Raw genomic sequence first — 72089 nt, 5'->3', positions numbered from 1 at the left:
CAGTGTTTGGACTTTTTGAAAAGAGAATTCAAAATGGACCTAAATTACAGAAGCCTGAGATCCCCTAAACATCGATGGGAAGGAGCATATCAATTTTAAGATTCTACAACATTTTGGCTGCGAAAAAGAGTTACCGAATATAGGAGGTGGGGCTAGCCTCTGTGAAGCAAATTTGTGTATTAAGGATCCCAGACTGTCTGGGGGAACTATGCAGCACCAATTCACCTCCTAAGAGATAATCGAATTACCAGCCATTATCTAAACTACAGAACTCAGCCAAAATATGCAAGAAGCCAATCAACCACTATGGAAATCATGGGCCCAACTATATGGCCAAGAAACTGGACAACCCTAAAACAATACAAAACCAGTGATAGCACATTATCACACCCTAATCGAGTTACTGCTGACTAGCCCACCAAAAACACTGACAAAGGAGACATTTGAAAATCAATGGACAGAACAGTTTAAACAAAGCCCAAGAACTGATTTGGCGCGTAAATAAGGAAGCCTGTTTTAGTATGATTGAAGGCCTGTTCTGGCAGTTAGGGGCACTTCGAGAGACACTGTTAAGGTAGCAGTCTCGTTGCATAAGTTTTAACACCAGTCTCGAAAAGTGGAACCCCGAAACATTGGCGAAAGGAATCTCTAAAACCCAAAAGGACAGCACCACGATAGCAAACAGGCTTTCAAAACGACTATCGGAAAGTTTCGGACCATCGCGACCAATCAAACAGTCAACCGGAACCAACCCGACAAAACCGAAGAAAAAACAAAGATTTTTCCACTCTACAAACTGGTCCTACGCTACCAAGGGGTACAGACTACAGAACGTGGACAAGTAAGGCGAACCCCGGAGTTGGAAGTGTCAAAAGGGGATTGGTGAGCATGGTCCCTGAAACCCCAGAATTCTAACCTAGCTAGATAGTGGGTCTGGGAGGTTGGGTTTGTCTTACTGTTCCTAACTGTTGATGTTCTTGTGTGTTTTCCCCTTCCAGGTTTAGTGCATAAGTATTTTGGGAGCTGGGAGGACTGTGTTCTTTTAATCTGTTATATGTGTTATGTGTTCTTCCCAAATATAGAGCATTTGAGTTGCCATTTCTCCCTATTTGTACCTGATTACTGTGATTATTAAAAATGTGCCTTTTTACTCTGTTTGAACACGATAAAACCAGTTTTGCATCCTACCCAACAGACTCTGTCTCAGTTTCTCACAACCCCCAAATCAGTCCACAGTCTAGAATCCAGGGTGTGGGGCACCTCGAAAACGCCAAGGAGTCAGAGAAATCTGACCAAAATACCACCCCCGACATTACCCAACAAAAATCTCAGTCTTGAAAATATGCAAGTGAAGCTACAAGTGCAGCAATAACACTATAAAATTCACAATTTACAAGACTGAGCGGAGGTTCGGTTTAATGGAAAAGGGGAAGGGGAGACAGCAGATGCTGCCGAATAGATAGTCACTGTCTTGATGGTGAAGAAATTCTTGAGCTCCTTGTTAGAAGTCAGGGTGGAAGGGCGAGGGTTCAAAGAAGCAGCTGGCAGTAAAGTAAAGGCTGTCTTCGCTCTCTAGGATCATCCTCTTTGGCAAAGGACAGCGAGGTCCGCTGGAGCCTGATATAATTGAATCAGAACTGGTGAGGGATGGCTCAGCCAGTTAAGCATCAGGTAGGCTCACGGTTCTACTCCTTGGACTTAATGGAGTGAAAATGGGGGCCATATCTGGTGAAATGGCAGTTATGAGAGACGGTGAAGGAATCTCCCATCCCTGTTGTTCCCCCCATTCTCCAGTATCCTTTCTGTCTCCTGCCCAGTGCTCTCTTCAGCTCCTTGTAAAACACATTGGGGGCGAACTTGTCCCTTTTTATAGCCCCATTAGCACCTCCGGGGGAGCAAGACAGTTTTTGCCCAGGGTAGAGGGGGGTGCTACCGCCTCTCTGGAAATTGCCTGGGGCTTTGCAGAGGCGTGCTGTGGCAGCACCACGCCCTGCCGTTAGCATCCCGGGCTGCCATGCAACCGGTGATGATGTCATTGGCGTGCGCGCCGACCCCTCACCGACCCCTCACCGCCCCGCAGGGGAAATTGCTCCCGCGGGCCGCGAGGCTGGCCGACATCTGCTCTCGGGGCGATGTTTAAAGGGGAGGCCATCTTTTTTAGCCTGTGCTGCCATCGTGCAGCCCGGCACACTGTCTTGGGTGCTGGGCTGCTGGCCCGGTCCCACACTGCGCTGGTGGCTCAGTGGATATCATCAGAGGCTGTGCAGAATGCACAGCGGCCCTCCCCTTTAAGCGGAGGGGAGGGGCATTGAAGCACGTCAACCCTAGGTGGAACATCCACGTAGCACTTGTCTCCCCGCCCCAGTAGCATCCTGGTTACCGACCACAAGGGAAGTGGAGCACGGGAGATTGCGTGCCGTTCCTTTCAGGGGCAGTGAGGGCAATCCACGGGGGGGCGGTGGGGGGGAACGGGACGGGACGGGACTTGCACGCTGGGCACTCAAAGTTCCAACCCCAGAAGGTTATCGGCCCCAATCGAGGCGCAGGACAATTTCACCCCCTTTGAGACATTCTTCTATGTGAGGGCTGCTATAAAAGTGCAAGTTGTTACTGAATTTCAATATTTAATAATTAGGTACAGGATCAACCGAGAACATGTTGGTTCTGTACCTAATCATTAAGAACATAGGAACAAAGAAGCAGGAGTAGGTCATTCAGCCCCTCGAGCCTGTTCTGTCATTCAATTAGATCAGAGCTGATTTGTATCTTAACTCCATTTACCCACCTTGGTTCCACATCCCTTAATAGTCTTACCGAACAAATATCTGTCAATCTCAGTTTTGAAATTTCATTTGACTCCCAGCCTCAACTGTTTTGGGGGAGTGAGTTCCAGTTTCCCATTGTCCTTTGTGTGAAGAAGTGTTTCCTGACATCACCCCTGAACACCCCTGACTCTAATTTTAATGTTATGGCCCCTTGTTCTGGACTCCCCCCACCAGAGAAAGTAATTAGTCTGTATCCACCCTATCAAATCCTTTAATCATCTTAAACACCTCAATTATATCACCTCTTAATCTGCTATACTCGAGGGAATACAAGCCTAGTCTATGCAACTATTCTTCATAATGAAATTCGCATTAGCCCGGTAGCATTCTGGTGACTCTGCGCTGCACCCCGCTAAAGCCAATATATTCTTTCTGAGGTGCGGTGCCCGGAATTGAACACAGTGCTCCAGATTTGGTATAACCAGAGCTTTGTGCAACTGTAGCAGAACTTCCAGCCCTTTGTATTCCAGTCCCTTAAGAGGAGGACTAATATTCCATTAGCTTATTAAATAACTTTTTGTACCCATCCACTAGTTTTGTACCCATCCATGAGTTCTGTACTTGGATCCCTAAATCTCTCTACTCCTCCACAGTTCCTAACTTCTCAGCACTTAAATCATCATCACAGGCGGTCCCCCAAACGAGGATGACTTGCTTCCACGAGAGTTCACAGATGTTTCAATGAAGGACCCGATGTTCCAGTCCTGAACTCCAGTTGAAGGGATGGAAGATGCCTGTGCGTGGATTTTTTTAACGTTTGTTGACCGTTGCACATCAGCCACCACACGGGCTTGACAGAGCTAGGCCTTTATCCAGTGGCAAGGGTTAACCAGGACGACTGGCGACCTGCTCTGCTGCACAGACCTAGTGCGCACATATATCGCAGTGTGGGCTGACCCGTGCTGCCCCTGGGCCCTCGGCTCTTCTGGACCCGTACCCTCATTCGCCACACCTTCGCCCACAACTTAAACACAGAAACCACAGACACCTGTAGAGACACATAAATGGAAAGAACGGAGTAGCTTTGATACAGCGTTTTATCACGTCTACAAACAGCAAATGAATGAATAACAAGTTAATCTGTCTTGCTTTGATGGTGTTGGTCGAGAAATAAATGTTGTCTAGGGCACAAGGAGAGCACCACGCTCTTCTTCGAATAATGCCATGGGATCTTTTACATGCACTCGAACAGGCAGATGGAGCCTTGGTTTAACATTCCATCTCAAGGATGCTACAAGCAATGAGGCAACACACCATTACTGAAATGTCAGCCTAGATTATGTGCTGGAGTCCTGGAGTGGGGCTTGAACCCATGACCTTCTGACTCGGGGACAAGAGTGCTGCAAACTAAGCCAAGCTGAATAGGAAAATAAAAACATTTCAAGCAATCTTGCGAATGTTATGGTTGAGCACTACAGCATAATAAGACTGTGAAATGACTTCACAGCATTATGTGGGTGTTCACTGCAAATATAGCCCTGGTCAATAACAGGAAGCAAGGCAGTTAAAGGCAGAATCTGAACATTCAGAACACAGAACAATGACGCAGGTTAACAGTATAAAGTTTTCAAAAAATATTACAACCTAAATCAATTGATAGAAATCATGTTGTTGGGTTGCAAGCAGCTGTTACAATCTACAATAATACACCTTTTTAAAACAAACAACTTGCTAAATATTATACCAAAATGTGTGCACTTTTTAAAAATCTAAATTTGGCGTATTTTTGCTCAAAGTACCCTGTGTCATCACGGAACAGATCCCTGATTAAAAACGAAACTCTCAGGGTTTACACGAGTATTGTTGAAGGGGAAGAAAAACCTAGCAGGATTACATTCTCTTCAAAATAATTTCCTACCCTTCAAATCTCTGTTTTGAAAAATGTATACCTGTAAATTGCACTGTGTGATGTTATCGTCGGTGTATGAATTTTTTTTTAAAATACCTTCCGGGTGGGTGTCGCTGGCAAGGCCAGCATTTATTGCCCATCTCTAATCGCCCTTGAGTAGGTGGTGGTGAGCCGCCTTCTTGAACCGCTGCAGTCCGTGTGGTGAAGGGTAGGGAGGGAGTTCCAGGATTTTGACCCAGCGACGATAAAGAAACAGCGATACATTTCCAAGTCAGAATGGTGTGTGACTTGGAGGGGAACTTGCAGGTGGTGGTGTTCCCATGCGCCTGCTACCCTTGTCCTTCTAGGTGGTAGAGGTCACGGGTTTGGGAGGTGCTGCCGAAGAAGCCTTGGTGAGTTGCTGCAGTGCATCTTATACTTGGTGCACACTGCAGCTATGGCAAAATTCCTTTGAGCCCTGTTCTTAGGGAGGTTTAACCCATCTATCTATCTCTGTACTATTAAAAACTGTGATTGGCTACAATATTCTAATGGTATTTTCCTTCAGGTGGTACTGTGAAGGTTGGGCTCAACTAACTCACAGAAAAAAATATGTTTTTGTGTCTGCTTCCATACTTCGCTCCTGAGATTAATCAGTGATTTTATTTTACCCCTGATGACACCTCGTCCTTTGGCCCGCTTACCCCACTGCGCCGCCCTACTGTGCACAGTTAAGTACTGCATCCTGCATCATAGATCCCTGCCGACCCAATTTTTATCAATCCCTTTTCCCCATACTGTGCTACATTGCCTGCCCACCAGGGTAGCTACCCATCTGACTGCCATTTTCCCATACCATCTCCCCCCCACCCATCCTCTCTCCCTTATCCTCCTCCCACTCCCTCTCCTCCCCCCTCTCCTCCCATCTCTGACTCCTCTCCATCTCCTCTCTCCCTTTAATCCTATCCCCACTCCCTTCCCCTCCTCACCCCTTTCCCCTCCTTTCTTCCCCATCCCTCCTCTTCACCTCCCCCACCCTTCCTCTCCTCCTTTCCCGCTGTTCTCTTCCTACCCCTCCCCTTCACTCTCTCTGCCATCCTCTTGCCTGCCCTCGTCTTCCCTTCTCGCTTGTAATCCTTCCCTTCCATCCATAACCCTTCTCTTCTTCCTTCTCATCCTCTACCCCGTTCCCTCACTTCTATCCCTCTCCTTCGTCCCCTTCCCACTCCCTCTATAGTGTCAGCTGTGGCTCAGTGGATAGCTCTCTTGCCTCTGAATCAGAAGGCTGTGGGTTCAAATCCCACTCCAGAGACTTGAGCACCTAAATCTAGCCTCACTCTCCAGTGCAGTACTGTCAGAGGTGCTGTCTTTCGGATAAGACATTAAACTGAGGCCCCATCTGCTTTCTCGGGTGGACATAAAAAATGGCACTATTTCAAAGAAGAACAAGGGAGTTATCCCTGGTACCCTGGTCAATATTTATCCTTCAATCAACATATCAAAAACAGATTATTTGGTCATTATCACCTTGCTGTTTGTGGGAGCTTGCTGTGCACAAATTGACTGCACGTTTCCTACATTAAGATGCCCGGTGGTCGAGAAAGGTGATATATAAATGCAAGTATTTCATTCTTTTCCTCCTCCACCACCTTGGCCCTCTAATTCTGCTTGGCATCAGTACTACACTTGGTGTTGATTCCCCATGTGCAACATCGTGAAAGATCAACTAGTTATATATTAAAAATGTTAATTCTCTGAGTGGCACTGTGATACGTCATTTCACGGTAACAGGCAAAAGTTACAAGCATTGAACAAATACTTGCCAGTCTCGACAGCTGATTCTTTACATCATGGCCTCCATCCGTTGCGCGGGCCACATTGTCCGCATGCCTGACACAAGACTTCCAAAGCAAGCATTCGACTCTACACAGCAAGTGAGCCCCAGGTGGGCAGAGGAAACATTTCAAGGACACCCTCAAAGCCTCCGTGATAAAGTGCAACATCCCCACCGACACCTGGGAATCCCTGACCAAAGACCGCCCGAAGTGGAGGAAGAGCATCAGGGAGGGCACTGAGCACCTCGAGTCTCGTCGCCGAGAGCATGCAGAAAACAAGCGCAGGCAGCGGAAGGAGCGTGCGGCAAACCAGACTCCCTAACTAACCCCTTCCCTCAATAACTGTCTGTCCCACCTGTGACAGAGACTGTAATTCCCGTATTGGACTGTACAGTCACCTGAGAACTCACTTTTAGAGAGGAAGCAAGTCTTCCTCGATTTCAAAGGGACTGCCTAAGACTGACTGACTGACTCATGGCCTTACGCACATAGGCCACCGGGTGGCTCTGCTCCAATAGGTTGGCAATTTCAGCATGATTATTTCGACATGTTAAAATAAACTCAGTTAAATCTGGACTTATCTGCAGTTATTCGAATATATTTTGCAACATTACCTCTGAAATCATCAGACATGTAGGGCCCAGTGTTTTATTTCTCCTACCTGACAATTGTAGTGGCCTCTCCAACAGTGGGGAAGGAAAGGATGCTGATTTGACTTATCTTTGCAGAAGCTGAACCTTTCTCTCAAGCCCTTCCCCTTAGCACCCCATACGATCACAGGCAGCAGCTACTCGAGACTTTGAACCATGCAACCTGCCTGTCTCTCATGTTGAACCCAGCACTGCCGCTTGTATTTCCGGGCCTGCAGCCTTCTTCGCGCAACCCCCCCTCATCCCAATTGGCATGCCTGACATCAACCCCCCCACCCCGCCCCCCCCGTGATGTTTGCTTCCCATTCCCCCCTGCTGAGAACAATTCCAGCCTACCTCACCCCCATTCCCCGCCCACCCCCCTATGTTTTCTGGTCACCCCCTACCCTGGTTAGGTGATTTCCCTGCCTTTGCTCTCCTCCTCCCTTCCTCTCCAGTCAAAACTCGGCTGTCCATGTCCTAACTCGTGCCAAGCCCCATTCACCCAGCACCCACTGTGCTCGCTGACCTACATTGGCTCCCAGTCCAGCAATGCCTCGATTTTAAAATATTTATCCTTGTGTTCCAATCTCTCCATGGCTTCGCCCCTCCCTATCCCTGTAACCTTCACCAGCCCTGCAACCCTTCACGATCTCTGCGCTCCTCTAATTCTGGCCTCTTGCACATCCCTGATTTTCATCGCCCCACAATTGACGGCCGTGCTTTCAGCTGCCGAGGCCCTTAGCTTTAGAATTCCTTCCCTAAACCTCTCCGGCTCTCTCCTTCTTTAAGATGTTCCTTACAATCTACCTCTTTGACCAAGCTTTTAGTCACCTGTCCTAATATCTCCTGATGTGGTGTCAGATCTTGTTTGATGACGCTCCTATGAAACACCTTGGGGCATTTTTAACGAAGTTAAAGGTGCTACATAAATGGAAGTTGTTGTTGTATTAATCTTACTGAGATATAGATCGGCAGTTTGCCAACCCAGACAGGAGTTAAATCGAAGAGTGGAAATATTTAAAGGCCAGCATTGAATCACTGCATTCACCCCTTTTTTCAAATCTGGCAATTAGTGAATATCGAACAGTAAAAGGGTAATTTTACAAGATGGCACTGCCATTGGGGATCCATCGGACATTAACAACAACAACTTGTATTTATATAGCACCTTTAGCATAGTAAAAAAAACATCCAAAGGCGCTTCACAGGAGAGTTATCAAGTAAAATAGAGGAAGTAGTAGCAGGACATTTAGAAAATCATAATGCAGTCAAGTAGAGTCAGCATGGTTTTATGAAAGGGAAATCATGTTTGACAAATTTGCTGGAGTTTTTTGAGGATGTAACGAGCAGAGTCGATAAAGGGGAACCAGTAGATGTCGGGTATTTGGATTTCCAGAAAGCATTTGATAAGATGCCATACAAAAGGTTATTTCACAAGATAAGAGCTCACGGGGTTGGGGCTAATATATTAGCATGGATAGAGGATTGGCTAACTCACAGAAAACAGAGAGTCGGGATCAATGGGTCATTTTCAGGTTGGAAAACTGTAACTAACGGGGTGCCACAGGGATCAGTGCTGGGGCCTCAACTATTTACAATTATATTAATGACTTGGATGAAGGGACTGAGTGTAACGTAGCCAAATTTGCTGATGATACAAAGAGAGGTGGGAAAGCAAGTTGTGAGGAGGACACAAAGAATCTACAAAGGGATATAGACAGGCTCAGTGAGTAGGCAAAAAAATGGCAGATGGAGTATAATGTGGGAAAATGTGAGGTTATCCACTTTGGCAGGAAAAATAAAAAAGCAAATTATTATTGAAATGGGGAGTGATTACAGAGTACAAAGGGATCTGGGGGTTCTTGTACATGAAACGCAAAAAGTTAGCATGCAGTTATAGCAAATAATCAGGAAGGCAAATGGAATTTTGCCCTTTATTGCAAGGGGGATGGAGTATGAATGTTGTGAGGTCCTGCTGCAATTGTACAGGGCATTGGTAAGACCATGGCTGGAGTACTGCATGCAGTTTTGGTCTCCTTATTTAAGGCAGTTCAGAGAAGGTTCACAAGGTTGTTTCCTGAGATGAAGGGGTTGTCATATGAAAAAAGGTTGAGCAGGTTAGGCCTATACTCATTGGAGTTTAGAAGAATGAGAGGTGATCTTATTGAAACATATAAGATTCTGAGCGGGTAGTTGCAGAGAGGATGTTTCCCATCATGGGGGAATCTAGAACTAGGGGGCATAGTTTCAGAATAAGGAGTCGCCCATTTAAAACAGAAATGAGGAAGAATTTCTTCTCTCAGAGGTCGTGAATATTTGGAATTCTCTACCCCAGAGAGCGTGGAGGCTAGGTCTTTGGATATATTTAAGTTGGTGATAGACAGATTTTTACATAGAAACATAGAAAATAGGTGCAGGAGTAGGCCATTCGGCCCTTCGAGACTGCACCACTATTCAATAAGATCATGGCTGATCATTCACCTCAATACCCCTTTCCTGCTTTCTCTCCATACCCCTTGATCCCTTTAGCCATAAGGGCCACATCTAACACCCTCTTGAATATATCCAACGAACTGGCATCAACAACTCTCTGTGGTAGGGAATTCCATAGGTTAACAACTCTCTGAGTGAAGACGTTTCTCCTCATCTCAGTCCTAAATGGCTTACCCCTTATCCTTAGACTGTGTACCCTGGTTCTGGACTTCCCCAACATCGGGAACATTCTTCCTGCATCTAACCTGTCCAGTCCCGTCAGAATTTTATATGTTTCTATGAGATCCCCTCTCATCATTCTAAACTCCAGTGAATAAAGGCCCAATCGATCCAGTCTCTCCTCATATGTCAGACCAGCCGTCCCAGGAATCAGTCTGGTGAACCTTCGCTGCACTCCCTCAATAGCAAGAACGTCTTTCCTCAGATTAGGAGACCAAAACTGAACACAATATTCCAAGTGAGGCCTCACCAAGGCCCTGTACAACTGCAGCAAAACATCCCTGCTCCTATACTCAAAACCCTTAGCTATGAAGGCCAACATACCATTTGCCTTCTTCACCGCCTGCTGTACCTGCATGCCAACTTTCAATGACTGATGTACCATGACACCCAGGTCTCATTGCATCTCCCCTTGTCCTAATCTGCCGCCATTCAGATAATATTCTGCCTTCGTGTTTTTGCCCCCAAAGTGGATAACCTCACATTTATCCACATTATATTGCATCTGCCAAGCATTTGCCCACTCACCTAACCTGTCCAAGTCACCCTGCAGCCTCTTAGTGACCTCCTCGCAGCTCACAACGCCACCCAGTTTAGTGTCATCTGCAAACTTGGAGATATTACACTCAATTCCTTCATCTAAATCATTAATGTATATTGTAAAGAGCTGGGCACCCCACTAGTCACTGCCTGCCATTCTGAAAAGGACCCATTTATCCCGACTCTCTGCTTCCTGTCTGTCAACCAGTTCTCTATCCACGTCAGTACATTACCCCCAATACCATGTGCTTTAATTTTGCACACCAATCTCTTGTGCGGGACCTTGTCAAAAGCCTTTTGAAAGCCCAAATACACCACATCCACTGGTTCTCCCTTGTCCACTTTGCTAGTTACATCCTCAAAAAATTCCAGAAGATTCGTCAAGCATGATTTCCCTTTCGTAAATCCATGCCGACTTGGACTGATCCTGTCACTGCTTTCCAAATGCACTGCTATTTCATCCTTAATGATTGATTCCAACATTTTCCCCACTACTGACGTCGGGCTAACCGGTCTATAATTACCCGTTTTCTCTCTCCCTACTTTTAAAAAAAGTGGTGTTACATTAGCTACCCCACCGTCCATAGGAACTGATCCAGAGTTGATAGACTGTTGGAAAATGATCACCAATGCATCCACTATTTCTAGGGCCACTTCCTTAAGTACTCTGGGATGCAGACTATCAGGATTTATCGGCCTTCAATCCCATCAATTTCCCTAACACAATTTCCCGCCTAATAAGAATATCCTTCAGTTCCTCCTTCTCACTCGATCCTTGGTCCCCTAGTACTTCTGGAAGGTTATTTGTGTCTTCCTTCGTGAAGACAGAACCAAAGTATTTGTTCAACTGGTCTGCCATTTCTTTGCTCCCCATTATAAATTCACCTGAATCTGACTGCAATGGACTTACGTTTGTCTTCACTAACCTTTTTCTCTTCACATATCTATAGAAGCTTTTGCAGTCAGTTTTTATGTTCCCTGCAAGGTTTCTCTCATACTCTATTTTCCCCCTCCTAATTAACCCTTTGTTCTCCTCTGCTGAATTCTAAATTTCTCCCAGTCCTCAGGTTTGCTGCTTTTTCTGGCCAATTTATATGCCTCTTCCTTGGATTTAACACTATCCTTAATTTCCCTTGTTAGGTTGAGCCACCTTTTTGAATGATAAGGGAGTCAAGGGTTATGGGGAGCAGGCGGGGAAATGGAATTGAGGCCAGGATCAGATCAGCCATGATCTTATTGAATGGCAGAGCAGGCTTGAAGGGCCAAATGGTCCACTTCTGCTCCTAGTTCTTATGTTCTTATGTTCTTTTGTTAAAATGTGATGGCGAGCCACATAAGGAGATATTAAGACAGGTGAACAAATGCTTCGGCAAAGGGATAGGTTTTAAGGAGCACCTTAAAGGAAAATAGAGAGATAATGAATTGGAGGGGTCAAGTGGGCAATTCCACAGTTTAGGACCTAGGCAGCTGAAGGCACAGCCGCCAACGGTGGAGTGAAGAAAATCGGGGAACAAGAGGCCAGAATTGGAGGAGCGCAGAGATCTCGGAAGGTTGAGGCTGGATGAAGTTTCAGAGTTAGAGAAGGGCGAAGTGGGATTTGAAAACAAGGATGAGGATTTTTAAATCTAGGTCTTGCTGATCCGGGAGCCAATCAGTATTCCCTGTAAGGTGTGCGGCCGTCTCCAGGGATCTGTGCAGCCGGCTTGCCGGCATTTCAACATAAAACTGCGCATGTGGGTTATTTTGAATAGCACCCCCCCCTCCCTCAGCCCCTTAAAGGGGTCCTGCAGGGCCAAATAAATTACAGGAAACATAGGAGCTAATGTAGATCCGCGAGCACAAGGATGATGGATGGACAGGACTTGGTGCGAATTAGGATATGGGCAGCAGAGTTTTGGATGAGCTCACATTTACAGAGGGTGCAAGTTGAGAGGCTGGTCAGGAGAGCGTTGGAATAATGCAGCAGAAGTATGGAAAATCGTAGGCAGCACAGACCTGAATTTATGATATGCACTGCCATAGTTGGAGATTGTACAATAACCCCTTAAAAGCATATTTCTTTTATTTCTGCATGAGAGAAGCAGTGGTTTGATTTGGAGACCATCAAACATTAGTTGAATGCCAGAGAATTAAAGGGACATTGTCTCCAAGTGTTTAGCAATTACCGGTTTTGGGATGCAGCGCTCAAGTGACCCCATAATGTGTTGAGTTCACATAGATTCCCTTGGCTCAGTTGGGAACACTGTTATCGCAAAGTCAGAACTCAGTGGGTTTCAGCCCCACACCAGCACTCACACTCAATCAGCTCCGCTGGGTAGGCCACATAGTTCGCATACCAGACACGAGACTCCCAAAGCAAGTGCTCTACTCGGAGCTCCTTCACGGCAAACGAGCCAAAGATGGGCAGCGGAAATGTTACAATGACACTCTCAAAGCCTCCCTGATAAAGTGCAACATCCCCACTGACACCTGGGAGTCCCTGGCCATAGACCGCCCTAAGTGGAGGAAGTGCATCCGAGAGAGCGCTGAGCACCTCGAGTCTGAACGCTGAGAGCATACAGAAATCAAACGCAGGCAGCGGAAAGAGCGTGCGGCAAACCAGCCCCACCCACCCCTTCCCTCAACGATTATCTGTCCCACCTGTGACAGAGTCTGTGGCTCTCGTATTGGACTGTTCAGTCACCAAAGAACTCACTTCTAGAGCGGAAGCAATTCCGAGGGACTGCCTATGATGATGATGATGCATAATCCAGGTAGAGCCACGAGTGCAGAACTGAAGGAGTACTGGCCCTTTGGATAAACCATTAACTGAGATTCTATCTGCCTGTTCAGATGACTGTTAAACATTGCAGGCCACTACTTAAAGAAGAGTGAGGAGTTCTACTGTTTTGGGGATAGTGTTGGAGTAAAATGCTCCTGTGATTGCCTGCATAATAACACCACTATACTCCTAAAGTAACTCATTTTGTGAAGGGCTGTGAGATGTTGTGAAAAAAATACTTGCATTTATATAGCACTTTTCACAATCACTGGACACCCCAAACGCTTTGCAGCCAATGACGTACTTTCGGAGTGTAGTCACTGTTGTAATGTGGGAAACACAGCAGCCAATTTGCGCACAGCAAGCTCCCACGAACAGCAATATGATAATGACCAGATAATCTGTTTTAGTGATGTTAATTGAGGGATAAATATTGGCCAGGACACCGGGGAGAATTCCCCCACTTTTCTTCGAAATAGTGCCACGGGATCTTTTACATCCACCTGAGAGGGCAGACGGGGCCCCGGTTTAACGTCTCATCCGAAAGACGGCACCTTCGACAGTGCTGCTCTCCCACGGCACAGAAAGAAAGACTTGGATTTATATAAGCGCCTTTCTCGACCACCCAATGTCTTAAAGTGCTTTACAGCCAATGAAGTAGTTTTGGAGTGTAGTCACTGTTGTAATGTGGGTCCTTGGAGTGGGACTTGAACCCACAACTCTTTTTAGGAGACAAAATAAACAGTAAATCAAGTGCCCCCCGATCTGGGGGACACGCCAAACAATTTTCCGGGCCCTTTTTTGTTTTTTGGGGGTTTTTTTTGTATTTTTGGGACTTGAACCCACAACCTCTTACCCATTGAGCCACCTGACACAATAAGGTGTTACAATAAATGCAAGTATTATTGTATTATAAACAGGGATATAATCAATATGACAGTCGCCCTTTAATCCTATTAAACATGATTTTGGCCCAACGTAGCTTGACCCCAGGATCAGCAGCGGGGGAGAATCCATTTCACCGCAGCGTTGTCAGGTGGAGATGTTTGCGGAGTGTCTCTGTGGTGGAGGCACAGTTAAAATAAGCCACCACATCTCCTACAAATCCCACAATCCGCTGTTGTGTGCGCTGCTATTGCGCAGGGCCGGTGCCGTCCAGTGGAAGGCCCCCTCTCCCCGTGGTTACTGCGCTTTGTTTGGGATTTAAACAAGAGCAATGTAAATGCAATTAAGCCCTGTTTTAAAGAAACGGAAAGGGATTGCCAGCAGCCATTCCGCAATGGCAGATCACAATCAGGTAAGACGGAAAGTAACAATGCTGCACCTACAATGAATGGTTTAACCTGCAGCGCAACCTGGTCTGTTTCAGCACGGAGCCGGGGAAAGGGAGGGGGGAAATTGACCTGCTCGCAAAAATGCACCCAGTTTATCATTTTTTTTTAAATGTCTTAACACAAATGGGTTTCAAACCATTCTGACAAACGGTGGTCCTCTTTCCTACGGCTTAACACAAGAAGGTGTCTTCAATTATTAATCCTAGATATCGATGGAGACTGAGATTTTTAAGTAATGCAACCAGCGTTTGATAACGAAAATGGGAGGGATGATTCTAAACGTTGCTGTTTTATTGCTTTAGTGAATCAGTACAGATTGTTGCTGGCATAGGTTAATTGGTACAATACTGCATGAGTGTTTGGTGCATTGATATTTATTTGTACAGTCCTTTATTTTGCATGAATTACACGGAGTGCGTAATAATTATATACATCAAAATAGTCCTATTTATTTAACTCAGTTAACCTATTTATTTAACCCAGTTAAGGAGTAAGTTGTATCCTGCTGTCCTTAGATATAGGCCTGTGTCTGAGATGGATTAAAGATGGGCCAGTTTGAAAGGAGTGTCAGTACTGCATCTTGCTGGGCTCTGTATAAACCAGATTGGTGCACTTGAAGACTGCACCAGTCGCTTAGTGCAAGTTTATAAATCTGAATGACAACCTAATCAGAATATCATGGACAAAATGGTGAAGGGCCAGCTGAGCTGTGGAAATAATGACACTGCTGCCTCTGTTGAGATATTTAAAATGGAATACTTCTGTTGCAGGGTAAACTCAATATGCTTGAATTTTGTCCTGTCACGTGTGTCCCAGTGTTTGAAATTCATTCTGTTTGCTGCTTTGGATTTGTGGGAAATTTATTGATTTACAGAATATGTAAAGATAGTGAAATTAGTACAAATTCCAATTACATCAGCTAATTCCAATTTCTATGCCGAAACACCACCACTGTCACTTAATTTTCAACCAGTGCTGCTCTCGTGTGTACCCAAAGAGGCCCAGAGCTTGCAGGCTTTTATAGTAAATTCGCAGAGGCCCCGATTAACCGGAGATGTTCCCCAATGCCATTTCCTTGCTTTCTCCCCTTGGACAGCGAGAGAAAGCAAGTAAGACTTGAATTTATATAGCACCTTTCACCGGACATCTCAAAGCACTTTACAGCCAATGAAATACTTTTGGAATGTAGTCACTGTTGTAATGTAAAGAGCGTGTGGCAAACCAGTCCCACCCACTCCTTCCCTCAACGACTATCTGTGGCAGAGACTGTGGTTCTCGTATTGGACTGTACAGCCACCTAAGAACTCGTGTTAAGAGTGGAAGCAAGTCTTGTTTCCTCGATTCTGAGGGACTGCCGATGATGATGATGAATGTAGGAGAGGGGACAGGTCTAAATCCCAGTAGCAAGTGAGTGAATATTGGGCAGCATCAAAGAAGCTCAGAGAGAGAGATACAAGCAGTAGTTCTGCAAAGGGAGCATAGATTTAAAAAGTAGAAACCCCTGGAAATAGAGAGCATGAGAGAAAGTCCGTCAGTATCCACTGTGCTTGCAAGCTACCGCCCCATCTCCAACCTCCCTTTCCTCTCAAGTCGTTGAACGTGTTGTCACCTCCCAAATCCGTGACCATCTTTCCAAGAACTCCATGTTTGAATCCCTTTAATCAAGTTTCCCCACTTGGTACAGTACCAAAACGGCTCTCATCAAAGTCACAAATGACATCCTTTGTGACTGTGACAAAGGTAAACTATCCCTCCTCGTTCTTCTCGACTTGTCTGCAGCCTTTGACACGGTTGACCACTCCATCCTCTTCTAACGCCTCTCCACCATCGTCTAGCTGGGTGGGACTACACTCGCCTGGTTCCATTCTTATCTATCTAATCGTAGCCAGAAAATCTCCTGCAATGGCTTCTCTTCCCGCTCCCGCATCGTTACCTCTGGTGTCCCCCAAGGATCTATCCTTGGCCCTCTCCTATTTCTCATCGACATGCTGCCCCTTGGCGACATCATCCAAAATCACGGCGTCAGTTTCTACGTGTACGCTGATGACACCCAGCTCTACCCCACTTCTCTTACCCCTCATTGGTCTCTAAATTATCAGACTGCTTGGCCGACATCCAGTACTGGATGAGTAGAAATGGTCTCCAATTAAATATTGGGAAGACCGAAGCCATTGTCTTTGGTCCCTGCCACAAACTGCGTTCCCTAGCCACTGACTCCATCCCTCTCCCTAGCATATGTCTTGAGGCTAAACCAGACTGTTCGCAACGTAGGTGTTATATTTGACCCGAAATGAGCTTCCGGCCACACATTCGTGGCATAATTAAAACCGCCTATTTCCACCTCCATAACATTGCCCATCTCCGCCCCTGCCTCAGCTCAGCTCTTGTTGAAACCCTCATCCGTACCTTTGTTACCTCTAGACTTGACTACTCCCATGCACTCCTGGCTGGCCTCTCACGTAAACTTGAGGTCATCCAAAGCTCAGCAGCCCGTGTCCTAACTCGCACCAAGTCACGCTCACCCATCATCCCTGTGCACACCCATCACCCCTGTGCTACATTGGCTCCCGGTTAAGCAATGCCTCGATTTCAAAATTCTCATTCTTGTTTTCAAATCCCTCCATGGCCTCGCCCCTCCCTATCTCTGTAATCTCCTTCAGCCTCTCAACCCCCCTAAAATGTCTGCGCCCCTCAAATTCTGCCCTCTTGAGCATCCCTGATTTATAACTGCTCAACCATCAGTGGCCGTGTCTTCAGCTGCCTAGGCCTCAAACTCTCTCCTTGAGCCTCTCTGCCTCTCTACGTCTCGTTCTTCTTTTAAGATGCTCCTCAAAACGTATCGCTTTGACCAAACTTTTGGTCATCTGTCGTAATTACTTCTGATGTGGTTTGGTGTCAAATTTATGTTTTGTCTTATAACACTCCTGTGAAGTGCCTTGGGATGTTTTACTATGTTAAAGACTATAATATTCTGAAAAGAACCAAAGAGTTAATGTTTTTGGTGCAACTCGCTTCCAGAATCTGCGATTAACTTCTCTTAGTATCTTAAACTAATGGAGATGCACAGAAGGCTCAGCATTTTTTTGTTTTTTTTATCTCTGATTTCCAGCATTTGTTGTTTTTTAATATCATCATGTGAAGGGGCACAGGATAGCCTCTAATCCTGGGACTGTTATAAGAAATAGTCTTATGGCATTTGCTCAGTGTGAACAGTGAAATAATGATGGCAATTTTCTCAGCATGGAGATGTTTGTATTCAAAGGCATTTAATGTTGCCCTACACTTTGCTTTAATTTTTAAGGTTGGACTGAATGATCAGTTTCCTTTCCATCACCAGGTATGGGGCAACTCACACAGCAACCCCACCCCAGCATGGGTCCTACGTTACCCAGAGGAGTCAGTAAGATGCATTTTGCAGATGATTATGTTTCTGTCTTTCCCCCTTCATCCTCTTTAAACTTGTACAGTTCCAAAGGCACCTTCTGAAAGCGAGTGTGCTACCCACTGAACCACAGCTGACACTGTGCTGATGCTAGCACCTAGCTTGAGTGGCCATTCTGTGTAACCCTACACGGCAAGCTTTGACCGCTATTTGACATAGGCATGAGTAAGCCCAAAGGTATGGGTCTTTACTTGCGTGTTCCTTTCCAGCATCAGTGTTACCTAGAATCATAGAATGGTTACAGCACGGAAGGAGGCCATTCAGCCCGTCGAGCCCATGCTGGCTCTCTGCAGGAGCAGCTCAGCTAGTCCTACCCCACTGCCCTTTCCCTGAAGCCGGCTCTCTGCAGGAGCGCCTCAGCTAGTCCCACCCTCCTTGCCCTTTCCCTGAAGCCCTACAAATTTTTTTCTATCAGGTACTTGCCCAACTCCCTTTTGAAAGGCATGGTGGAAAATGGGAGACTGCTAGTGGGATAGCGTGGGGATGGATACCAGCACCAGCAGAGCAAGTGAAGTGGCCTCATTAATGAGATGTGTAGTTTTACTGAACTGTTAGTCCTATACGTTTTTCTCTCTCTATCCTATGGGAGAGGGGGAGGAATGTGCTATGGAGAGGAACGGGGTTGGAGAGTCCTTTTTTGCGAGGGAATGGAAAGAATGGAGCTGGGAAGTGAAGGAAAGGAGGAGAGTATCTGGAGTAGGCAGGACAGCAGAATGTCTGTGGAGAGAGAAAAGAGTGTGCCTGGCCTTGTTTTGTTCAAATCAGGAGCCCAATGTGAGGAGAATTGCAGGCACAGATTATAGTGCAGCATGTTATAGCTTTCTTGAGAGTAACCCTGTTAGTGTAGAAAATGAGTGAGTCCACTTGAGAAAACGAGTGTACGTAACCTGGTGCAGAGAAATAGTCCTGAACGATTCCATTGCGCACGTGAGATTGTGTATATGCCTGTAAAGGTACCCATATCGATTGGAGTAAAGCAGAGAGAGAAAGATTGAATCTATTTATATGGTATCATGTTGAGATCTTGCTGTTCTAAATGCGTTTAGTTCTCAATTAACAAATTAGCATTTCTGTTTTGAGATCACTGGAATGTTATTGCCAGAATTTCAGCGAAGTGTCATTTTCAGACGGTGAAAAGCACTGATTCTAGATTTTTATCCTTACAAACTTGGGTTGTGTCTTGGGAGAGCAGATTGTACTGCATAATACTGGGGCAAGGTATTGGTGGGTACACTGGTCACTCATAATGGGAGCAATTTAAGTTGACAAATTACAGTCAGCTCTACATACAATATAGTTTATATCATCTTTAACCCATCAAGTTCAGCAGTAAATCTAACTCTATTCTTTTAACAGACAAACAGCATCTATTACAAGTAACTCGGGTTTTTTGATGAGGTAACAGAGGGATGGTGAGGGCAATGCGGTTGACGTGGTGTACATGAATTTCCAAAAAACTTTCGATAAAGTGCGCATAATTGGCTTGCCAGTAAAGTTGAAGCCCATGGAATAAAAGGGACAATGGCAGCATGGATAAGAAATTGGCTCAGTGACAGGAAACAGAGAATAGTGGTGAATGGTTGGTTGGTTGTTTTTCAGACTGGAGGAAGGTATACAGTGGTGTTCCCCAGGGGTCAGTACTAGGATCACTGCTTTTCTTGATATATATTAATGACTTGGATGTGGGTGAACAGGGCACAATTTCAAAATTTGCAGATGACGCAAAACTTGGAAGTATCGTGAACAGCGAGGAGGATAGTGATAGACTTCAAGAGGATATAGACAGGCTGGTGGAATGAGCAGACACTTGGCAGATGAAATTTAATGCAGAAAAGTGCAAAGTGATACATTTTTGCAGAAAGAATGAGGAGAGGAAATATAAACAAGGGGGTGCATGAACAGAGAGACCTAGCGGTATATGAGCACAAATTGTTGAAGGTAGCAGGGCAGGTTGAGAAAGTGGTTTTAAAAAAAAGCTTATGGGATCCTGGGTTTCATGAGTAGAAGTATAGAGTACAAAACACTGGTTTGGCCTCAACTGGAGTATTGTGTCCAATTCTGGGGACCACAATTTATGAAGGATGTGAAGGTCTGAGAGAGGGTTCCAAAAAGATTTCCGAGAATGATTCCAGGGATGAGGGACTTCAGTTACATGGATAGACTGGAAAAGCTGGGGTTGCTCTCCTTAGAGCAGCGAAGATTGAGAGGAGATTTGATAGAGGTGTTCAAAATCATGAGGGTCTGGACAGAGTAGATAGAGAGAAACTGTTCCCATTGGCAGAAGGTTCAAGAACCAGAGGACACAGATTTAAGGTGATTGGCAAAAGAAATAAAGGCGACATAAGAAAACAACTTTTTTGCACAGCGAGTGGTTAGGATCTGGAATGCACGGCCTGAAGGTGGCAGAGACAGACTCAATCACTGCTTTCAAAAGGGAGTTGGATAAGTACCAGAAAGAAAAAAAAAGCAGGGCTATGGGGAAATGGTGGGGGAGGGGGACTAGCTGAAGTGCTCTTGCAGAGAGCCAGAACAGGCTCGACAGGCCTAATGGCTTCTGTGCTGTAACCATTCTATGATTCTATGAACTGATTTGAGATTCATGGTTTTGTATAACAGTCCTGGATCGACCTCTACCAGGAATGATTTTATCCTGAGTGTCCCACTCCCAGTACAACCCGGACCAGCCTGTTTAAACTGTCTCTTGTGTCGGCCAGTGGAGCACAGCTGTACGGAACATCAGCTGAGTTACTGCTCCAGCTGCTCAGCTGTTCAACATGCCCTCTGCTCACCAGCACAATAATCAAGCAGGCTCTGTGTGTGTATCTTACAGTCAGCAATTCCACTGAGATCAGAGCTGGCAACCTGAACATCAGCACAGGGAGCTGACCTGTTTGCGCATTGGGAGTAGAACAGACAGGTTGTAAAATCATATAGGAGAGGGAGCAACCCGTAAAGAAAGAACAAACCTGTATTAATATAACTCCCTTCACAACCTCTGGACATCCCAAATCGCCTCACAGCCAACTAAGTACTTTTGAAATGAAGGGAAACAGCAGATTTGTACACAGTATGGTCCCACAGACAGCAATGAAACAAATGGCCAAACAAACGCTTTTTAGTGATGTTGGTTCAGTGATGGGTGTCGGCAGAACTGGGGAATTCTTCTTTGAATAGTGCCATGGGATCTGTTAACATCCACCTGAAAGACGGCATCTCCGACAGTGCAGCAGTCCCGCAGTACTCCACTGAAGTGTCAGCCGAGATGTGCTCAAGTCTCTGGAGTGGGCCCACATCCCATGATCTTCTAACTCCGACGAGAGTGCTACCACTGATCCAAAGTTGATGCCTGTGGATCATTCTCTTGGGATATACTGGGAACAGCTATTTATAACGTGTAGATTCCCATGTATAAAAAGTCAGAGGAGTTTTGCTAGTGCTGTTGGGGAGCGTTTAAACTAGCTTGGCAGGGGGATGAGAACCTGAGAACAAATTCAAAAGGGAAGGAAGTAAAGCAGAAATTGGATAGCAAGAATCTAGAAAGCGAATTGGTAAGACAGAGGAAACAGGGCTTAGTATGTAGTAAGCAAGGAGGTCTTCCTGTGCTGAATGGTATATACTTTAATGCAAGGAGTATAGCAAATAAGGCGGATGAGCTAAGAGGACAGGTAGACACTTGGGAGTATGACATTATAGCCATTACAGAAACATGGCTGAAAGAGGGGCAGGTTTGGCAGATCAATATTCCTGGCTACAGGATTTTTAGACAAGATAGCGAGTGGGGTAAAAAGTGGGGGCATGTGCGGTACTGATTCAAGAAAATATTACAGCAGTGAGGAGGGATGATATGTTAGAGGGATCATCAAATGAGGCCATATGGGTCGAATTGAAAAATAAAAAAGGGGTGATCACACTGCTGGGTGTGTATTACAGACCCCCAAACAGTGGGAGGGAGATAGAGGAGCAAATATGTAGGCAAATTGCTGTGAAGTCCAAAAACCATAGGATAGTAATAGGGGATTTTAACTATCCAAATATTGATTGGGACAAATTTAGTGTGAAGGGTATAGAGGGTGCGGAATTCTTGAAATGCATTCAAGAGAACTTTTTTAGTCAGTATGTAGCAAGCCCAACACGAGAGGGGGCGGTCTTGGATTTAGTTTTGGGGAATGAAGTTGGGCAGGTTGAAGGGGTATTAGTGGGAGAGCACTTGGGTGCCAGTGACCATAATTCAGTCAGATTCAAGTTGGTTATGGATAAGGACAAGAATAGGCCTGGAATAAAAGTTCAGAATTGGGGAAAAGCTAATTTTGCTAAGTTAAGGTGTGATTTGGCCATAGTGGACTGGAAACAGCTACTTGTGGGTAAATCAGTGTCGGAACAGTGGGAGGCATTCAAGGAGGCGATCCGGAAGGGTCAGGCCAAACATGTGCCCTTGAAGAAAAAGGCTGGGAAAAATAATTCTAGAGACCCCTGGATGTCCAGGGACTTACAGGGGAGGATTAAGGGGGGAAAAAAAGGGACTCATCATACCAACGGCTAAATATTTCAGAATCTTCAGAGGAATATAGGAAGTTAAGAGGCAAAATTAAAAAGGATATTAGGAATGCTAAGGGAGAGAGCACGAGAAATTCTTGGCCAGTAAAATTAAGGACAACCCTAAGATGTTCTATAAATATATTAAGAATAAGAAGGTAACTGAAGAAAGGGTCGGGCCTATTAGAGACCATGAGGGTAATCTTTGTGTGGAGGCTGAAGATATTGGTAGGGTTCTTAACGAATACTTTGCATCTGTTTTCACAAAGGAAAGGGATAATGCAGACACTGCTATCGAGGAGGAGTGTGAAATTCTGGCTGAAATAAATATAGTGAGAGAGGAAGTATTAAGGGGTTTAACAGCTTTGAAAGTAGATAAGTCCCAAGGCCCAGATGAAATGCATCCTCGGCTGTTGAGTGAAGTAAAAGAGGAAATAGCAGAGGCCTTGACCATCATTTTCCAGTCCTCTTTGGATCTGGGCATGGTGCCGGAGGATTGGAGGACTGCTAATGTAATACCCTTGTTTAAGAAGGGAAAAAGGGATAGGCCGAGTAATTACAGGCCTGTCAGCCTAACCTCCAGTGGTGAGAAAATTATTGGAAAAAATCCCGAAATTTGGAAAGGCAAAGATTAATTAGGAACAGCCAGCACGGATTTGATAAGGGAAGATCGTGTTTGACTAAGCTGATTGAATTTTTTGAGGAGCTTACCAAGAGGGTCGATGAGGGCAGTGCGTACGATCTAGTATTATATGAACTTTAGAAAGGCCTTTGATAAGGTCCCACATGGTAGACTGGTCATGAAGGATAAAGTCCATGGGATACAGGGCAAAGTGGCACATTGGATCCAAAATTGGCTTGGAGGTAGGAAGCAAAGGGTGATGATGGATGGTTTTGTGACTGGAAGGATGTTTCCAGTGGGGTTCCGCAGGACTCAGTACTGGGTCCCTTGCTTTTTGTGGTATATATCAACGATTTAGATTTGAATATAGGGAGTATGATTAAGAAGTATGCAGACAACACTAAAATTGGCTGTATGGTTGATTTAATACAGAGGAAAATTATGGGCTGCAGGAGGATATCAATCTACCGGTCAGGTGGGCAGAGCAGTGGCAAATGGAATTTAATTCAGAGAAGTATGAGGTGATGCACTTTGGGAGGGCTAATGAGGAAAGAGTATACACATTAAGCGGTAGGCCCACTTAATAGTGTAGAAGAACAAAGGGACCTTGGAGTGCTTGTTCACAGATCCCTGAAAGTAGCAGGCCAGGTGGTTAAGAAGGCATACGGAATGTTTTCCTTTATTGGCCGAGGCATAGAATATAAGAGCAGGCAGGTTATGTTTAAATTGTATAATACTTTGGTTAGGCCACAGCTGGAGTACTGCGTGCAGTTCTGGTCGCCATATCATAGGAAGGACGTGATTGCAGTAGAGGGTGCAGAGGAGATTTACTAGGATGCTGCCTGGACTAGAGAATCTTAGTTATGAGGACAGATTGGATAGGCTGGGTTTGCTCTCATTGGAACAGAGGAGGTTGAGAGGAGACCTCATTTGAGGTGTACAAAATATTGAGGGGCCTGGACATAGTGGATAGTAAGGGTCTATTACCATTGGTGGAGGGGTTTATTACGAGGGAGCATAGTTTTAAGGTGGTTGGTGGAAGATTTTGAGGGGGGCCTTCTTTAGAAAGTTGTCAGGATCTGGAACTCGCTGCCTAGAAGAGTGGTGGATGCAGAAACCCTCACCACTTTTAAGAGATGGTTGGATGGGCACGGACCTAGAGCTGGTAATTGGGATTAGGCTGGATGACCTTTTGTTGGACGGCGCAGATATAATGGTAAGTACTGTAGGGAATAGAATACAGCCAGGGTGATCGCCTGGATGGGTCGGAGAGGAATTTCCCCAGATTTTTTCTCCCTAAATTGGCCTGGGTTTTTATCTGGTTTTTGCCTCTCCCAGGAGATCACATGGCTCCGGTAGGGATGGAGTGTAGAATGTTTCAGTATAAGGGGTGTCGCAGTTGTGTGAGGTGGACTGGTTGGGCTGGGTGCTCTTTGCCTTTCCGTCATTGTTTATAGGTTTACATTTAACCTTTAGGGCTGCTGACCGAGGGCCGTGCAGCTTTTTGTCGGCCGGTGCCGACACGATGGGTCAAAATGGCCTCCTTCTGCTCTGTAAATTTCTATGTTTCTGTATAAGCAGGTTACACTGTAAGAGTGTCACGCAGAAATGAATCAGCAAATCAGTGTAATGCGGTTTGTAACTTTTTCAGTAACTGCATCAGCACCAATATAATAAATATGCCCAGTGATAAACTCTACCTTAACACTGCAGCACTGTGATGACACCAACAGTGGAAATATGGGTCTTATGGGGCCAAAACAATTGCTGTGACACAATTTATAATGTGGGCAGTGCAGTGACACAAGTGATGGACGATGTGTCCTTGAACTTTTCCTGTATGCCATGCAACTGTCTGCATTTACAACCTGAGTTGGTCATGCCAGCAATCCAACAATATTTAGAAACATAGAAACATTGAAAATAGGTGCAGAAGTAGGCCATTCGGCCCTTCGAGCCTGCACCGCCATTCAATGAGTTCATGGCTGAACATGCAAATTCAGTATCCCATTCCTGCTTTCTCGCCATACCCCTTGATCCCCCGTGTAGTAAGGACTACATCTAACTCCTTTTTGAATATATTTAGTGAATTGGCCTCAACAACTATCTGTGGTAGAGAATTCCACGGGTTTACCACTCTCTGGGTGAAGAAGTTTCTCCTCATCTCGGTCCTTACCCCTTATCCTTAGACTGTGACCCCTGGTTCTGGACTTCCCTAACATTGGGAACATTCTTCCTGCATCTAACCTGTCTAAACCCGTCAGAATTTTAAACGTTTCTATGAGATCCCCTCTCATTCTTCTGAACTCCAGTGAATACAAGCCCAGTTGATCCAGACTTTCTTGATATCAGTCCCGCCATCCCGGGAATCAGTCTGGTGAACCTTCGCTGCACTCCCTCAATAGCAAGAATGTCCTTCCTCAAGTTAGAAGACCAAAACTGTACACAATACTCCAGGTATGGCCTCACCAAGGCCCTGTACAACTGTAGTAACACCTCCCTGCCCCTGTACTCAAATCCCCTCGCTATGAAGGCCAACATGCCATTTGCTTTCTTAACTGCCTGCTGTACCTGCATGCCAACCTTCAATGACTGATGTACCATGACACCCAGGTCTCGTTGCACCTCCCCTTTTCCTAATCTGTCACCATTCAGATAATAGTCTGTCTCTCTGTCTTTACCACCAAAGTGGATAACCTCACATTTATCCACATTATACTTCATCTGCCATGCATTTGCCCACTCACCTAACCTATCCAAGCCACTCTGCAGCCTCATAGCATCCTCCTCGCAGCTCACACTGCCACCCAGTTTAGTGTCATCTGAAAATTTGGAGATACTACATTTAATCCCCTCGTCTAAATCGTTAATGTACAATGTAAACAGCTGGGGCCCCAGCACAGAATCTTGCGGTACCCCACTAGTCACTGCCTGCCATTCTGAAAAGTACCCATTTACTCCTCCTCTTTGCTTCCTGTCTGCCAACCAGTTCTTAATCCACGTTAACACACTACCCCCAATCCCATGTGCTTTAACTTTGCACATTAATCTCTTGAATTATTAGTAATGTTATTTTTCAAACCATGTTGCCAGTTTCATCAGTACTGACAAATGCAGCGTTGTCACTTGAAGCATTTGTGTCCTGCACAGAACGAGCAATGGCAAAACAAAATCATAAAGTTTTCTAATGCGTCATGCAGTGATACATTTATTAAGAAACCAAGGTGAGGGTGACAGGCTCATAGTGCAGGACATTGATGTTGAGGAGATGAGCTGAATTGGGAAGTAATGGTTAGGTGATACCAAGTTTGCGATTATAAGAATCAGTTTTTAAAACTCAGATGCACTTTATGCAAAGTTAGGCCCCAACTTCTATGGCAGTTCTTGCGGATGATGCGAGTGTGGATAATTGAGTTTTTCAGTAGAGAAAAAGAACACAAAATGAGTATATTTTTCTCCAACGCTGACCCAGCTACTCTTAACTTTCCTCAGGAGATTTTGAAGAAGATTATTACTACACTGGCTGTGAAGAATGAAGAGGTCCAGAACTTTGTCTATGTGCTGAAGCAGATGCTGAAGAATGTTGAGGTAACACTGATATTTATACCTGGTGCCCAGCAAACAAACCCCTATCAGACTACCAGCCTGTTGAACTCTTCATAATATTCAACCAAGGACTGAGTACTTCAAAAGTAATTGGTGTGTGCTGGGTTTGTTATGGTACATGATTCCTGGGCAGCGTAACGGCCAAAAGCAATAGGCTTTTCTCTACTGTGTTCTATTTCTCTGTCCTCCTTTTTTTTTTTGTTTCTCTTCCCCCACCCCCTTCCCACGTCTCTCCCCCTTTGTGTCCCAAAGGTGCTAACTTGGATGCGACTATACAGGATGACTCTGATTGGAGCTTGACATTTGCAATGGTCGAGGCTAGTGAATGTGTAAAAGGCATCAGTCAGGCGAGACCTGTCCATTTCTGCCCTGTCCATAACGTACCTGAAACATCACTGTATAAAACCGCTTCAAATGTTTACGCTGTAAATATCCTGGAGCCATCCATTGCCTTGTTCTCTTGTATTTCATGAGATGTTTCCACTTGTGGGGGGGGGGAGTCCCAAAACTAGAGGTCATAAATATAGGATAGTCGCCAATAAATCAAATGGGGAACTTGGGAGAATGTTCTTTACCCAGAGAGTGGTTAGAATGTGGAACTTGCTACCACAGGGAATGGTCGAGGCGAATAGCATAGATGCATTTAAGGGGAAGCTGGATAATACACGAGGGAGAAAGGAATCGAAGGATCTATTGATAGTGAGATGAATTAGGGTGGGGGGCATAAACACCAGCACAGAACAGTTGGGCCAAATGGCCTGTTTCTGTGCTGTACATTCTGTGTGAGACCCACTCTAGTGGTGCCAGCTCCGGATAAATGGCGAACTTGTGCAGTAGGTTACACGCACTAGGGGCCATAAAATGAGCGGCCCCTGGAGCAGTATGGCGGCCCGACCTGCGAGATACCACCAGCGGCAGGCCGTGGCCATAAAAGGAGCAGTGTGGCGGCCATATCGCTGCAAGATACAACGCGAACTGGTGCAGGAGGGTGACGGCAGCGAAGAGGGTGACTGGATTGGACATCAGCAAGGTTACAGGCCGGTGATTGGAGCGTGGGCAGGTACAGCAGGAGTGGTGAGATTGGGATGCAGGAGAGGCGAGCGACGTGATCGAGACCCAGGAGAGGCATGAGTTCGGGGCCCAGAAGAGGCGAGGGCCCAGGGGCAGCACGGGCCAGCCCACACTACGATATGTATGCGCACTAGGTCCGTGCAGCAGAACTGGTCTCCAGTCATCTTGGTTAATCCTTGCCACTGGATCATGACGTAGCTCTGTCAAGCCCGTGTGGTGGCTGGTGTGCAACGGCCACCACATGTTTTTTTTTTTTTAAATCCACGATCAGGCATCTTCCACCCTTCAAGATGTAGTTCGGGACCGGGAATATCTGGTCCTTCATTGAAACACCTATGAACTCATCCCTTTTTTTTGGCGTGGAAGCAAGTCATCCTCGATACGAGGGACCGCCGATGATGATGATATGATGATGCTACACGTAAATGTATAATTACCAGCCTTAACAAAACCCGCAAAGTTTGCTTCTGAGTTGCAGCCAGCTGCGAGGGAGCCAACACTACAATCCCTAGACTTCCTATAATGCAAAAGCAGCTTTTACTTTGCTATTCCACAAGTGCCAACAGGGGAGTCGGGCTGCAAATAGCCCTTGTGCTTAGTGAGTAAACACCACGCGTGTTGTGGGACTGAGTCTGATTTGTGATAGCGTGGTGATGGTGCGATACAGTTGGTCTCCGTGCCCCTGAACTAGTAACAGCGGGTATGGGAGAATCGGCTTGGTTCCTGCTGCTCGTCAGTGTCTAGTGACCCATTGCTGTGGACACTGGATCAGAGGAGGATCAGACTCCGCTATTGGGTTCATCTCTGTTGAATAACCTGTTGGCACTTGCTGTCTGGGTTCATGCATGAGGAAAGCCAGTTGAGTAAGGTACTGGAGAGTGAAACTGTACCTGACTCAGACAGATGGCAGTGAGCTGCTTCAGACTCTCTGTTAGTATCAGTCTGGTACGGCCATCTCAAGTTGTCAATGGACACGGCTGAAACGGACAGGGTTTGGCTGAAACTAACTGGACTCAGCTGACCAGCTTTGACTACACACGAGCACTGCAATATTCCAAACCACAGCACCTTCAGGGGAAGTAATCGTACTTTGAATGCACATTGGTGCAGGCATGTCTACATGTTGTGTTCCCTGTTTACTCTACCGAGGGCAGCGAATCAATTTAATGCTGGTGATCCCAAACAGAATGAGCCGAGTGTTAATGCTGCGGGATTTCAGGCGTCATGTGCATGCTGGTGTAAAAGCCCTGATCCATTTCCCCTGAGACCAGCAATGTGCCAGTAACATTCAACGTTATAAACAAATAGGCAGCATTAAATTGGCAGGTGCTGGGATAGTGTGGCCATCTGTCAGCAAACGGCATCAAAGGCCGCCTTAACTAATGCATTTATCCTTTAATTGTGTACAGGCTGGTCACACCAATCTTCCCTCCAGTTGTAGTCAGCTGTCTGTGCCAAGTTAGCTGATCAGAGCCAGGGCAGCAGTGGGAGTGCGATAATGTTATTTTGTCCAGACTTGGTTTAATGTCTCATCTGAAAGATGGCTCCTCCAACTGTGCAGCACTCTTTCAGTACTGCATTGAAGGATTAGTCTGGATTAAGTCTTTGGAGTGGGGTTTGAACCCACAATCTTCTGATTCTGAGCAAGAGTGCTGGCCTGATTGAAATATCTGTCCAATTCTCTCAAGGTATTCTACATTTTTTTAAAAATTCATTCATGGGATGTGGGCCATCATTTATTGCCCATCCCTAATTGCCCTTAAGGTGGTGGTGTCCATTGTAGTCCGTGTGGTGAAGGTGCTCCCACAGTGCGGTTAGGGAGGAAGTTCCAGGATTTTGACCCAGCGCCAATGAAGAAATGGCGATATACTTCCAAGTCAGAATGGTGTGTAACTTGGAGGGGAACTTGGAGGTGGTAGTGGTCCCATACGCCTGCTGCCCTTGTACTTCTAGGTCGCAGAGGTTGCAGGTTTTGGAGGTGCTATGTTGGCATATCCATTCGACTCACTTGCTAACCTCCATGTAAATGTAGTTAAATACATACTATCTGTATACTTTCCCTCTTCTGAGCTTGAGCTATGTCCATTAGTCCTAGAATTTTTGATAATCCAAAAATATTATTGAGTTCAATTTATCTGTCCTCCTTGAGAATTTTGAATACTTGAATAATATCTTCCCTCAGCCTTGACTTCTCCAGAGTAAACGATCCCAGGCTCTACAACCTGTCCTCGTAGTTCAGATGCCTTAAGTTTAGTATCAATTTGCCTGTCCTTTTCGGCACTGACTCCAGAGCCTGGATATCTTTGTTGTAGTGGGGTAACCAGAACTGTACCAGGGCTTTATGCAGTCTCGTTATCACTTCATGGAAATGATGCTCTATCCCTCTACCTGTAGATCTGGTTGGCTTTCCTTACTGTTGCTACACACTGTAAGTTTTAGTGAGTTATCCACCAGTACTCCCAGTTCCCCTCCTAGGCTTAACATACAGCCTATAGCCTTTCCTATTTCCACTGTTTTCCTTCTCTATTCTCAATACCTTGCATTTATCCACATTAAATGCCATTTGCCACTCATTGATGAACCTCTCCACCCTATCTTGATCCATTTATATTTGATTTGTCTCTTCACTATTGTTTGAACCCCCTTCCCCACCCTCCGTTTAGTGTCATCTGCAAAATGAGGTAACTTTCTTTCTGTCATTAATTCCAAACAGCAGTAGCCCAGTATTGATCGTTGTGGTACCCCACTTGTGGCACCTAGCCATGTCGATGCTGCTATTTTTGATGATGTTGGTTGAAGGGGGAGGTTGTCATGGATACTGGCGAACCCTCTGCACTTCTTTGAATAACTCCATGGGATCTTTAACATCCACCTGAAACACCAGAGCAGATCTTTTAGTTTAACACCTCATCTAAAAGACAACACCATTGACAATGTAGCACTCTGTCAGTACTGCACTGGGGTGTTAGCCCATGTTTATATGCTCAGGTTTTGGAGTGGAGTTTGAACCCACAACCTGCTGACTGAGTGCTGCCAAGTGATCCAAGCTGGCACTTCAAAATATACAAATTAAATATACACCCACCATTCTAATGGCACTAATTTGGAACACCCACTTCCGCATTCTGCCTTCCTTGTGTGCTCTCGCTCTATCTCTCCTTTTTCACTCACTAGCTTTTATTTTTTTTTTTCTAGCTTCTCTATTCTTGCCCTTTTTTCCTAAGCTCATTCTAAAATCCTTTTCTTTCTTACAGAGAACCATTAGTCCTCAATTCTATCTCTTCTTACCGACTCTTTTTCACCCCAGTGGTATTTCTGTCATCCTGGACCCTTCACCACCATTTCTTTATAAATGTTTTTTTAATTTAGTAACTGAATTATAACATAAGGAAAAGGTTCAGGACAGGAAAGGGCTCTTCACCCCTCCAAGCTCATTCTTATAATACTCTGACTCACCAGTCCAGCATCCAACTGCAATTTGCGCTGCCTGTGCATCATTATGGAGAGATGTTTTTCCTTGGGATCACCTCGGCCATCTAGGAAGCTGCAATATCTACTCTCAAATCTTGTTGGCATGAGATGCTGTCGGGCAAATTAGTCATGATGCAAAGCACTCTGGGAAGCTTCATTTGCAGTAATGATAACTTATTACTACGCTGGTTGTTTGACGTTTATGTTCACCTGAACTGTAGAAAGACACCAGATTCTGTCCTTCTAAACTTGTGTTGCTTCTGAAGAGGGAATGTTTAGGTACACGAGACTAGGGGTGAAGTACTGGTGGGTCCAGCCCTGTTGCTAGTGGTTTTGACTGTGGGGTAGAAATTGCCCTCCACCTGAAGCGGAGCGCACCTACTGTTTTTTTTTTTAAAAAGATTTTCTCCGCCCCAGTCCATTAGGCGGCGATACTGGAGAAATTCAGCACTTTGTTTTTTTTCTCTCCAAGTCCCGGTTGAGTACCGGGCGGAAGTGACCTCGCAGCAGGTCTGCCGCCCCGATCGCTGATGTGACAACTTCTCTCCCCTTCAGTTAAAGGGGAGGGCCGGTGCGAACTCGGCAGATATTTTAGTTCGGTCCTCTGGGCCACCAGGGAGGGTTTCGGCCGGGCCAGCAGCCTGGCACCCAAGAGGGAGTGCTGCATTGTTGGAAGCGCCATCTTTTGAAGAAGGTATTAAACTGAGCACATACCTACTAGCTCAAGTGGATGCAAAAGATCCCGGGCCGACCGAACCCAGGGGCATAAATGTCAGGCTGACCTGGCAGTCAGCCGACAAAAAAAAAATAACATGGCGGCCGCGGCAGTGTGCCCTCCCCTTTAAGGGCGGCCATGCCACCATTTCACACCGAGTGCACCGTCAGCAAAAGCTGTCGGGGGCACCGGTCAGCGATGGGGCCTCTCCCATGGGGCAATTTCGCAAGGGGGTCCCCACCAGTCGGTAAGGGGTCGGCGCGTGCACGCTGTGGCGGGAAAGCGGGCGTAGCGGTCTTGGACACCGCTCCGCTCCTGAGGTAGGGCAATTTCTAAAATGGTGGCCCCTCCACCAGTCGGCAGCCATTCTGCGTCGCCCCGTGGTTTCCGGCGGTCAGAGGCTGTATCGGGAGGGACAATTTTTGGCCCTGTGTGTTTCTTTATCTTGTAAACTATCGATACTTCTAAATAATGCCAAAGACCCTACTCTGCTGGCAATGAGAGATTTGAGCTTCCAGACAAATGTTTCACTCCCCATTCTGATTTGGTTTCCTGCTACCTATCTACCACCTTTTCTTTTAGACTAATTCTGAGCAAGTTCTCGGGGACCTGGAGACAGAATATAATTTGCTGTATACCATTCTCGATGAGCTGAAGGAAGACATGGTGACAAAGATCAAACAGGAACGAGCCAGCAAAACTTATGAACTGCAGGTAGGTCCTGTCATCCCAGCAAAGCAGCCATCGCAGTAATTGCTTAATGTAGCCCAAGCCATAGTTGATAGCAGCTATGTCAATCACCAGATAAATAAACAACAACTTGTAATCATATAGCTCCTTTAACCTAATGAAACATCCTAAGGTGCTTCACAGGAATATTATGAGGTAAAACAATTTGACACTGAGCCGCATAAGTAGAAATCAGGGCAAGTGACCAAAAGCTTGGTCAAAGAGGTAGGTTTTAAGGAGCGTCTTGAAGGAGGAAAGAGAGGTTTAGACAGGGAGTTCCAGAGCTTGGGACCTCGGCAACAGAAGGCATGGCCACCAATGGTTAAGCAATTATAATCAAGGATGCTCAAGAGGGCAGAATTAGAGGAACGCGGTGGTGGGGGGGGTCGGTTGTGGGGCTGGAGAAGATTAGAGAGATGGGGAGTTGGGGGGCTGGAGGAGATTAGAGATAGGAAGGGGTGAGGCCATGGAGGGATTTGAAAATAAGGATGAGAATCTTGAAATCGAAGCATTGCTTAACCGGAAGCCAATGTAGGTCAGCGAGCACAGGGTGATGGGTGAGCGGGACTTGGTGCAAGTTAGGACACGGGCTGCCGAGTTTTGGATCACCTCTAGTTTATGTAGGGTAGAATGTGGGAGGCCAGCAAATAAAGATGACCAAGGCTATTTGGCTAATCTTCGCTTGTCCATCTACAAAACGGAGTCTCCTGTCACTGCATTCGCCCAATGGCATGGTCCAGCCAATTTGCTGCGGGTCATTAAGATGATGCTGATTGTATCGGAATCTTGAATCAACAGCTTGTTCCCTTCAGGTATCGAGGATTGAAACATTTCACACTGGTACTGGTGATATATTCTGCGTTTTAGGTTGCTGTGGGTCTTTGTAGGATGATATTCATGGTGCAGTTTCCCTGAATCAGTATCCTGAAACAACATGATTATGCCCCTCAGACACTGAACGTCCTGCTGCACAAGGCTAAGTTTGCCATCCAGTTGATCCATTCATAATCAGTGATTACAATGCTGAGTCAACCAAGCCCCATCTGCTGCTGTATTTATTACTGAGCTGAGAAAACGGATGTTGGGGGTGGGGAAAGGGATAGAAAATATAGCAACTAAACAACACAAAGGTGCAGAAGCTGAATTTATAAACTGCCTTTCATGTCCTTGGAACATCCCAAAGACAACACTACCCATGAATTACTTTTAAAGTTAGGAAAATGTGGCAGCCAATTTGAACACACGGCCCCCAAAACAGCAAATGAGCCAAATGGCCAGCTAATTGGTTTTGGTGATGTTGTTTGAGGAATAACTGTTAGCCAAGACACTAGGAAAACTCTGCTGCTGCTCTTCAAATAGTGCCACGGGATCTTTTGCATCCACTTGAGCAAGTAGGTATGTGCTCAGTTTAATACCTTCTTCAAAAGATGGCGCTTCCAACAATGCAGCACTCCCTCAGTACTGCACTGAAGTATCAGCTTGGATTATGTGCTTAAGTTCTGGAGTGGGGCTTGAACCCACTAATTCTCTGACTTAAAGAGAAGAATGCTAGTACTGAGCCAAACGGATGCTAAGTATAGAATGATTTATGTTGTTTGAAGGAAATGGAAGTCAAAATGCTCTGTGTTGACGCTTCTGACTCTTTGCTACATTACATTACAACAGTGACTACACTCCAAAAGTACTTCATTGGCTGTAAAGCACTTTGAGATGTCCGGTGGTCGTGAAAGGCGCTATATAAATCCTAATCTTTTCCTTTTTCTTTGCTGGGGTTTGGTTTTGCATCAAGAAACATTCCTTCCCGCAGAGCTGAGATTTAGGGACACTTCCTCTCCTGCTATCCAGTGAGAAAGGAAGGGTATAAATGCTATCGGGATACTTCACTCCAGCAGTGTAATGTATTTGTTTCATGGGTTCTTTGCTTAAGGATTCATAGCAGCACATTGCTAATAAGAACTAGTTGGTTTATGAGCAAAAGCTTTAACAAGCACACTACACATTAACAGTTCATCCACCAGGCTCACAACCACCTGCCTTATCGTGGATCCCCCGAACCCAACTGGCTGGGGTTTTATTGAGTCTTGTGAACATCACATGAAGGGCTAAGCCACTCCCAACTCAACAGCTCTACAACTATTTTAGTTGATAACCATAAATCAAGTGCCCCCTGATTAAAGGGGGGCACTAAAACCGACACATTAAACAAATTAAACTTTTGACAGTAAACTTAAATCAAATTAAAATTTGGTTGCTGGGGGTGATGATGCACTCCAGTCCCTCCGGCGCCCACCTCTCGCGGAAGGCTACGAGCGTACCTGGCTCGGACGTAACCACAGAAGAGAGGCAGGCAGTCGGGCTGAACGACCGCCCGCTACCTGGACCGGTTGATGGCCCCTTGGCCATGCCCAGGAGCAGTCCTACGAGGAGGCCTTCCGACCTGCCCGCTCCCCTCCGCGCAGGGTGCCCAAAGATCAGGAGCATGGGACTGAAGTGCAACCAGAATTTGAGGAGCAGCCCCTTCAAATAATGGAAGAGGGGCTGCAACCTCGCACATACAACATAGACATGGAACACTGACTCCTCCAGACCGCAGTCAACAGTTCTACAAACCTGTGAGCACGTGTGAGCATGCTCACAGGTGTGCACATTTCAAGCCATATCCCATATCCCTAGAATTATTAAACTACAGAATTTGTAGTTCCCTCTGTGGGAGTGCCTGGCCTCCGCTCAGCTCACCATGTGGGGAACTCCATATATGCCCATGTCTCACCATTGCAGAGTGTAGCATTACTGTAGCATTACCGCTGGCGCAAGACGATGCTTGGGGTGTGGCCCTTGGCAAAACTTTGTGCGTAACCATTGCTCCAAGGTTGTTCAACCAGATAATGTGGTTCTGACTGGCCTTTCCAAGACGAGGCCTGTTCACTCAAACCAACAGAAACTGAAACCTTACCGAGAGTGCCTGAATTTAAAAAATGGAGCTGGGAACAAAGATGGTCTCTATCTGGCTTCTTAATGCTACTGTAGGCCAGCGTTCCTCTGAGCTTTGCTTCCCTTGTTGCTCCAATACTCCAAAAACACCCTCCAGCAGTCTCTTGCTCCTCTCTGCATCCAAACCAAGTTGAAATCAAGATTCACTGAGATGTTGCTACCATAATTTACGTACAAGACCTCGATCTTCCATTCCGCCAATCTACAGGCTTTGAAGATCAATGAATGCTTCCGCAGCTTTTTTTCATAAACTAATTCTACTCTATTTTTGGTGGTGCCCTACAGTGATGGCCTTGGCCTTTCACTTCGATTCTGACCAGCATCTTCGTCTGACCCATTAAGTCCCTAAAACCTATGATCCCTCTATTGAGGTTATTTCATGCCTCTATTCTCTCGCCAGAATCAGTTGACCATCTGCACCAAGGCTTTGGAGAATTCAGAGGAGCTGCTGGAGTTCGCAAACCATACACTGGATACGGCAAACTCCGATGGGTTGAGCCAGGTAGTTGCTTTTCCTAAATTGTCCTTTTTTGTTTCGTAAATTTCATTTGCATACTTCCTAAGAAATGTTGTGAACTACATGTGTCAGAGAAATGTTTAAAGTGACTTCACTAAATAAACAGGTGTGAAAAAATTTGAGGAATTAGTTTTTATTTTTAATAAATCCACCCAATACAAAAGAGAGAGGATGATTGAGTGGAAGAACAGAGGGAAGCTAATTTAAAAAGGTGCCAGGTTTATACAGCGAACTAAAATGGAAAGATTACTGGACCTTTTTTGGAGTCCTCGTTTGGACTGTTGTGAATTTAAAACAATCAGCTAGCAGTATTGCTTTTACTGAATCGGCTGCTGTTTGAACATAAGAACATAAGAATTAGGAACATGAGTAGGCCATCTAGCCCCTCGAGCCTGCCCCGCCATTCAATAAGATCATGGCTGATCTGGCCTTGGACTCAGCTCCACTTACCCGCCCTCTCCCCATAACCCTTAATTCCCTTATTAGTTAAAAATCTATCTATCTTTGACTTGAAAACATTCAATGAGCTAGCCTCAACTGCTTCCTTGGGTAGAGAATTCCACAGATTCACAACCCTCTGGGAGAAGAAACTTTTTCTCAACTCGGTTTTAAATTGGCTCCTCCGTATTTTGAGGCTGTGCCCCCTAGTTCTAGTCTCCCCCACCAATGGAAACAACCTCTCTGCCTCTATCTTGTCTATCCCTTTCATGATTTTAAATGTTTCTATAAGATCACCCCTCATCCTTCTGAACTCCAAGGAGTAAAGACCCAGTCTACTCAATCTATCATCATAAGGTAACCCTCTCATTTCTGGAATCAGCCTAGTGAATTGTCTCTGTACCCCTTCCAAAGCTAGTATATCCTTCCTTAAGTAAGGTGACCAAAACTGCACGCAGTACTCCAGGTGCGGCCTTACCAATACCTTATACAGTTGCAGCAAGACCTCCCTGCTTTTGTACTCCATCCCTTTCGCAATGAAGGCCAATATTCCATTTGCCTTCCTGATTACCTGCTGCACCTGCAAACTAACCTTTTGGGATTCATGCACAAGGACCCCCAGGTCCCTTTGCATCACAGCATGTTGTAATTTCTCCCCATTCAAATAATATTCCCTTTTACTGTTTTTTTTTCCCAAGGTGGATGACCTCACACTTTCCGACATTGTATTCCATCTGCCAAACCTTAGCCCATTCGCTTAACCTATCCAAATCTCCTTGCAGTCTCTCTGAGTCCTCTACACAACCCGCTTTCCCACTAATCTTAGTGTCATCTGCAAATGTTGTTGCACTACACTCTGTCCCCTCTTCTAGGTCATCTATGTATATTGTAAACAGTTGTGGTCCCAGCACTGATCCCTGTGGCACACCACTAACCACTGATTTCCAACCGGAAAAGGACCCATTTATCCCGACTCTCTGCTTTCTGTTCGCCAGCCAATTCTCTATCCATGCTAATACATTTCCTCTGACTCCGCGTACCTTTATCTTCTGTAGTAACCTTTTGTGTGGCACCTTATCAAATGCCTTTTGGAAATCTAAATACACCACATCCATCGGTACACCTCTATCCACCATGCTCGTTATATCCTCAAAGAATTCCAGTAAGTTAGTTAAACATGATTTCCCTTTCATGAATCCATGCTGCGTCTGCTTGATTGCACTATTCCTATCCAGATGTCCCGCTATTTCTTCCTTAATGATAGTTTCAAGCATTTTTCCCACTACAGATGTTAAACTAACCGGCCTATAGTTACCTGCCTTTTGCCTGCCCCCTTTTTTAAACAGAGGCGTTACATTAGCTGCTTTCCAATCCGCTGGTACCTCCCCAGAGTCCAGAGAATTTTGGTAGATTATAACGAATGCATCTGCTATAACTTCAGCCATCTCTTTTAATACCTGGGATGTATTTCATCAGGACCAGGGGACTTGTCTACCTTCAGTCCCATTAGCCTGTCCAGCACTACTCCCCTAGTGATAGTGATTGTCTCAAGGTCCTCCCTTCCCACATTCCTGTGGCCTGCAAATTTTGGCATTGTTTTTGTGTCTTCCACTGTGAAGACGGAAGCAAAATAATTGTTTAAGGTCTCAGCCATTTCCACATTTCCCATTATTAAATCTCCCTTCTCATCTTCTAAGGGACCAACATTTACTTTAGTCACTCTCTTCCGTTTTATATATCGGTAAAAGCTTTTACTATCTGTTTTTATGTTTTGCGCCAGTTTACTTTCGTAATCTATCTTTCCTTTCTTTATTGCTTTCTTAGTCATTCTTTGCTGTCGTTTAAAATTTTCCCAATCTTCTAGTTTCCCGCTAACCTTGGCCACCTTATACGCATTGGTTTTTAATTTGATACTCTCCTTTATTTCCTTGGTTATCCACGGCTGGTTATCACTTCTCTTGCCGCCCTTCTTTTTCACTGGAATATATTTTTTTTGCGCACTATGAAAGAGCTCCTTAAAAGTCCTCCACTGTTCCTCAATTGTGCCACCGTTTAGTCCTTGTTTCCAGTCTACTTTAGCCAACTCTGCCCTCATCCCACTGTAGTCCCCTTTGTTTAAGCATAGTACCCTCGTTTCTGATACAACTTCCTCAATCTGTATTACAAATTCAACCATATTGTGATCACTCATTCTGAGAGGATCTTTTACTAGGAGATCGTTTATTTTTCCTGTCTCATTACACAGGACCAGATCCAAGATGGCTTGCTCCCTTGTAGGCTCTGTTACATACTGTTCTAAGAAACAGTCCAGTATGCATTCTATGAATTCCTCCTCCAGGCTACCCCCTGCAATTTGATTTGACCAATCGATATGTAGGTTAAAATCCCCCATGACTACTGTCGTTCCTTTTTCACATGCCTCCATTATTCCCTTGATTATTGCCCGCCCCACCGTGAAGTTATTATATGGGGGCCTATAAACTACGCCGACCAGTGACTTTTTCCCCTTATTATCTCTAATCTCCACCCACAGTGATTCAACATTTTGTTCATTGGAGCCAATATCATCCCTCACAACTGCCCTGATATCATCCTTTATTAACAGAGCTACCCCACCTCCTTTCCCTTCTTGCCTATCTTTCTGAATCGTCAGATACCCCTGTATGTTTAATTCCCAGTCTTGGCCACCTTGCAACCATGTTTCTGTAATGGCCACCAAATCATACCCATTTGTAATGATTTGTGCCGTCAACTCATTTACTTTATTTCGAATGCTGCGTGCATTTAGGTAGAGTGTTTTCATCCTCGTTTTTAAACCATGATTTTGAGTTTTTATCCCTCCTGCAGCCCTTTTATATTCAGTGGCCCTTTTTGTTTCTTGCCTTTGGTTTCTCTGCCCTCCATTTTTACTCATCTCTGTTCTGTTTTTTGTTTTTGTCTCCTTTTTGTTTCCCTCTGTCTCCCTGTATTGGTTCCCATCCCCCTGCCATATTAGTTTAACTCCTCCCCAACAGCACTAGCAAACACTCCCCCTAGGACATTGGTTCCGTTCCTGCCCAAGTGCAGACCGTCCAGTTTGTACTGGTCCCACCTCCCCCAGAACCGGTTCCAATGCCCCACGAATTTGAATCCCTCCCTGCTGCACCACTGCTTAAGCCACGTATTCATCTGTGCTATCCTGCGATTCCTACTCTGACTAGCACGTGGCACTGGTAGCAATCCCGAGATTATTACTTTTGAGGTCCTACTTTTTAATTTAACTCCTAGCTCCTTAAATTCGTCTCGTAGGATCTCATCCCTTTTTTTTTTTCACCTATGTCGTTGGTACCAATGTGCACCACGACAACTGGCTGTTCTCCCTCCCTTTTTAGAATGTCCTGCACTCGCTCGGAGACATCCTTGACCCTTGCACCAGGGAGGCAACATACCATCCTGGAGTCTCGATTGCAACCGCAGAAACGCCTATCTATTCCCCTTATGATTGAATCCCCTATCACTATCGCTCTCCCACTCTTTTTCATGCCCTCCTGTACAACAGAGCCAGCCACGGTGCCATGAACTTGGCTGCTGCTGCTCTCCCCTGATGAGTCATCTCTCTCAACAGCACTCAAAGCAGTGTATCTGTTTTGCAGGGGGATGACCAGGTGGGACCCTTGCACTACTTTCTTTGTACTACTCTTCCTGCTGGTCTTCCATTCCCTAGCTGGCTGTGGATCCTTCTCATGCGGTAAGACCAACTCACTAAACGTGCCACTTATGTCATTCTCAGCATCGTGGATGCTCCAGAGTGAATCCACCCTCAGTTCCAATTCCGCAACGCGGTACGTCAGGAGATGGAGGCGGATACACTTCTCACACACTTAGTCCTCAGGGACACCGGAAGCGTCCCTGAGTTCCCACATGGCACAGGAGGAGCATATCACGTGACCGAGCTCTCCTGCCATGCCTTAACCCTTAGATACCCTTAAATTGGTAATAACAATGTTACAGTTCACTTACTGATATAAAAAATTAAAAGAAAAGCTACTCACCAATCACTTACCCCATTGGCTGTGACGTCACCTTTTGATTCCTTTCTACTTCTATTTTGCTTTCTCTCCAGCTGTAGCTGCACAAGCACGCCTTTTATAGGCCGCTCCCACCTCTCACCAACTGCCGCTGGCTCTCGATCTCCCGCTGGGCCTTTTATAGGCCGCTCCCACCTCTCACCAACTGCCGCTGGCTCTCGATCTCCCGCTGGGCCTTTTATAGGCCGCTCCCACCTCTCACCAACTGCCGCTGGCTCTCGATCTCCCGCTGGGCCTTTTATAGGCCGCTCCCACCTCTCACCAACTGCCGCTGGCTCTCGATCTCCCGCTGGGCCTTTTATAGGCCGCTCCCACCTCTCACCAACTGCCGCTGGCTCTCTATCTCCCGCTGGGCCTTTTATAGGCCGCTCCCGCCTCTCACCAACTGCCGCTGGCTCTCGATCTCCCGCTGGGCCTTTTATAGGCCGCTCCCGCCTCTCACCAACTTTTGTTCAGTATTCCCTCCCTTTCCACCGCCGTTCTTCTTACTCTTGTTGGGGTTCTGGGTTACACAGGTCCTAGTTGCCTTCCTGTACCTGCCCAAGTGACTACTTTTCACATGAGCCTAAATGGTAAATGTCAGAAATCTGTTCGACAATGGGGACATTACAACTGAGCCTCATCATGTTCTCAGCAAACATCCAGCATGAATCGCTGGATAGTGATCAGGCCCAGGAAGCCTGGCTGTCTTTTTGTTTAATCTTTCAGCCCTGAATTGCCGAGACTAATTCTAAAGCCTTGCCTATCATCCAGCTGCAATCGGCTAAACCAAACATGAAATCTTCCTGTATGATTAGTTCCACTCCTCGCTGGGCAGTGATTTACCAACCGAGTCACTGGGCCACTACCTATGTCTCCTTTTTATTAAAAGTAACATTTTCACTTATTTTTCTCCTTTTTCCCATTAAATGCTTGTTTCCTATGCAATGTAAGTTTAAAAATCCTATGATACTTTTTGGGTGCTTGAGCTTATACTTGATATTTATAAAGTCTGGGAGCAGTTAAGTTGCTTATTAAGATGCCTCTAATTGTAAAAGCATAGAGAAGACTATGCGATAGTTTGTGTATTGGTAGGTAATGCTGTTTAGCATGTTTTAGATACTGATTTGGAAACTAAAGAAATGGGACAGAGAAATGGTCAGGAAAGAAAATAGATAATGGGCAAGCAAAATAGATATATTTAAATACTTTATTTGTCATTTCAGTATTTCTGGTAATAAATCTATTCCTGGTATACGAGTAGATTTGTTGCTGCTAATAGTGTTCGTTTGCCCGTCACAGTGCTAAGAAATAAGCAAAACTGGTCAGCCTAATAATAGGAGAATTTCCCTGGACTAATTGGCAGTCTAAAGATTAATCAAAGCTCTAAAGCAAGTTCTATTAGTTATGGGTGCAATTGTGTATCTAGGATAGGGTTTTACAATGACTATGTTTTTACAGTGCTATGTTTTGTTTCTTTATGTTTGAATGCTTTCTGTATCCACAGGCATGTATTACAGAAATAAATAGCTTTCATTATAAAAGATCTAAAAACGTTCCAGCAGCTTCATTTGGCTGCATGGACGTGGCCCGTGGCCCATTTACCTAATGGCAACATTAAAAAAGATTTGCTTAATAGGAGTTTGAATAATTGTGCTGATTTGCATGTTTGACCTTCTCTCTCTCTTCTCTCCTTTCTGCTTCAAAGGCTGCCAAGCAGATTAAAGATAGGTATTGTAAAATACTTTTTGTTTCCAATGCATATTTATATCAATCTAACCTGAATTAAGAACCGCATGCACCTTTGGCCTGTCCCTCAATGCTTACTGAACCTCTTGCCTCCTTTGTTGCGTGTTCTAGAAGTTAACCCTTTTTCGTGCTGAGCCTTCATGTTATGTATTTCCCTATAGAATGTATGGCATCTGCAGAAGTTACTCTGTTGACAGAGGTAAAGCGGTCACTTAATGCTGAGTACAGCTGACCTACAATTGGAAACATTTTCCTATGTGCAAAAGTTCCCTAATCAAATAATTGAACGCTGACCTGAGTCGTGTACTCTCAACAGTTGGACTTTGCATCCTTGGAGACAAAGTTCTACTTTAGCAGGAGAATAATACATTGGGCACTGGAGATTAATCCTGACCTTATTTTTTTTTTTTTTTAAATCATCTGACTTGCTGTGAGCAACTGCCACTAAATCATCTGTCTCTAATTACAAGAATTCGAGACCTCCGGAAAGAGTTGTTGAATCGTCCTTTGATGGGTTAGAAACATCTAATAATGAAGATTTTAATGCGGATCAGTGACTACAAGCTAAAGAAACTAATTAGTTTTGATCTGGTAGGCAGAGCTTACAGTATGTCTACAAAATCTTGGATGCCTGGAATACCCACATCCCAGGACAATCAAAGCCTCTCCCGCTTGTGCTTTGAAGCAGTGGGAAAGTCTGGGGGTGGGGGGGAAAATGGAGTTATTGGTATTCAGAAATACGCTGCCCCACCAGCGCCTATATGTGGAAAGAATCTAGTCGAATCTATTTACTACCAACTTTCCTGCCTGATGGCAACTTGCTTTTTAGGATTATCTTCCCATTCCCATAACATCACTGACTGGTGCATCCTAAAGCAGCCCCGCTTACTTTAATGTAAGTTGAAATTTGCTGGGTTTGTCTGCAATCTTTATTTATACCATTTAGCTGAGGTTATGTAGGTCATAATTTATGTAGGATAAGTCAATACCAATCCTCTATTAGTAAATCCAACACCGCTAAATACACAAAACCCTTATTTTAGTATCGGCATATTTTATATAGACTCTTTGTTAATTATTCATGCAATCCTTAGGAACAAGTGTAGGCCATTCAGCCCATCGAGCCTGTTCCACCATTCAGTTAGATCATGGCTGTTAAGTATCTTAACTCCATCTACCCTCTTGGGTTCTGTAACCCTTAATACCCTTGCCTAACAAAAATCTATCAGTTTTGAAATTTTCAATTGACTCTCAGCCTCAACAGCTTTTTGGAGAGAGTGCCAGATTTCCGCTGCCCTTTGTGTGAAGAAGTGCTTCCTGACATCACAGCTGAATGACCGAGCTTTAATTTTAAAGTTGTGCGCTCTTGTTCTGGACTCCCCCACCAGAGGAAATCATTTCTATCTATCCACCCTCCTTTAATCATCTTAAATGCCTTAATTAGATCATCCCTTAATCTTCTACATTCAAGGGACTACAAGCCTAATCTATGCAACCTGCTCTCATAATGTAACCCTTTTCATCCCAGTATCATTCTGTAACAACTATATAAACACCTCCATAAAATAGTTCGTTCTTATCAAAGCTGAATACAAGAAATGAACAATTTCTTTAATGTCATTCAATTTAATCAAAAAGAGTCTGGATTTGGGCTTGCTTTTCCAATTGGTGCACAACTGTGGCCCTCAAAGGGTTGGAAGCATTTTGACCTTTGCACTGAAGCTCAGTAGCTGCAATTATAAATGGTTTGCGTGGGGTGTTGACTTCAGCGCGACATACTTTGTTATTGTTGGCACCCAAGACCTCCCATAAAATTGCACAGGTGATGATTAACGAAAGGGGTGTTACTTATTTGGGCGGAAATGCACTTGTACCCTGTTTATGGAGCTGATTTCAGTAAGATTCCTGGGTATCTAGAGTCTTTCTCCTGCTGGTAAATCTTCCCTGTTTATGGGATGTTTCACCAACAGGAAAGCAAGAGAGATGTTCGCACTGGCCAAAACAGCAAGGCTGCTACCAACCCTGCTCTAACTTTAGGCCCTACTGTAATGTATTTGTGTATTTCTGAGCCTCAAGCAACAGCCCAACTCGGGAGCTGCAAAATAACATTACAGACTGCTCAGGTCCAACAAAAAACTCGGGACCTAAAGAACAGATGGTGGATGGAGAAAGCACAGGTGATACAACAACTGGCCGACAGCCACGATATGCGAGGATTCTTCACTGCAGTCAAGGCCATCTACGGTCCAAACTCCCAAGGCCCCCACCCCACTCCTGGCCAAGAAAGGGGAAACACTCATTAAGGACACCGAGGCTGTCGGGGCCCGATGGAAGGAGCACTTTGAAGATCTCCTCAATCAAAACTCTGCCTTTGACTCAAGTGTTCTCGATTCCATCCCTCAGCATGCCACCCGCCACCAACTCAGTGAAACTCCAACGTTGCACGAGGTAGGCAAAGCCATAAAACAGCTTAAGAATAACGAGGCTACGGGTGCGGATGGAATCCCTGCTGAGGCGCTAAAATATGGCGGAGATGCGCTGTTGGCGCGGATACATGACCTCATCTCTCTCATCTCTCTCATCTGGAGGGTGGAGAGCATGCCGGGAGATCTCAGAGATGCAGTGATTGTGACCATTTTTAAAAAGGGGGACAAGTCCGACTGCGGCAACTACGGGGGAATCTCCCTGCTTTCAGCCACTGAGAAAGTTGTCGCTCGAGTTCTCCTCAATCGTCTTCTCCCTGTGCCGAGGAGCTCCTCCCGGAATCGCAATGCGGATTTCTTCCCCTACGGAGCACAACAGACATGACCTTTGCAGCACGCCAGTTGCAGGAAAAATGCAGGGAGCAGCGCCAGCCCTTTTACATGGCCTTTTTCGATCTTACAAAGGCCTTTGACACTGTCAACAGTGAGGGTCTATGGAGCATCCTCCTCCATTTCAGATTCCCCCAAAAGTTTGTCAACATCCTTCGCCTGCTTCACGATGACCTGCAGGCCATGATCCTTACCAACAGATCCATTACAGACTCAATTCACGTCCAGACCGGGGTCAAACAGGGCTGCCTTATCGCTCCAACCCTCTTCTCAATCTTCCTCGCCGCCATGCTCCACCTCACAATCCACAAGCTCCCCGCTGGAGTGGAATTAAACTACAGAACCAGTGGGAAGCTGTTTAACCTACGCCGCCACCAACCAGGTCCAAGATCATCCCAACCTCTGTCGTTGAGCTGCAGTATGCGGATGATGCCTGCGTCTGTGCACATTCAGAGGCTGAACTCCAGGATATAGTCATTGTATTCACTGAGGCATATGAAAGCATAGGCCTTACGCTTAACATCCATAAGACAAAGGTCCTCCACCAGCCTGTCATCGCTGCACAGCACTGCCCTCCAATCATCAAAATCCCCGGCGCGGCCCTGGACAACGTGGACCATTTCCCATATCTCGAGAGCCTCTTATCAACAAAGGCAGACATTGATGTGGAGATTTAGCATCGCCTCCAGTGTGCCAGCGCAGCCTTCGGCCACCTGCAGAAAGAGTGTTTGAAGACTAGGCCCTTAAATCTACCACCAAACTCGTGGTTTACAGGGCTGTAGTATTACCCGCTCTCCTGTATGGGTCTGAGGCATGGACGATGTACAGAAGGCACTTCAAGTCGCTGGAGATATATCACCAACGATGTCTCCGCAAGATCCTGCAAATCTCCGGGGAGGACAGGTGTACCAACATCAGTGTCCTCGACCGGGCTAACATCCCCAGTATTGAAGCACTGACCAGACTCGATCAGCTTCGCTGGCCAGGCCACATAGTATGCATGTCAGATACGAGACTCCCTAAGCAAATGTTTTATGCGGGTCACCTTCATGGTAAATGAGCCAAAGGAGGACAGCGGAAACATTATAAGGACACCCTCAAAGCCTCCCTGGTAAAGTGCGACATCACCACTGACACCTGGGAGACCCTGGCCGCAGACCGCCCGAGGTGGAGAGAGTCCATCCAGGAGGGCGTTGAGCTCTTCGAGTCTCGACGCAAGGAGCATGAAGATGCCAGGTGCAGGCAGCGGAAGGAGCACGCGGCAAACCAGCCCCACCGACCCCTTCCCCTGACTAATGTCTGCCCCACCTGTAACAGGGTCTGTGGCTCTCGTGTTGGACTGGTCAGCCATCAAAGAACTCACTTTGGGGATGGAAGCAAGTCTTCCTTGATTCCAAGGGACTGCCTTTGAATGAATTTGTGTAAAATTGTCTCCTAACTATATGTGTGCCAACACACCGTATAACGTGTGTGTGTGTGCTTTTAATTAAAAAAACATTTGAAAACAATTTTACAGGGTTTTAAAAGCTTGTAGATCATAGAAGGAAGGGTTCCACAGTGTTTTGATCTTGGGGACAAATAAATTAAAGTAGAATGCAGTCTTGATTTAAAAATTGTAAGGAGATGAGGAGGAGGAAGGACATGTAATATGGTGTATTTGAGAAGCAAGTGAGGAAATAGCAATCATAAGTATGAGAGACAGAGATTTTAATGGCAAAACGGGTTGGGGTGAAAGAAAAATCTATTTGCTAAGGTGAAAGATGTTGAGTGGATATGATCTCGTCCAGTGTTGCCACTAAGCACTCCGAGATTAGGAATAGCACAGCCATATCCAGAATAAAACTCTATTTTAGTGTCCTGGCATATTAGCCCTAATATGAATATTTCTACTTCCTGCACCAGGGTGAGAATGACAAATTAGCAGTTTTGTGCCATGGGTCCATTCCTGCTAGGATGAAGTTGAGACTGGTAAAGCCCATTAATACGCAAACTCATTTCACACACAACACAATGGACAAACTACTTCCAATGGTCAGCTTGGGCTGGCTTTTTATTCGGCACCAATTTGTCTCTGTCTCCCTTCCACACCTCCCAATTTCTTCCTCGCCCCTTAACTTTTCTTAATGCCTGTAAATCTTTTTATGGTCAAGAACAGTTTTTTTTTTAATTCAGTACATTTTGTTGTTAGTAAATTTTATACTACTGCAAATAAAACCGCTTCACTTTGCTAAATATCTCTCTTCACCCATTCATTTTCCTACCTCTTACTGCCCTTGTGCCATACACGATTTCCAGGCCAAAGGGGTTGTTGGGCAACTTCTTTTATAACCTCTCCTCGTTTGGCACATTGTCCTAGGAACATTCCAGAGCCCCAGAATAAATTAGTCTCACCAAATCCCAACATTCCTGGTCACAGCTTCCATTTTTAGCCACTATTTCTGTCCTTAATATTTTTTTACAGCTTCAAGAATACCCTTGCTTAAACTAGCTACATGTTCTCCCTAAATGGGATGATTTCAGAAACTTTGTTTTAAGCTTTGGAAAATGTGTATTATACCATTTGTCTAATAACAGATGTTCATAGATATCTGAGAATGAGCTGGTATTGATGTGTGTAAACTGAGGTCATCAAGTACTCCCATGGGGCACAATAGTTCCTGGACTGCTGGGTGGGTGAATATCTATGGATGACAATAGGCCAGATGCTGGAGTTGTCAACATGGATCATTACCTTTAGGGAATCTGGGAGTATTTATACCGAGCTTTCCCTGAGAAACTTGAATGGGTGGGATTGAGTCCATAATGTAATAGATTGTATAATGGTGTGTGGAAGCAAAATAAACAAATGGAATATAGTTCATGATAAGGTAGCGGGTAGGTTGAACATGGGCTGTGAAAGACCCAAGCTTGATCGGCCTTTTCTCATTCTATACTTTGAGCTCAGGGTGAAGCAACACGCCCTAGTTTTGGAGCCTGTGAAGGTGTTGGGAGAGACCCATGGTTTGGTATAGGGATGCCAGATATCTGCTGCAGATTTCCATTAACTTTGCTTTGAAAGGTCGTGTTTCTAACATTCATTTTGCCAGCACTGTGGTTGTTGCACTGTTTTCCAATGGCTTTGAAAGGAAAGCTGAATGCATTGTTTGTAATGTTAGTTCTTGGATTTGTTGTGCAGTGTTACCATGGCACCAGCATTCAGGCTGTCCTTGAAGGCCAAAGCCAGTGACAATATGAGTCATCTAATGGTCGACTTCTCCCAAGAACAAAGGATCCTTCGATCACTGAAGTTCTTGCCAGGTAAGAAAGTAAAATAAAAATGTCTCCCTTGTGCTTTATTTTTTCTTTTCTGTGGTCTCCTTGGTAAGTTCACAATCTTATCTCAATGGTCTTCGAGATAGGATAGTGGAGGCAAAAACTCTGAAGTAATTCAAGAGGCAGTTAGATACTGTCATGGGAGGGGGAGGGGTGGCAATTGTAGGTTTAATGAAAGGATAAGCTAGATGGACCAAAAGTTTTCCTTCATCTGTGCTTATCTCTGCAACTTGTGGGGTTTGTTAATTGTAGGCAAGCACTTTTGGACAAGGAGAGATCTGCAACTCATGGGGTTTGTTAATTGTAGGCAAGCACTTTTGGACAAGGAGAGATCTGCAACTCATGGGGTTTGTTAATTGTAGGCAAGCACTTTTGGACAAGGAGAGATCTGCAACTCATGGGGTTTGTTAATTGTAGGCAAGCACTTTTGGACAAGATGGGAAGAACCAATCGATTCTGCTCTTGCACTCCACTGAATACAGTACAAGTTGTTGAACAACATTGGCAGAAATATAGGAGCAGGTTGCTAGCCTTAGCCTCTTTATTGGCGCATAGGAACATAGAGTTGATCAACTTCGATCAGTAGAACAAAATTAGGCCAACATATCTCTTCCGGGGCCTACACACTTGCCAGACACCAATAACAGCTGAGCAAAATGTCTGTTGCACTGTTCATGGGAAGGTTTTGCCTATTTTAGACTAAATTTTGTATCTGTGGTGAGAAAGTTACATACTAGATGGTAACTGACCTTCCTCGAGAGATGTTGAACAACTGATCACCAAGACAAAAATCTTTTGGCAAGTGCATTATGTACTTGACTCTCTCTCCTTTTATAAAAATGAACTTGGAAGGGCTGAGTTGGTAAATCTTCTGCCCAGTGTGGAGCAGAGTCACAGAAACCAAACCAATTCCAGGATCAATTGTTGGTCTCTGTTGAATTAGCAGATCTTTAATGGGGTGACAATAATAGTGCTACAGTTGCCCTTGGTATGGGTGGACTAGAGAAGGTTCCCATTCCTAATCACTGTCCAGTCAGCCCTACTGCATGTCTGATGACCACTTGGTGGTGGTGTTCATTGCCCAGGCTTGCACATCAAGAATTCTCATATAGGCAAGGTGCCAGATAATGGCCAGTGCCTTCAGGAGAATGGTGGTGAAAATATATTCCATGACTTGTAGTTAGCACTGATTATCAGATCTGGGTCACTCTAAAATCTCGCAATGCAAGATGAAGGTTAGTTTGTCTTCAGTTTTGCCATCTTCTGTGATCAGTGCCAGGTATTCCGGAAATCGACGCGTCTGAGTGCCTGGTAGCAGACAACTGTGTGACCGTGGTCTGGAGAATGACTGAAGAAGATGGAAAGATCGATCACTACATATTGGAATATCGCAAAACCAACCATGAAGGGGCCCCACGGCTAAAGGAAGAGCACCCTTGGATGGTGAGGGAAGGCATTAAGGAGACGGAATTCACCTTATCAGGTAATCTCATCTGAAAGATGGCACCTCCGACCGTGCAGCATTCCCTCCGTGCTCTACTCGATTATGTACTCAAGTCCCTGGAATGAGGCTTGAACCCATGATCTGCTGACTCCATGGTGGTGATGCTGTCACTTTTGGATTGGAAATGATGCCTCCCCGCCTCACCAATTTTATTTTTCTTCCACCTATAACTGGACTCAGTTGGCAGTGCCTTTTGATCATAAGGTTGCAGATTTGAAACCAAATCAAGGATTTGAGCACGTAATATAGGATGATGATTATTGGAGGTACTGTGCTGTAGACTAAATGCTAAACTGAGGCCATGTCTGCCAGTTCAGATGGATGTTAAAGAATGCATGGTATTATTTATGGAGCGGGAGTTCTCCCAGTGTCTTGAATAACATTCCTCCCTCAAACAATACCAGCAGAACCAGATTAACTGGTCGTTTGTCCCATAGCTATTTTTGGGACGTTATGTGTATTAATTGGCTGCTGTATGTGCATATTAACAATCAATGAGACTGCACTTCAGAAGCAATTGCGTGAAGCATTTTGATGTGATAATGTGCTATAAAAATGGATGTTTTTATATGAAGTATGCATGCTGCGTGTATATTTTACAGTTCAGGATGACTACTGTGCATTTCATTATTCTATGTTTACATACCAACTTGTGCAACTTATGATTTTCTTCCACTTTTCTCCTTTGTACTGAGAAGGAATTCACTGCCGGGGTACTTTTGCTCTTGGCTGTTAAAACTTGGGGAAGACTGCTTCATGTGTGTGCCAAGGTAATAAGTATCGACCATCCGGCTATTCAGCTATGGGGGAGAGGACCATAGCTGACCCCGGACCTGTCGCCATTTGTGTACATACCAGCAAAGGTCACTGAAAAGCATTCTGACATAAGAACAGTGCCTGATTTACCTCTCTAGCCCTGGGATTCTCAGAACAATTATACCGCTCCCATTTCTGACCCAGCTAAAATTAGCTAACTTGGCACAGACTAGGGGGTCAAACACTGGAACCTTGGGATCTCCATCTGTCTGGCTGAGTACCACACCAGGAAGGACATTTATTGGTTATCAGAGGGGCCTGACTTGCTTGTTACTGAAAATGATTTGTAACCAAGGGTCCTTCAATCTGTTTTGCCAGGGTTGAAATTTGACACCAAATTCATCAACTTCCGGGTGAAAGCTTGCAACAAAGCTGTGGCTGGAGAGTTCTCAGAGGCTGTCACACTGGAGACCAGTGGTTTGTAAAGCTACTCTTCCTCACTTGCAGTATTGAATTGATTTTCATGTTTGTTATAGAGTTGCTATCCTCGTGGTTACATAGGTTTACCGCCCTTGTGCCATGTAGTTGGCACCACTCCTTCCAATTGTAGCTCAGATGAACTATTTAAACTGGGCATTATTCTTCAAGGGATAGGCCATAATTAACATTGCTTAAACTCCACTTATTTGATGTTTTGACCTGTCTGATGGTTGCCACTCTGCTAATCTATACTACTTTCATATGATGGGAAGAGCTTATGGGATGTCTAGTTTGGCTATCTATTCGCTGGTCTCCTGAGATGCCAAGTGGAGAAATGAGGTGCCTCCCACAACAGATCTCAGTGGGCAGGTTGATGTGATGTGTTCCATGGTCTGGGACTCAGGGACACAGTCACACTTCGGGCTGTCCCTCACCTTCCACGTGTGGAGCAGGGGGCCGCATCGTCCGTGCCCTGTGCGGATTGGGTTGAGCGCCGCCCACTGTCTTCAGGGGAGGTCGAAGCTAGGGAGCTCTGCTGTTGGGTCAGTGATGAGGCATTGGTTCTTTATGTTGCAGGCGTCCCACGATTCCGTCCATCTGGATAGTGGGCCGATACCCGCTGCATGAATATTGGCTGCTGTTTCCCAGAATGGCCAGCGCGATTTTATCTATTACATTGTAGAACTGAAGTTTCTTCAAATCCAGTCTGTTATGGAATTTGATTATAGGAGTCTGTGCATTATAAACTTGTAAATTTAAAGGGAGGGTAGGACCACTCTGGGGAGAAGGAAGGAGTTGTGGAGGATGAAGATATGGCAGATATTCAATAGCAAAAAGCAACCCTAGGGGATTTACAAAGATGTAGCCTCTTCATTAAGGATTCACTATTAGCTTGTCAGCTCCAGTTTTCTTCCAGTAGTGGATTATGAGCATTTAGCTCCCATTGCAACTGAGAATTAAAGCCAGTTTCACATCTTTTCCCACAGCATTTAATTTTAATTTGGATGCTGCAACTGCCCATCAGAATCTGAAAGTGGAGGACCACCAAGCGGAATGGGATGCGTCCGGGGGAAAGGTGCAAGAGATCAAAGTCCGCGGAAAGGAAAACCGAAGTAGGACAGCCTCACCAGCCAATTCCCCCGCAAGGTACAAATCTCCAGTTAAGACCAAGATAAGTGTGAGTATATCGCTGGCCCTCTCTCTGGAAGGTGTCCTATCTACAGCCCCCGGGCTATACACAGCCAAGAGCCCATTGCTGATCTGCTTATGAAGCGCTAGTGACATGCTCTCCTCTAGGACAACAAATTGGAACTGATTGTGATGCAGCTTGGGGAGGAAAAGTGAGTTGTATTATGTGTATTCCCTCAATTTGGTGTATTATAATCCTTTATATGTGGCCTGCTTGTCTCCATTGTGGTACACTAGGAAGTGGCCCCACTAAAACTAAAGGTATGGGCACCCCTGCTTTATCATTCCTTTAATTTTGTTTTCTGCAGGTTATCTATCTTGTTTATATAGTATTATATATACAGAGACGTGGTTGCAAGGTGACCAAGGCTGGTAACTGAATACTCAAAGGTATCTGACATTTCGGAAGGATACGCACAAAGGAAAAGGAGGTGGGGTAGCTGTTAATAAAGGATGAGATCAGTACAGTAGTGATAAACGATATTGGCTCTCAAGATCAAGATGTAGAATCAGTTTGGGTGGAGATAAGAAATAATAAGGGAAATAAGTCATGGTGGGAATAGTTTATAGGCCCCCTAACAGTGGCTACACTGTAGAACAGAGTATAAATCAATAAATAATGGAGGCTTGTAAGAAAGGTACAGCAATAATCATGGGTGATTTTAATCTTCATATTGAATGGACAAATCAAATTGACAAAGGTAGCCTTGAGGAGGAGTTCGTAGTGTATTCAGGACGGTTTCTTAGAACTAAACGTTGTGGAACAAACCAGGGAGCAGACTATTTTAGATCTGGTAATGAGAATGGATTAATTAATCTCATAGTAAAGGATCCTCTTGGGAAGAGTGATCATAGCATGGTAGAATTTCAAATTCAGTTTGAGAAAGCTAGGTTGCAAACTAGTGTCCTGAACTTAAATAAAGGCAATTACAAAGGTATGAAGGCAGAGCTGGCTAAAGTGCACTGGGAAAACAGATTGATGAGCAATGGTAAACATTTAGGGAGATATTTCATCAGTCCCAGCAAAGATATACTCCAGTGAGAAAGAAAGACTCTAAGGGAAGTATGAACCATCTGTGGCTAACTGAGGAAGTATCAAATTGAAAACAAAGGCATACAATGTTGTGAAGAATAGTGGAAGGCCAGAGGATAGGGACATTTTTAGAAACCAGCAAAGGATGACTAAAAAAAAAAAAATAGAGAAGATAGTTTGAGAGTTTGAGAGTAAAGTAGCAAGAAATATCAAAACAGATATTAAGAACTTCTACAGGTATATAAAAAGGAAACGAGTAGCTAAAGTAAACGTTGGTCCCTTCGATGATGAAACTGGGGAATTAATAATAGGAAATAGGGAAATGGCAGAGACTTTGAGCAAATATTTTGTATCGGTCTTCACGGTAGAAGACACTAAAAACATCCCAATAATAATCAAGGGGCTATTGGGAGGGGGGAGCTTAAAACAATCGCTATCACTAGAGAAAAAGTACTAGGAAAACTAATGGGACTAAAGGTGAACATCCCCTGGCCCAGATGGCCTGCATCCTAGGGTCTTAAAAGAAGTGGATGCATTGGTTGTAATCTAACAAAATTCCCTGGACTCTGGAGAGGTCCCAGCGGATTGGAAAACCGCAAATGTAACACCCCTATTTAAGAAAGGAAGGAGATAGAAAGCAGGAAACTATAGACCAGTTAGCCTAACATCTGTCATTGGGAAAATGCTGGCGTCCATTATTAAGGAAGTTGTAGCAGGACATTTAGAAAATCATAATACAGTCAAGCAGAGTCAGGTTTTATGAAAAGGAAATCATGTTAGACAAATTTTCTGGAGTTCTTTGAGGATGTAATGAGCAGGGTGGATAAGGGGGAACCAGTAGATGTGGTGTATTTGGATTTCCAGAAGGCATTTGATAAAGTGCCACATAAAAGGTTATTGCACAAGATAAGAGCTCACGGGGTTGAGGGTAATATATTGGCATGGATAGAGGATTGGCTAACAAACAGAAAGTGAGGATAAATGGGTCATTTTCCGGTTGGAAAACAGTAATTAGTGGGGTGCCACAGGCATCAGTGATGAGGCCTCAACTATATACAATGACTTGGATGAAGGGACCGAGTGTAATGTAGCCAAGTTTGCTGATGACAAAGATAGATGGGAAAGTGAATTGTATGGAAGGCGCAAAAAATCTGCAAAGGGATATAGACAGGCTAAGTGAGTGGGCAAAAATCTGGTAGATGGAGTATAATATGGGTAACTGGGAGGTTATCCACTTTGGTAGGAAAAATAAAAAAGCAAATTATTATTTAATTAGGGAGAGATTACAAAATGCTGAGTTACAGCAGGATCTGGGGGTCCTTGTACATGAAACACAGTTAGTATGCAGGTACAGCAAGTAATAAGGAAGGCAAATGGAATGTTGGCCTTTATTGCAAGGGGGATAGAGTATAAAAGTAGGGAAGTCCTGCTACAACTGTACAGGGCATTGGTGCGATCTCACTTGGAGTAGTGTACAGTTTTGTTCAGGATATACTTACATTGGAGGCAGTTCAGAGAAGGTTCACGAGGTTGATTCCTGAGCTGAAGATGTTGTCTTTTGATGAAAGGTTGAGCAGGTTGTGCCTATACACGTTGGAGTTTAGAAGAATGGGAGGTGATCTTATTGAAACATATAGAAGATTCTGAGGGGGTTCGACAGGGTAGATGCAGAGAGGATGTTTCCCCTAGTGGGGGAATCTAGAACTAGGGGGCATAGTTTCAGAATAAGGGGTCGCCTGTTTAAAATGGAAATGAGGAGGAATTTCTTCTCAGAGGGTCATGAATCTTTGGAATTCTCTGCTCCAGAGAGCTGTAGAGGCTGGGTCATTTAATATATTTAATGTGGAAATAGACAGATTTTTGAATGATAGGGTTATGGGAGGGGAAGTGGAGTTGAGGCCAAGATCAGATCAGCCATGATATTGAATGGCAGAGCAGGCTCGAGGGCCAAATTGCCTACTCCTGCTCCTATTTCTTATGTTCTTGTGTTCGTGTCTACATATCGTGTGTATGTACATAATGTGTGTATCATGTATTATTTTTATATGTACAACACAAAAATAAGCCATTCGGCCCAACTGGTCTATGCTGGCATTTATGCTCCTCCAAGCCTTCTCCCACCCGTCTTCAACTAATCCTATCATCATATCCTGCTATCCGTTTCTCCCCAGGCAGACTTGTACTAAGTAAAGTTAGTTGGATTGCCCCAATGACTGTCTGTTATAAGTGAGAGAATTCAGAAATATCGGAAGCTTTCTTCTTGGTTCCTTTAATTCCTACCTAGGTGACCTGCCGGTTCCCACTCTGTGTTACCCCAGCATCATCATGTGGAACTGCACACAGCTCTCGTTCATGTATACACATTTGCACAACATTATTAACATCCAAGATTCACACTCAACTCTTGCCATTTGCGGATTTTAGATGCCTTAGTAATAATTGGACCATGAAGAGATGGCAAACAGGATCAGAGCTGCTTTATCACATGCCAAGTTCCTGTGGGTATTGTCCATACATTCTTCCCTTTAAGAAACTTTCAACTTCTACCTGTTTCCTCTGCTGTAATGCATTTTTCACTCGTGCTGCCTGTGATGCTTAAAATAACTCTACCACCACCTATAAGTCAAACCCAGGCAGGCTGTGAGACTCTGTTATAATATTGTCCTCTTCTGTTTTTTATTAATTAAGGAGCGTCATTCAGTCACCAAAGAGAATGCCGTCTGGCAGGGCTGGCAGGGATCGATTTACTGCCGAATCGTACACTGTACTAGGTAGGTACTTGAAACGCAACACTCGACTGCCTGGCCTTGAACGTTCAAGTAAAGGCCAACCTATACCTGGTTCAGACATGCATTGCGTTGACTTAAGAGGATCCATGACAATGGGGTGAGAAAGCCCAGTAAATGTAATTAAGACTAAGTACAGTGTAGACATGGAAATCGGACCATGGGCTACCCCCTTCCCCCCCCCCCCCCACCCTCCCCCCCCTTCAAATTTAAGCAGAGACATTTTATTGACACAGAAAAGCAAATAAATCCCGCCTGCAATATCAAATGGGGATAATTGCGAGTTTCCAATAAGCATTTGTAGAAATTCCACTTGTCTATAGAACCATAGAGGTTTACATTTTACCTGCGAGAGATCATCAGCGGCAGGTCAGGGCCATAAAAGGAGTGGTGGCCATAGTCAACACGGCGGCATACCACTGCAAGGTACAGCGCGAGTTGGTGCAGGAGGGCAACGGCAGTGAAGAGGGACGTCATCAAGGTCCAGGTCGGTGATTGGAGCGTGGGCAGGTACAGCAGGAGCAGCGAAGTCAGGACGAAGGAGCAGCAAGAGGTTGCAGAGCGATGTGATTGGGGTGCAGGAGAGGTGTGCTTTCTGGGGCAGCATGGGCCAGCCCACACTGCGATATGTGTGCGCACTAGGTCCGTGCAACAGAGCAGGTCTCCAGTTGTCTTGGAATAACCTTTGGAATGGACCAAGGCCTAGCTCTGTCAAGCCCGTGTGGTGGCTGGTGTGCAACGGTCACCACATGTTAAAAAAAATCCATGCACAGGTATCTTCCACCCTTCAGGATGTAGTTTGGGATCCGGAATATTAGTTCCTTCATTGAAACACCTGTGAACTCATCCCTTTTTGGCGTGGAAGCAAGTCATCCTCGTTTCGAGGGACCGCCTATGATGAGAGGTTTACACCACAGAAGGAGGATTTTTGGCCCATGTCTGTGATGGTACTTTTAATAGATCAATCGAAAACTAATCTCACTACTCTGCTCTTTCCCCATAGCCCTGCACCTTTCTTTACATCAAATGATTATTCCTTTAAAAAGAAGCCTCTGCTTGAGCAATTCCACTGGAATGCCTGCCATGTGCATATTCTTTTTATTATGAAATCTATTAAAGCAATGATGCAGAAGCTGCAATTTGTGGAGGTTGAATCTTTTATTCCATTCTCTCTGGTTATCTATTTGTACAAAGTATGTAGATTGGAATTAATATCTAGGCAAGATATGACAATCCCAGTACACACTCGAAACATTGTTAGACATTAAAACAAATCCATGTTTAACAATCTCCTCCATCTAGAAGAATTCTCTCTCTAATCTATGAAGGCAGATTGGTGATCACTTTGAAAACTCCAAGCACCCACAGAGTCTTGACCATAGTTAATCTCCCACATACTCTACCAGGATGGATACAACCAGTTAATGAGGCAGTGATTCGATCCCAAGAAGAAACTGGATAAACTACAATCGTGCAGTTACCAGAAGACATTCTTCAGTAACTAGAAAATGTACCCAAGTTTCTGTCCTGTAGAAATATTTTTCAGAGCGGTGAAGGGATCCAAGTGACCCCTGGGTGTAATCCTTTCTGTTAAAATGTTTTTTATAAAAATCTAAGTAGCAGCAGCACTTCCCATCGGAATAAATTACTCAGTGAAACTCAATCTACCTAGAGGTATTGTTTCCTCCTGCGGTCTAAGGTGAGATGCTGAATGTTTGTGTTAAATTGCTGGCTCTAATTCCAGGCTGTAATGCAGAGTGGAGTGGAACATTATTTTTAAATCAAATGTACTATTTAGGAAATATAGGACTGCTGTAGTACTTGAATATTTTCCTGACCAGATCCTGTTTCAGATTGAAATACTGATCACAAATCACACTGATAAATGTGGATAATGCCAATTTTGCTTGTGAGGAGCGTTCCCTGCTGCAGAGAACAGATTTGAACTTCCTTCACTTGCGATGGGAAATGGAGCTGTCATATGGGCCAAAGTTAAACATTGTTTAGTAATGGTTCTCCCTTTTGTTTTCCACAGGGGATACTCTCATTGACAGTGGACAGCATTACTGGGAGGTTGCGTTTGAAAAGGACAGCAAGGCTTTCATTGTAGGTGTGGCCTACAGGACTATGGGCAAATTTGACCAACTGGGCAAGACCAGCGCCTCCTGGTGTCTTCACCTCAATAACTGGCTGCAAGTCAGCTTCACCGCCAAGCACAACAACAAGGCCAAAGTCCTGGACATGTCAGTACCGGAGAGAATCGGAGTTTATTGCAACTACAATGAAGGTATTGGGATTCCTTATCTCCTCTATCTTAGAAACATAGAAGCATAGAAAATAGATGCAGGAATAGACCATTCGGCCCTTCGAGCCTGCACCGCCATTCCAAATGATCATGGCTGATCATGCAACTTCCAGTACCCCATTCCTGCTTTCTCTCCATACCCCTTGATCCCTTTAGCTGTAAGGGCCACATCTAACTCCCTTTTGAGTATATCTAACGAACTGGCCTCAACAACTTTCTGTGGTAGGAAATTCCACAGGTTCACAATTCTCTGAGTGAAGAAGTTTCTCCTCATCTCGGTCCTAAATAGCTTACCCCTTATCCTTAGACTGTGACCCCTGGTTCTGGACTTCCCCCACATCGGGAACATTCTTCCTGCATCTAACCTGTCCAGTCCCGTCAGAATTTTATCTGTTGGTGAAAACCTGCTTTAAGTCAATGAATAGTCAGCATTTACATTGTCCATGATTTCAACTCTCAGGACTGCTGAATTTGTTCAATATTCATTCATACTTTGTTAGGTAATATTGATGACCCAGCATATTGATGCTCTCAGTGGTTTGATTTCTTGTTTGACTCCCCTTGCAGTCTCAGCTGTGCATGAATGCCAGGCAACACCCATGGGGCAATTTGGTGCAGTGCCTAGCAAATAGCTTCGGCCGAGACCTAGAAACTGTCCCCTTACCTTGGTACATGGTCTCGAGAAAGCCTTATTTTAAGGACCGAATTGATAACGTTTTAAACCCTTAACTGCTGGGGTCATGTACTCCATGGATTAATCTTTTTTCTTTGCTGCTTTTCAGCACGGGTACGTGAGTTCAAGCATTAATGTATTGTTTATTACTTTAAAATTCTCAACTAAATTCCAGTTGTTGCTTCAGCCCTCTGTTTCCTCTTCATTCCCCTAAATTCCATATTTTCGTATACATTATTTCTTAACTTTTTTTTCTACTTTTTTAAATTTAATGTTTAAATACTGAATAACAACTTCTGCGCCTCAAACATCTCATCATCCATTCAGAAGCCATGAAAGAAAGCTTTTGCATTTATAAAGCAACCTTCTTGCATTTCTCGGAATCATCAAGTTACGTAGCTTTACATATTGGGCCAAAGATTACGGTCGGAGGCGTATCTCCGGAGAATACCTCCGACCCACGACAGAATTATGCACCTAACCGATGGCGGCAAGGCAACGAAAACCTGCCCCGCGAGGCGGAGGGCAGTATACGGCCCACGGATACCTGTGATCACATGGGCCTGGTCCTCCAATCACAAAGCAGAATTTTTAAATCATTTCTGAATGGAATCCCGAAATCTGAACTAATTACAATTTACAGAATTGGACCTGGGAGTCCCTGGCCTGGGTGGACCTGGCCATAGACCGCCCTAAGTGGAGGAAGTGCATCCGGGAAGGCTCTGAGCTTATTGTCGCCGAGAGCATGCAGAAATCAAGCGCAGGCAGCGGAAGGAGCGTGCAGCAAACCTGTCCCACCCACCCTTTCCCTCAACGACTATCTGTCCCACCTGTGATAGGGACTGTGGTTCTTGTATTGGACCGTTCAGCCACCTAAGAACTCATGCTAAGAGTGGAAGCAAGTCTTCCTTGATTCCGAGGGACTACCTATGATGACCGAATTGGAATTTTAATCATTAGCTTCATTCCACCAACCTCAATTGATCATTTTCAACATCATTAAAACTCTAATCCGGGCCAATATTTGCAGAAACTCATTTGATACAGCGTTTGTCTAGTTTCCAATAAACTGTTTCAATTATGTCTGAAAAATCCCCTTATGCTGATCCAAATAGACCCTGCGCCTGTTTGCATCAACCGTAACATTGCCGTGTGCAATTGCTGGCCAGTCGGTGGGCAAGTAGCCCAACTCTGCCAGCGATTGTTTTTTCGTGGCCTGCGCAGATAGCCTGTTAACACATACGTTGACAGACCACAGGTTCTGGATTTCGCGCATGCGCAAGCACATGCCCAAATCCTGAATTTGCAGTGGATTTCAAAGGAGGTGCGACAGCGAGTACGCCACCATACCAAATGCAACATCCAGGCCATTACATAAAATGTACAGCACAGAAACAGGCCATTCAGCTCAACTGGTCCATGCTGGCTTTTATGCTCCACACTAATCTCCTCCCACCCCTCTTCATCTAACTCTAACCCTATCAGCATATTCTTCTTTTCCTTTCTCCCTCATGTGCTTATCTAGCTTCCCCTTAAATGCATCTATGTTGTTCGTCTCAACTCCTCATTGTGGTACTGTGTACAATTAATCTCAATATATAGTTACTGATTTATGCCTACTAAGGTTCCATTAACAAGTGAGATGAATAACCAATTGATCTAATCTTTTTAAGGGGTTGTAGTTCAGCAAGGACACAATGCAAACTTCCTGTTCTTCACAGCATGTCATTGGATTGTTATCTCCACCTTTTTAATGTCTCATCCAAAGGATTGGCAAAGCAACATTCCCTTAATACTGGAGTGTGCACACTATCGCTGAAATCCTACAATGAGGTTTGAACTCACAATCTGCCTCAGATGAGAGTGCTACCGACTGAACTATGCTAACCCAAATCTTTGCAATGGATCTGCCTTTAAAGGCCGTTCCAAAGAGTGCTATTTCTGTCAAGTGAGTGTCACAGCATTGCAACTTGAGTCAATAATGTTTTTAGGTTAAATTCAAGCTTCAGATAATTTGGTGATGACGTAAGGTTCTAAACACACTAAAAGGCATTGAATTGGGTTAATAAGGGTTGAAAGACTCAATCCATAAATAAAAGATGCTCGAGGTATTTCAAGGCTAATCTGTCTCTGGATTAGATTCCAGTCTAGTAATCATTCCCAGCTATTCATTATCATACACACACGCTATTTCCTCTGTGTCATAGCACAATCCTGCTGAATGAAAAATCTTTCCTCCTGTTAAAAGTTTAGTTCCATTAATTAGGGCCTAGTTGAAGGACCCAAATAATTTTCCTAAACTAAGACATGCTGTAATTTATGCTATTTCATTTTTTAATTGCTTTGAGTGTTGTAAAGTAATTTAGTTGCCCCCGGCAACTTGGCTGAAACACTGAGGGAGGATTGAAGCACACTGCATTTGCCTCTTCTCGCCTGAAGACCAATGCTCTGGCTCTCTCTGCCTACCCTCCTGTTTCTCGCTCAGACCCAGTGTATCTGGAGCTGTCGATGTTGCATGCTGCAATTTCCAGTCAGGTGTATATGGTGCCTGTAGATCTTACAGGGAACTTGCAACAGCCTCAAAAGACAAGGAAGTGGGCCACTGCTGTCAAGCTCTGCAGAATAGCTAGGCCCAAGCAAGGCATAAGGCAATCATCTCCGATTGGGATACTAACTTAGTTACTCCTGCTGCTCATCCAAATTCAGAGCTTACGAGGACTACTGGTGCATTTGTTTCTTAGCAGGAACCTTTCCTAATTTGAGCATTATTTTTGAATCAAAGCTTGACTTCAATTGGGTAACAATATCGACCTTTTCAAATCTAGGTTTTTTGTTGGGTAGGAAATTGATCTCTTTGTTTTCCAGCCAATGAAACATGCGTTTTATGGATAATGTTCTTTTTGCTTATCAAGGTGAAAGTTCAGTGCTGAGTAATGCAATTATTTTCATTTCAGGCACCCATGTCATCATTGATCAGGTCAGATATAGCAGTGGAAAGCTTCCTTTGTCCCAACAAACTCCTCAACTCGAAGTCATGGTGCACCACCCTACTGCAACATTGTGAAATCTTTTCTATTTCCCACAGCTGTCTTGTGGTATCCAAGTGAGATTGCCGATTGGTGCTGAGTTAGGCAGTTTAGTGCTGTAGGCCCATGTCCACGAGGAACTAGCTTTAGACTGCCCAAACTCTCTCCACATGAGCCAGGCGAGTGCCATCCTAACTATGTATTGGATTCGAGTCTAGATGTTGTCCTTGATCTGCCTGTTGAGGTGGATGTAAAATATCCTATGGCACCATTTGAAGAAGAGCAATTCTCCCTGTCACAGCTAACATTCCTCCATTGGCCAACTACCATCTCAAAAACCGGTTATGGTCCGTAGGACCTTGCAATGTGAAAATTGTCTACATAATAACTGCACTTGAAAATTATTTAGATGCAAAGCACTTTGGGATGTACTGTGGACATGCTAAGTCATTGTATAAATGAAAATTCATATTTTTTATTCAGTGTCTTTGCAGTGTGAATTACATGGTTGTGTATTGTAGACTAGGTCAGTGTCTTTCATTCCTACTTCTTTCCTGTGATTGGGGATGATGTTCCCTTTCTAGTGCTCTACTCTGTATATGTCCTTGGCTCATAGACATTTTTGTTGACCCTTGTACAAGATGTGTAAATTAGATGTTGATGCACTTAAGAGCTCCAGGGACAGTATAATTTAAAAAATGTCCCTAACTGTAAAACCAGTGATGAATTATTTAACTGACGCTAATGACCCAGCATAGACTCACCATCCAAATGTGGCTATCCCACGTTGTATGTTAGCTACTTTCCATTAGATTGCATTTTATATTATAACAGTAATGCGGCTGAGGGGTGGAAGGGAGAAAAATTGACGGGGACCTTTTTTAAGTTTAAAAAAAAAAAAAAATGTATTTGTTCATGGGATGTGGGCGTCGCTGGCAAGACTGGCATTAATTGCTCATCCCGAATTGCCCTCGAAGGTGGTGGTGGAGAGCCACCACCTTAATGTGCTGCAGTCCGTGTGGTGAAGGTACTTAGTGCTGACTTTGTTCTAGCGGTTTGGTACAACTGAGTGGTTTGCTGGGCCATTTCAGAGGGCAGTTAAATGTCAACCACATTGCTATGTGTCTGGAGTCACATGTAGTCCGAACCGGGTAAGGACATTAGTGAACTAGTTGGGTTTTTCTGACAATCCGGTCGTTTCATGGTCACCATTACTGATGCTAGCTTTTTAAAAAAAAATCCAGATTTATTTAATTAACTGAAAATAAATTCCCCCATGGTGGGATTTGAATTCAATTCTCCGGATTATTAGTCCAGGCCTCTGGATTACTAGACCAGTAACAATACCACTAGGCTACTATACCCTGTACAACTAATACTGGCCGGTATAGACAGCATTAATGGATAGTGTAGAGATGTATTTCTCCCAGAGCATTCAGTGCCTTTTGATCAGTGTAGACCATGCACCAATGTGATTAGCAACAGAATGATGGGATGCAGTTTTGTGCCCGTATTCTACATTGAGTGGTCAGGGGGAGGAGAGAGACATGGAATAGAAAATCAGAGGGATGATTATTGTACACCATTCCTCTGCACCTCTCTTATTGAGAGTCTGAGGTTTTGGAGGAGTGGGATCAGCAGTGGTTGGAATTCTGAAGTTGGAGAAGATGGTATTTTAATTGATTCTGAGGCAATTTGTAAAGCTTTTTATTATGTACTGTTGTTTTAGGTCATCTGTCATTCTACAATGCCAAAAATAAGCAGTTGATTCATTCATTTCGGACGAAGTTCACACAGCCTGTCCTCCCTGCCTTCATGGTGAGTGTGTTGCACTATCTTTCAATGCTAGTCGGCATCCAAATCTTCACTCTGCATGCTCCCTCTGAATATCTGCTCAACTGAATTTTAAGGGGAAAGTGACCAGGTATAAGAATATAAGAAAAAGGAGCAGGAGTAGGTTACTTCAGCCCCTCGAGCCTGCTCTGCCATTCAATAAGATCATGGCTGATCTTCTACCTCAACTCCACTTTCCTGCATTATCCCCATATCCCTTGATTCCCTTAATATCCAGAAATCTATCGATCCGTGTCTTGAATAAACTCAGCGACTGAGCCTCCACAGTCCTCTGGGGTAGAGAATTCCAAAGATTCACCACCCTCCTGAGTGAAGAAGTTTCTCCTCATCTTAATCCTAAATGGCTGACCCCTTATTCTGAGATGGTAAACCCTGGTTCTAGATTCCCCCAGCCATGGAAACATCCTCCCTGCATCTACCCTGTCAAGCCCTTTAATAATTGTGTATGTTTCAATGAGATCACCTCTCATTCTTCTAAACTCTAGAGAATATAAGCCTAGTCTGCTCAATCTCTCCTCATAGGATAATACCCCCATCTGAGGAATCAGTCTGGTGAACCTTCATTGTACTCCCTCTGTGGCAAGTATACCCTTCCTTGGGTAAGGAGACCAAAACTGTACACAATACTCCAGGTGTGGTCTCACCAGGGTTCTATATAATTGCAGTAAGACACCACTAGCTCGATGCTCTGTGTACTTTGCACATAGTCTGTTCCTGTGTGGTCAGGTGGCTTCAGATTGTCCAACTGGTCTGAAGTTGCAGCCCCAATTACCATCAATGGGGAGGAGCTGTCTCCATTAATGAGGTCACGGCAACAGCTTTAAAGGGAGACCCACAATGGTGAAACTCCATTGGGGCAAAAAAGTTCACCTACTTTCTAATATTTTTCACTTGAAGGGAACACTTTGGAAAAAGTAGAGCTCACCCTAGATTTTCCTTTTTCTTTAATGAATCTGTGATCAGTTCAAATAATTCCACAACCATGAACTTTGTATAAATGATGAATTTATGGGTCACCGGGTACTACTGAAATTCTGTAAACATATTTGTCTTTCTATCACTCTCCTTTCAAAAACCTCCTCATAATTATTCCGACCATCTTCCCAATTTGTTCCATATGTTCTGCTTGTTCCATGTGCCAGAGCTCTTCTTTCCCTAGCCACCCCCCCCCAAATAAAGCACCGACATTTTGTTGCATGTTTAATGTTTGTGCCCCATGTTTTATGTTTCCCCCCTTTCCTCAGGTCTGGTGTGGTAGCTTTATTGTGCAAACAGGACTTCAGGTACCGAGTGCTGTCAAATCGCTGCAGAAACGCAACAGTGGTACCAGCAGCTCCAACGCCAGCCTCACCTAGAGATCATTACCGAGCTTCCATGCACCAAACTCATGCAAAGCAAAGGCTGTACCATGAAAGCTGCCTTGAGAAGGGAACTGAAGACCGGAAATCGGATTCTGTACAACAGAGTGTGGAAAGTTGGCCTTTTAAAATTTGAAATGATTGGCTCTTGCCCTCTTCTAGAAATGGAAACGTGATCCAACTTCCATTTCTGATGAGAGCAGGTACTATAATATCTTGATGCAAGATCTGGATTTTGAAATGTTTTGTTTTTTAAAATGATTAACTGAAGGTACTCATTGCAGTCAATTATTGAACAGGCGTTTCTAATAGAATCTCGTGATCTTCCTATTCTCCCTTTTTAAGGGTAACTCAACATAATATCTTTTGACCATAGGAAGCATCCCATGATGTAACATGATTGTCTGTCTATTTTTCTCTAAACCCAGAAAGGAAGGGAGGAATTCTCCAGTGTCAGGATCCAAAATAATATTGTTTTGTCTAATTCTGTGGAGGTTTCTTTCTATTGTTGTAATTGGGAACATTTAAAGTCAAAGAGCGGAAAATGGTCACCTGGGAGTCAGGTTATGTATCCGAGCCAATGAAAGGTAATGTGAATCCTGATAGAGACTTGAACCAGCAAGTTTGGAGCATTATTCTTTCTCTTTCCACACTCGCACCTCCCTAAATTTGATATCTTGCCTACAGTGTGTGGTGTGCAGCAAGCTATGACTATGCTGCCTAGGGTGAGTAACCAATTTTTATTTTTCTGTTTCAATTGTTAAGGAAACTTTTTTCTAAATTATTCCCTTTTGTTGCTTTGCTGCTTCTACACGATTGTCCCTGAGCCGGGAAAGCCAGATGTTTTGGGCTTGAGCTTCCGTGTGGCCATTATTACTACCGTTGTGCAGTACTGAACAAGACCTCCATGAGCTCGCTTCCATCTCTCAAGATGGACGACGCTTCTCAGTCGCTAGACTATTTCATGAAGGTTCCAGATTCGTCCATCAAAGGCAATTGGAACATAGTTAATGTTCGGTTTAACTTGGCCGAGAACAATGAGGCCCTGGAGAAGATTACCCTGCTCCTTACCTTTCCGTCCTCGCTCTCCTGGAACTTGGGTAGGATGTGTGACGCTGAGGTTCTCCAAGTATCTTGCTGACTGACTGTTTCATCCATACAGTCTGTTTTAAGCTCTACTGCTGCTGGTTGCTTTCCACAACTGGGGAAAAATGTATTGCATTCTGCAAAATAGTTGGTCCAAGGGTGAAACATAATATATGGGTGGAGCCAGGGAGGTCTTTCTGGGCTGTGGTTTGTATACTCATGTACAGCACTGATCCCAAACTTTACTGAGTGTACTTATACTTGGGAAATTTATCCTGGCCCCCTGACATACTGGTAAACACAAAGAATGGAGATCAAACCATTTTGGGTCTGTTTCCTTTCAGACAATTAATGAACAAAGCAGTATCTATGAATATGGAGATCTGTTGTGGTGAGGGGGGGAACCTAATCCAAGTTTAAAGTCACTTGCTGAATGCTGTCGTAATTTGAACTTTTGGAATATGCTACCTATGTGTCTGGATATCAAACCTCTGTAGATGGCAGAGTCGAGCCAAGTTAAACGGAAGTGTCTTCTATTGAGTTCAGTGCAGTTACTAGTGCGTCTCAATTACCCCTTGTTTCTGTGTTCTCTGCATTTTACTACCTCTTGTCGGAGCAGATATTTTGTGGCACACTTGCTCTGTGCGATTATGAATGGAAGTGCATTTATATACAGGCTTGAAATTACTGTCAGCGATCATATTGATGTGCTCATAATTTAACCCTTTTAGCCCCGGTATCATTCCGATGACTCTGCGCTGCACCCCCTCCAAGGCCAATATATCTTTCCTGAGGGGAGGGGGTACCCAAAATTGAATAACGTGGAACGATATTCTCTGGGTTAACACTTGGTGCAGAGAGAAGAATTTGATTTGACCATGAAAGTGCTAGAAAGAGCCAGTTCCTGGCCTCTAACCAGTAGTGGTAAACACCTTAACGCGGGATAACTGAGAGGTGCTGATTATTACTCCCTTTGACGATTGTGATGACGATGAAAGTATTCTACTGGATTAAATTTACATGTTTAAATCTTTTAGACCGAAATGGAAGCTGGGCTGTGGCGTTTTTGTGTCTGGGCCTAAACCCGGTATTTATTTTTACTTGTAAGATTCCTTTTGGATTTTCTGCGTAATACATTGGCTTCAACGTCCGATCAATAGAATGTAAGTCAAAATTGACATTTCACATGTTAATGTTTAATATTGTATTAAAAAGTAATTGCACCAGTGTTTCTGTGTTTTGTCTTTTTGCCAGACCTAGCACATTAAAAAGCAGTTTGAGCTGCCCCCTAATGACTCACTGGTATCATTCTGGTTCTAACTCTTAGTCACCTTGTGTCAGCCAGGGTCTCTATTGGCTCGAGATTTGGGGACATCAGCGTTGGGCATGGCTGCGATGCCTCACCAGTAAAATATGCGCCAGCACTCGTTATCTACAGCAACAATAGCTTGTATTTATATAGCGCCTTTAACGTAGTGAAACGTCCCGAGGCGCTTCACAGGAGTGTTATGCGATTAAATATTTGACACCGAGCCTCATAAGCAGAAATTAGCGCGGGTGAAAGAGGTATGTTTTAAGGAGCGTCTTGAAGGAGGAAAGAGAGGTGAAGAGGTTTAGGCAGGGTGTTCCAGAGCTTGGGGCCGAGACAATAGAAGGCACGGCCACCGATGTTTTGTAGCTCACGATTGACAATGGCGACGTGGTTGAAGGGCGACAGCTCCTCGCACACGAAGTATTCGGTCTGCATGAATCTGCACCTTTTTTAAAAGTAAGCTTCTTTCAGGGTTTGCATAGTGTGTATTGGTGCTTAATCCTTACGATGAAGCAGTTCCTATCGACCCCAGCACATTCTAACTCTCTCTGGCTTCTCACTCACGCAATGACTTCTCCAAAGACCCATGACCTATAGCAAGTGGACACATTCAAGTTCTCTCATTGGTACCACTAAAGCCATAACTCCTTTACAATCCCCCTCCTTTGTACCTCTTAAACTCTGAAGGTCCCATCCCACCGTCCTCCTCGATAGGCTGGGTTTCTGGACTGTTCTTGCAAAGTAGCCATAATGGGCCGAAATGGTGGTCTCCTGTGCCATGTACTACTTTGGTCTAACGTAGTCTACCATTGGTTCCCATGGAACCCAACAAACTTTGTTTCTGCATAGTTCTGTCAGAAAGCTGGCTGAAGCTGGATGAAGGAGATTATTGTTTAAACTGAAAGGTGGGCGAGGATGCCAGAAGGAGAAGTTGTCGGGAACACTTTGCAACTTTATCTCTGTTGCTTTATGAACTTGCCTTCCTTCAGCGCAGCCACGATTCTCCAAATTTAAAAAAAACATTTTGAATTGAGATTTAGTGACTGGGACATCAATGCTTAACAAATTGCAGATGCATCAAAAAGCAAACAGCTGCCAGTTGCAATGGAAATTGCCATTTGGCAGGTAGAATGTTCCTTGTGTGGCTACAGCTGGTAAAGTTGTGCTTCCCTCCTTTCTCACCATCTCAGTATGGGGGAAGGGTAAAGTGATCTGATGGTCTCTATGGTTAGAAGAATCTTGCGGATTTAAAGTGCCACTGTTTCTAGGGGAATATTGGCTAACTGCTTTAATGTGGGGTGATCTGCTGTACTCAGTTACTGTGCAGTGAAGGGCCCAGCAAACACTTCCCAATAGCAGAGTTGGGCTGAGACCTTCCACAGTATTACTGGATGATGCTGATAGTTTTTGGTAGATATTTGTACTCTCTCTCTCTCTCTCTCTCTCTCTCTCTCTCTCTCCATGTTCTTTACTCTCCACTTCCTTCCTCAAGGCGCTGACTCCCTTTTTTACTGGGGTACAATTCCACTTTGATACCTTCCCAACATGTTTTTATTCTTGGGATTTGGATGATAATGGCAAGTTGAGAATATGGTGGTTGGCCTAGCAATTTTTTTTTTCTTTTGCAACTGAAAAACCTGCTAGGCTACTTCAGAGGGTCCGTATTAATGTGTCATTAGAATCACGTACAGGCCAGATCGCGTTGGAGTGCCAGGTTATCTTCCTTTTTAAAAAAAACATTAGTGAACATTTTTTTTTATGATCCAGCAGCTTTCATGGTCATTGTTTTCTGGTGCCAAATCCAAATGTGTTAAATTCAGTTTCACATGGTAGGTTTGAACTTGTGGAGGGGGAGGAATTCAGGATGTTTGCCCCCAACGGTAGCACCCTGGGCCGCTGCACCGGCGATGATGGCAGCACCCCATTTTTGCCACGGAGCAAAAATTCGGTCGCACCCCGTGAAGCTGTCATGGGCGATGCCCGCGGCATCAGGCTGTAGGCCGCTCACAGAGCAAAAGTTAAAGGGGAGGTGCGGCAGTGAAAAGTAAAAAATGGCCGCCTTGATTGCAGAGCGCGGGGTCCGTGCTGCGATCTTGTAGTCTGCTCGTGTGCCGGGCTGTTGCCACGACACCCCGCTCCCTGGTGGTCCAGCGATGGCCCCGTCTCCTGCCGAGTCAGCAACTTGGCCCTCCCCTTTAATGGATGGGAAAAGCCCTGCTTTCCCGCCAGTGCTACGCATCCCACCACATAGCGCTGGACAATGTGTGTCCCTTTGTGCCCCGGTCCCGTCCCCGAGAGGAAGTACAGCACGAGATTTTCCACTCCGCTTCTCCTCAGGGGCGGTAATCCCAATACAGCTTGCGGGGCGGCTGTTACTGTCCCTGAATTTTCAGCTGATGATCTCTGGATTGTTAGTCCGTTAACATACCCTTTACACTAACGTACCCTACAAAGTAGCCATTATTTGTGTGTGAGCCTGTTGGCAGGTTATTTGAGTGAGTGGCTGCGATGCCCATCACAATCGGGATCTGGTTGCTAGGCATTTTGCCTTCCCTAATCAGAGTTGAATGGCATCTAATTGCAGTGCTCGTATCACTGCCCTGACCTCCGATTTCTCAGTTGCAAAGGACAGGTCTGTTTGCTTCGTCGATGGTGTTTCAGAGGTAACAGGCTCCAAGGAGTTTTGCTTTAACATATTTTCATTCCTCCTGTTTTTCGCTTTGTAGGTTCTATTTCCTCCCCCACCTAGGCCATGCCTCCATATCTAAGTGAGCAAGTGGGTAGTGAGTAGCTTCCAAACAACCCCCCCCCCCCCCCCCCCTCCAATCCTACTGTTTAACCAACTGCTAAGAGATACCTGAGAGTTGGCTATACAAAAAAAAGACACTCATTTATATGGTGCCTTTCACGAACACCAGATATCTCAAAGCACTTTACAGCCAATGAAGTACTTTGAGTGCAGTCATTGTTGTAACATGGCAGCCAATTTGTGCACAGAAAGCTCTCACAAACAGCAATATGATAATGACCATATAATCTGCTTTTTGTTATGTTGATTGAGGGATAAATATTGGCCAGGATACTGGGGATAGCTCCTCTTCGAAATAGTGCCATGGAATCTTTTACGTCCACCTGAGAGAGCAGATAGTGCCTCCGAAAGATGGCACCTCTGACAGTGCTGCACTCCCTCAGCATTGCACTGTAGTGTCAGCCTAGATTTTTCCCTGGAGTGGGAATTGAGCCCACAACCTTCTGACTCCAAGGTGAGGGTGTTACAGCTGACCCTGTGGTGATTCATCCACTTTTTTATACTGCCTGAGGAATCTTCTGGCTCATTGCCACTCCTATTTGGCCTAATTCGGAGCGCACTTTGTGGGGCTTATTGGGTAAATCAGCTAATTCAGAGCGCACTTTGTGGGGTTTATTGGGTAAATCCTAACACTCGTGTCAATCAGTTTACCAATACTCCAGACTGAGTTGAAGCTCTCATGCCTCAGGATCAGTCTTTCACCTGCACGTGGCAAATCTTTCACTGGACAGTGGTGTACAGTCAGTTCTTTTCAATCACGTTAAGTGTGAATTGCTGTGATTCCCATCCACTGCCACAGATGTGCTTTAATCCACATTCGTTGACATGGCAACGCTGAGTTATTGATTTTTGTTCAGTTTTCATTGTATTGGCTAAGCTGCCTTTTAACATAAATCAATTTTGTACAGTATCATTCTATTATACAGTCTGTGAGATAATAGTGTAGTTCAATTTCTAGGCTTAAATGACCAGAAGAAGGAATAATGTACCAAGTTGAGAAATTGAATGACCTAAAGAAAGATTTCAAAATATCTTCCCCTGCATACCACTCCCAGTCAGATGTCACAGAGTAACCTTTTCAATACACAAGTTTTGGAATCCTGAGCACTGCCTCCAACAACTTCTTGGGCAGTTCCCCGGAGTCGAGGATGACTTGCTTCCACACTAATGAGTTCTAAGGTGACTGAGACCAATGCAGAATCTGCAGTCTCTGTCACAGGTTGGGCAAGTGGTGGTTGAAGGGTCGTGCACTCTATCCACTGGCTTGGCTTCCGCATGCTCCTGGCGAAGGGAGTGTTCGGCACCTTCCCGGATGCATCTCCTTCACTTTGAGCAGTCATGGGTCAGGGATTCCCAAATGTCAGTGGGGATGTTGCACTTTTTCAAGGAGGATTTGA

General features: G+C 44.7%; 1 protein-coding gene across 2 annotated transcripts; it reads left to right on the top strand.

The window, feature by feature from the left end:
- The first annotated feature begins 14290 nt into the window (after positions 1–14290).
- On the top strand, positions 14291–67728 carry fsd1 (fibronectin type III and SPRY domain containing 1). Of its 2 annotated transcripts, XM_070860881.1 has the most exons (13): positions 14291–14430; positions 26557–26652; positions 32510–32641; positions 36048–36149; positions 42357–42379; positions 48386–48507; positions 49796–50005; positions 51161–51259; positions 52249–52408; positions 56172–56254; positions 58305–58556; positions 64003–64091; positions 65372–67728. In XM_070860881.1, the coding sequence occupies exons 1-13, from the start codon at positions 14356–14358 to the stop codon at positions 65480–65482; spliced, it is 1554 nt and encodes a 517-aa protein (XP_070716982.1). In that variant the 5' UTR covers positions 14291–14355; the 3' UTR covers positions 65483–67728. The 2 variants fall into 2 exon arrangements, with proteins under 2 accessions (XP_070716982.1, XP_070716983.1); XM_070860882.1 differs by lacking the exons at positions 64003–64091; positions 65372–67728 and adding an exon at positions 62202–62343.
- Positions 67729–72089: the final 4361 nt, after the last annotated feature.

The sequence above is a fragment of the Pristiophorus japonicus genome, chromosome 18 (genome assembly GCF_044704955.1).
Source record: "Pristiophorus japonicus isolate sPriJap1 chromosome 18, sPriJap1.hap1, whole genome shotgun sequence".
In the NCBI taxonomy this organism is placed as follows: domain Eukaryota; kingdom Metazoa; phylum Chordata; class Chondrichthyes; family Pristiophoridae; genus Pristiophorus; species Pristiophorus japonicus.
This window is presented reverse-complemented; position numbering and strand designations above follow the sequence as displayed.

Bases quoted from the DNA above. Each gene is read 5' to 3' on its own strand.
- fsd1 (XM_070860881.1), top strand. From the start codon at position 14,356: ATGCAATTAAGCCCTGTTTTAAAGAAACGGAAAGGGATTGCCAGCAGC. The intron at 32,642-36,047 runs GTAGGTCCTGTC...TTCTCTCGCCAG, and splicing joins GCAAAACTTATGAACTGCAG to AATCAGTTGACCATCTGCAC. The intron at 48,508-49,795 runs GTAAGAAAGTAA...TTCTGTGATCAG, and splicing joins ATCACTGAAGTTCTTGCCAG to TGCCAGGTATTCCGGAAATC.